The 72,089-nt window shown below is 35.1% G+C and overlaps 1 protein-coding gene across 5 annotated transcripts; it reads left to right on the forward strand.

Annotated features, from left to right (window-relative positions):
* The first annotated feature begins 22,721 nt into the window (after positions 1 to 22,721).
* LOC131078018 (transcriptional regulator STERILE APETALA) lies at positions 22,722 to 59,108 on the forward strand. Of its 5 annotated transcripts, XR_009372484.1 has the most exons (4): positions 23,201 to 23,337; positions 31,900 to 32,016; positions 51,951 to 52,008; positions 58,448 to 59,108. XR_009372484.1 is itself a non-coding variant. In XM_059220819.1 (2 exons), exons 1-2 carry the CDS (start codon positions 23,158 to 23,160, stop codon positions 25,487 to 25,489), a joined length of 1,335 nt encoding a protein of 444 aa, XP_059076802.1. In that variant the 5' UTR covers positions 22,722 to 23,157; the 3' UTR covers positions 25,490 to 25,923. The 5 variants fall into 5 exon arrangements, 1 of the variants encoding a protein (XP_059076802.1); XR_009372485.1 differs by lacking the exon at positions 51,951 to 52,008; XR_009372487.1 differs by lacking the exons at positions 51,951 to 52,008; positions 58,448 to 59,108 and adding an exon at positions 56,381 to 56,617.
* The last annotated feature ends 12,981 nt before the right edge of the window (positions 59,109 to 72,089 follow it).

Consider the following 72,089-nt stretch of genomic DNA (forward strand, 5'->3'; position numbering starts at 1 on the left):
ACAAATTGATTATCTGATTCAATATGATGTTGCCATATCTTGAGAAGATTGATTAGAAGAGAATTAAGATGTCGGTAAAAGACACCGAAAGAATGTGATGAATAAATGGAGGAATAAGTTATTCAATGGCCAACTATTACCGAGTTAGACAATGATGAGATCATGATGTTTAGATTATTTTGATATCCTACATATGTTGTTGATTGTAAGGTTAATACTATACTATGCAACCGAGCAATGAACCTAGTCGGTAAACCCTAAGGTTATCGATATCGGTTAATGAAGGCGAAATGTCTACCGAGTAAAGTTTAGTATTTACTGAGTTGCAACCGAGTTATGATAGTGCGCATGGGATGGATAAAAGCATTATTTAATGAAGGTCAATGATTAGCTAGAGATGTATAAATGATTGGTATGCTGTGCATGAAGTTTGTTAAGGATCTATGGCAAAGGAAAATCAGCAGGAAGATCTACAACGTAGATTGAACCACAATAACCTTATGCAAGCTCCAAAAAGGGAATGCAAGTCTCGAGGTAAGGTAAAACGTTTTCAGATCGGAAGGATACATTGAACCTGGTCAAGTTTGAAGATCTGATAGCTAAGATTGATCATGGGAAATGCGATCAAGGAGATTTAGCGGTTAGCAATTGTTTATAAATTGTTAATAAACAATGTATGCGGGCAAGTGTATGCACAGGGATGCTACATAGTGATTACCGAGCACAGAAGCTTGAAGATTTGTTTGAATAACAAAGTAGAAAGCCCAACAGAAGGACAAGATAAGTCCTATGACTAGATTGTTTTGAGCAAAAAGGAATCTGCTTTAGCATTTTAGATGTGAAGTTGTAGATAGATTTTTATTACTGTTATTTTGTAAGTGACATAAAATCTCTTAACCGAGTGGACTTAATAGTCTTATATGTAAACCCTCTAGCAAGGTAACATTCTAAGTGAGTGTTTGAAATCCTTTAACAAGGTCACTTCTAACAAAGTGAAGATCCTAACAGATCTGAGAGAAATCCCTTTACCGGGTCACATCTAGAAATGTGTTTGTAATCTTTAACAGGATTTGCTTTTAACCGAGCATACTCTATAAGAGTATATTTCTTAGTGGGTCCGAAATCCCACAGTGGTTTTTCCCTATTTGGGTTTCCACGTTAAATTTGGTGTTATGAATGTTATTATGATTATGTATTCATAAGTTTGCAGGTTTAGCAGTTTTTGGTTAAGTTGCTGAAGTATAAGTTACCGAGGTTGAATATGTTGATTTTATGGAAGTTTAAGTTTGTATGATTCACCCCCCCCCCTCTCATCTTGTTAGCTATTGGCATCAGCTCTTTACATTAAGTATCAGAACTAACACGACCAACTCCTCTGCCTGAATGATATTACATTATTCGCACATTACATTCCTTTACCATGACCTCTTACATTAACCATGATGATCTACAATGAGATCTTACATCTTATTTATACAAACCCTCGACCATAAACAATCAGGTTGGCCACCACACAATAAATCGATTACATAATTACAAACCATGTCAGTCTTTAGACCAAAACAAATAATATGAACACATAAGACATCCCAAAAATACAGCAATAGGTCCTATCCACACGTAACATTAGTGTCGATCCATAACCTAGATCAACCGAGACCAAGTATAGGTCCACACGCTTCAGCAATGATCTCCAAACGCCAAGTCTCGAACATGATCACCAACAACATCCTGAAACTCCATCAGAAGCTACACCAACACCAATTATGCAATTTATCAAAGATATCCACCAAAATCTATGCCGGTGAAACCCTCACTGGAACCAGAAACCAATCTTCTAAGCAAGCAGGATAGCATCTAATCACCAGACCAAAACCAACTGATCAATTATGAGAATAAACATCATTAATAAGCCAATTCCATCACCAGATTATACCGGAGCCTACCAGATCATGCTGGATCCAAGTTAACCAGAAACCACTCAACCTACCAAGACCAGAAGGGTGCCAGTAAAGCATCCAAACAGCTAGTGTTGACATCAATGACAAAACATCAATGCAACACATAATCAATTCCACCAAATGGCTAACAATCTCCCCCTTTGGCATTGATGGCAACACTAGATGTGAAAAACGTCTAAGTACCAAGAAATGCCAAACAAGTCTCCCCCTATGGAAGACAACCAACAATCTCTTGCATATAGCTCTGAATATCAATGTCTCTCCCCCTTTGACTAATATCTCTATAAAGCTCTGAATTTCTTTTTCATGTCACTATGTCTCCCCCTCTGATATCAATGCCAGAAATCTGACAAAAATATCAAAGAAAAAGCATAAGCCTCTGAATCTCAAAGCTGACTACTCCCCCTGAGTAGTAGCATCCCACATTAGTGTCGAAATGAATAGTATCTTTGATAATGCATGCTGAACTGATGCCAAACTGCATCAATCAAGTCTCTACCAGAGGGGTAGAAACTCCCAATTTATCTCTCAAGTACTCAAATGATTCCTTGGATAAAGGTTTAGTGAAAATATTTGCAATTCGTTCTTTAGTGTTCACATAAACCAGTTTAACTTTATTTGCTTCCACCTTCTCCTTCAAAAAGTTATACTTGATAGATATGTGTTTTGTCTTAGAATGAAATACCAGATTCTTTGATATATCATTAGTAGCAGAGTTATCACAGTGAATAACTATTAGTGCATCACAATCCACCTTTATATCCTTCAACATTTGTGTCATCCATAAAACTTGTGTACAGTTAGTAGCAACAACAACATACTCAGCTTCAACAGTAGGTAAAGAAGTACATGATTGTTTCTTGTTGATCCATGAAACCAACTTCTTTCCATGAAAGAAAGCTCCACCGGAAGTACTTTTCCGGTCATCAACATTTCCAGCACAGTCAGCATCTGTATATGCACATAAGTAAATTTATCATCCTTAGGGTACCATAAGCCATATTTTCATGTACCTTACAAGTATCTAAAATACCTTTTCATCGTCATCTCATGATTTTCTCTAGGATCACTCTGAAATCTTGAAACAATACAAATAACATTCATAATGTCAGGCCTAGTTTGAGTCAAATAAAGTAGACCTTCAATCATAGATTTGTATCTTGTAGGATTTATCGGTGCAGAAACATCTTTTCTTGTCAATTTCTCACTTGTAACCATAGGTTTACTTACCGGTTTATAATCTCCCATACCACATTTCTTCAATAACTCCTTAGCATATTTAGTTTGATAGATAAAAATACCTTTGTCAGTCTAACTAATTTGCAAACCTAAGAAAAATTTCATCTCACCAATCATAGACTTCTCAAATTCTTTCTCCATATTCTTAGAAAATTTTATGCATAGTTTATCTTCACCTCCAAAAATAATGTCATCAACAAATACTTCAACAATCAGTATATCATTAGTGATTTTATAATATAAATTACTGTCAGCACTGCCCATAGAAAAACCAAGCTTCAAAAGATATTTATCCAACCTTGCATACCAAGCTCTAGGTGCTTGCTTCAATCCATATAAAGTTTTCCTTAACCTACAAACCATGTCAGTATCATCTGATAGTGAAAAACCATCGGGTTGCTCAATATAAACTTCCTCATCAAGATCCCCATTCAATAATGCACATTTAACATCCATCTGATAAGTCTTGTAGTTTTTATAAGCAACATAGGCAAGAAATAATCTTATAGCTTCAATCCTAGCTACCAGTGCAAAAGTTTCTCCATAATCAATTTCTTCCTTCTCATAATATCCTTTACAAACCAATCTAGCCTTATTCCTTATAACTTGACCATCCTCATTCAATTTATTCTTAAAAACCCATTTAGTTCCAATAACATTTTTATTTTTAGGCTGGGGAACCAAAGTCCATGTGTTATTTTTCTCAATCTGATCTAATTCTTCTTCCATAGATTTTAACCAAAATTCATCTTTACATGCCTCAATTACTGATACCTGTTCAACTTGTGAAATTAAACCTACCTCATTAGTTTCCTGTCTTCTTCTTGTCATCACTCCATTGCTCTTATCCCCAATGATTTGATCTTCAGAATGATTCAATCTCACATACCTAGGAGTCTTCTGACTCTCTGTTCCTCTTCCCTGTTCCTCAGTTACTATAGAATTCTCTGATGTTTCCAGAGTAACTGGTTCAACTCTCTGTTCCGGTATTGGTGTTACCGATTCAGATATAATCATTTCCACTGTCGGTTCCTTCTCATAAACTCTGATTTGAGTTTTGTTTAGCTCATCTACTTTAACATTAACAGTCTCCACAATTCTCTACAATCTCTTTTTATAGCATCTATATGCTTTTCTTTCATTAGAATAACCAAGTAATATGCCTTCATCACTTCTAGGATCAAATTTCCCAATAGTATCATCTCTCCTGATATAACATTTACAACCAAAAATTCTGAAATATTTAACTGTAGGTGTATTGCCAAACCATAATTCATAAGGTGTCTTACCGGTTTCTCCTTTGATATGTACTCTGTTGAATGTGTAAATTGATGTACTAACTGCTTCTCTCCAGTAGATATGAGGTAGATTAGCTTCCATCATCATTGTTCTAACAACATCCAAGATAGTTCTATTTTTCCTTTCCACAACTCCATTCTGTTGAGATGTCTGAGGAGCAGAAAATTGTTTTCTAATACCATGCTTGTCACAAAAGTTATTAAACTCACCGGATGTGAATTCTCCACCATGATCTAATCTCAAACATTTAATCTTCAATCCTGTCACAGTTTCCACTTTAGCCTTAAAAATTTTAAACTTTTCAAATGCTTCAGAGTTTTCTCTCAAAAAAGTAACCCACATCATTCTAGATTAATCATCAAATATCTATCACCATGAAAACTTTTAATTCTAGCAGGGCCACACAAATCAGTATGAATAAGATCAAGAACATCATTTGATTTATCTTGTATACTCCTAAAAGAGGTATTGACCTGTTTACCCATTTGACATTCTTTACATACTGGATTATAGAGCTTCATAATCTTAGGTATATCTCTAACAACCTTAGTTGAAGTGATCTTTACAATGCAATCAAAATTCACATGACACAACCTTTTATGCCATAACCAAATCTCATCAATCTGTGTAATCAAACATGTCTTCTCACCAGAATTCAAACATGTCTTCTCTTGCTCTATAATCATTCTCAAGCTCCTTGTCTAGGTTAGCCGGAGGAGGATTGCCAGATCCCAGATTAAAGGGTGTGACACCATTCTGTGTGATCTCCCAAATCTCCTTGCCAAGACATCTCAGATGAGTTTCCATTTGAATCTTCCATACTGTGTAATTTGTTCCTTCAAGCTTCGGTATATCCCTTCGAAAGATAGCTCTAGAAGAACTGGATGAACTTGAACTATTAGTCGCCATAGGATCTTCCTCAAGCGGTTAAACTTTATACAGAGAGGACCAAAGCTCTGATACCAATTGTTAGATAGTTCAAATAACTGAAAGACAACTAAGAAGGGGGGGTGAATCAATTGTCATAGATTACTAGAAGCATTAGCAATTTAGACTTCAATACCGGAACCCAAAACAATAATACCGGAATAGCAATTAATTCTATTAAGCATAAACAATAATCACAGAATAAAGTTATCCACATAACACCAAGATTTGTATGTGGAAAACCCGGTAAAGGGAAAAACCATGGTGGGAAGCCTACCCACAGTCAGATAATACTTCTGCAGTAAGTATGTGAATTACAATGAAGGGGATTGCACTTGCAGGAAGACCAACAACCTAGAGCAGACTTCTCATCACAAAAGGAGTCTCACTGACTACATACAAATCCAGACTACAATTCGGAGGTGTTGAACTGCAAAAGGTAGCATCTCCTATGCCTGAGTACAGTTCTGGTTAAGCTCAATACTGGAGAACTAAATCCTCTTACACAAACCTAATTCGATATGCAATGATCAACCAACTCCTCTGCCTGAATGATATTACATTATTCACACATTACATTCCTTGACCATGACCCCTTGCATTAACCATGATGATCTACAATGAGATCTTACATCTTATTTATACAAACCCTCGACCATAAACAATCAGGTTGGCCACCACACAATAAATCGATTACATAATTACAAACCATGTCGGTCTTTAGACCAAAACAAATAATATGAACACATAAGACATCCCAAAAATACAACAATAGGTCCTATCCACACGTAACATTAGTGTCGATCCATAACCTAGATCAACCGAGACCAAGTATAGGTCCACACGCTTCAGCAATGATCTCCAAACGCCAAGTCTCGAACATGATCACCAACAACATCCTGAAACTCCATCAGAAGCTACACCAACACCAATTATGCAATTTATCAAAGATATCCACCAAAATTCTGTCGGTGAAACCCTTGCCGAAACCAGAAACCAATCTTCTAAGAAAGCAGGATAGCATCTAATCATCAGACCAAAACCAACTAATCAAGTATGAGTATAAGCATCATTAATAAGCCAATTCCATCACCAGATTATACCGGAGCCTACTGGATCATTCCGGATCCAAGTTAATTAGAAACCACTCAACCTACCAAGACTAGAAGGGTGCCGATAAAGCATCCAAACAACTAGTGTTGACATCAATGACAATATCAATGCAACACATAATCAATTCCACCAAATGGTCAACAAGAAGCAAACAAAAGCTCAACTGAGCAACCGGTGAATGCTCAATTTGTAAAAATACAAACTTCATCGGTAAATGCAACCGTAGATACAAATGTAAATGATGCTATCAATGATAGCCAGAACGATATGGCTGAGGAAAAGAAGGCAGAGGAGACACCGCCTACTGAACAAAGTGTGAAAATGCAACAACCACAGATAAAGGTACATCCTGTTGAAAGACAACTACCACTAGTCACTACAACAACACAAAAGGAACAAACAAGGACAGAGAAAGAGAAAACAATAGAAGAAAATACAGAGGAAAACGAGAAGACAGATAATAAGGATCAAGAGAAGAAGAAAAAACCTTGATCGATGATGATGATGGTAAGGACTCCGTGAGTATTAAAGGTCCTATAGATATGGACAATATGAGTTCTTCTGAATTAATGAGGATTTCTACTGCTATGCAATCCCAAGCACAAAAGAAGAGGTTGAAAGAGCAGAAACGAGAAGAAGAGACCATTCAAACTGCTGTTGAAATTTTGTCAAGTCTCCAACCGGAGACTGATACAGATAATCTATCCACACCTATTGCAAAGCTTGGATAGTTAGTTGTTGATGTCGGTGAGCAACTAAAATCACTTGAAGAGGCAGCTCATGCTTTAGAAGAAAGAGATTACAAGAAAAAAATGGGAGAACAGTTAATGGTTGCGATATATAAAGGCAAAGTGGCTCTAACGGTGAACAAAGATCTTTTAAAAACCAGAATAGAAACTGGAGGTAAAATTTTGGCCACTATATCTACAGTCTCATTATTTTGTTTCGACTTAAAGAAGAAGAGAGAAGATACAGAGAAGGAATTAGAAAGGATAAGTGATGCTTCCATACCGGTACAAGACTCCGCAATAACTTTCGATAAATCAATTGATGCCTTACAACACATATTAGAAATTTATGATTTCGAACAAGTGAAGTGGATAAGATCCTTGGAGGAGCTGAAGAATCAGTTAATTCCGAAGGTTGAAATCTTACAGAGAGCATACAAGGAGTTTGAAGCAATTTTGGCTACCCCGGAGATGAGTACTGTTGATGCTATGGAGGAGTTTGCAGCTCAAATCTTGACACATGTTGAGATGACTTAGACACTATTAGAAACATGGGACAATGACCTTAAGCAGTTAAAGTTTCATTTCAGTCATATTTGTTTTAGAATTGCATTGTTATAAAGACTTCAAAACTTTTCTTTATGTCCATATATGCAGTTTTTTATGATAATTTTGATGTAATGTATGTATTTTACTTCTTTATTTGGCATTGTTGTCAAAGGGGGAGTAGAATTAATTTAAGATTCAAAATTTTGTATGTATTGCTAAGGGGGAGTGTATGTCATGAAGTCAATTTTTGTGTTGCACACTTAGTAGACAAAATTTTTCCTAAGTGTTTCCATAAATGCCAAAGGGGGAGACTGTTGGCATTTGACCATTTGGTCAACCAGTAATGTAATGAAATGTTAGATGCAATCGATACTTGTCTGTAGATGACAAGAGGTTAAATTGGTGTATGATGACTATTCTATATGTTGTCATTGATGACAACTATATTTTCTTGTCATCTATACTATACAGTGCAACCAGTAAAGGTTAACTGGTAAACATAGGCAATTCCATCAGAACCGGTAAAATGACTGACAGAGTCTCACACCAACAACCGGTACATGAAATCTATGAAGGATGAAGGAATGCGATTTTGCAGCAACGTTGATGACTATTAGTTGAAGATAACTTCATGATCGCATGAGCAGATTTGATTAGATTAATGGGATTTGATCAACAAGGAGGAGACCAAGAAACACATTTAACCGGTACTGATGAAAATACTCAGATCGGTAACATGACACAAAATTGGATTTGTTATGTCGGTGGTCGCTGTAACTAAAGCGTACAATGCAAGATTGTCTAGATGCATTGAACCTAGGGAATTGTATCAAGGTTCTAGTTGACCTTATGATAATTCTTATTGTGTGATGAGGTATGAAAGGATATATACATGAGCTTTATAGTGTGATAAGTGATGATCGAATAATGCATTTCTGACAGTGCGAAGATCAGAGGAGTTGTGAGATAAAGTCTCTATGATGTTGTAATATTCTGAAGTGGATCTTATCAAACACAAAAGGTGTTATACTAAGATCATTTGTACTTGTTGTCTTCCTAATAGTTGCAGCAAGAAAATCCTCTTACAAGGTCACTCCTAACAAGGTGCAATCAGATCCTAAGAGTTCTGATCATTAAATCCTCTAACCAGGTGACACATTAGCTTGTGTTTTCAAATCCCAGTTACTTGGGTAGCTCCTAATAGGGCTAGTCATCACAAGCCTTTTTGTAATGCTCTTAATCGAGCTTAAACACTTCTAACAGGGTGTGCCCCTAACCGGTTGTTGTAGACCTTAACCAGTCAAATCTCTATACAATAGTTATTGGATCTCGTGGGTACTAACTCCCACCGCGGTTTTTCCCATTTGGGTTTTCCACGTATAAACTCTGGTGTCATGTGTTTTATACTTTATGTGGTGATTGCATACTTGGTGTTATTTCTTACATGTTTATTGATTTTTAAGTTGGTGAAATTGATATTCAGATTTGTATACTTTTTACTATCATTGATTCACCCCCCTCTCAGTTCCTTATAAGTTCATGACCAACAACTAATTCCCCTTTGTTACCAAGAAAATTTGTAAGTGGTAGGATTTTTAGTTCTTGTAAGTCCTAGTTTGTTTACCATGTCAATAGCCACAATATTATTAGTACTACCACAATCTATAATAAGTTTGCAACACTTAACTTTAGCCTTGCACTTTTATCTTGAATAAATCTCTTCTTTGTATTGCTTCTTGACTCTCCATTGGTGGCTTCAACAACATGTTGTTGGCCATTTGGAGGAATTGATTATGTGTTGCATTGATGTTTTTTCATTGATGTCAACACTAGTTGTTTTGGCTGCTTTACCAATATCCTTTTAGTCCTGGTAGGATGTTTGGTTTCTAGTTGGATTAGATAACGATGATCTGGTATATACTCCGGTATTCTTTGGCTTATGAAATTTGATTAGATATTCTATTCATACTACTTAGATACATGTTCAGTCAGTTTGTTTGATTTGGTGATTGGATGCTATCTTATATGTTGGTAAGCCTAATTTATTGATCCGGTGAGGGTTTCATCGACAAAGCTTTGTTGAAGATATTTTGATATTATGCATAAGTAGTGTTGGCACAACTTCTAGTAGAGATTTAAGATGTTGATGGTGATTGTGTTCGAGACTTGGTTGATTAGGATCATTTCTTTAGCGTGTGTGGACCTAAATTGGGTCTAGTACTATCTAGGTTATGGACCGACTTAATGTAATGTGTTGTTTGGTCTTCTCGATGTGTTTCCGAGATGTCTTATGGGTTGGATATTATTTGTTTGGTCTCAGGTCAACATGTTTTGTAATTATGTAATTGCTTCGTTGTTTGGTGGTTGACCTTATTGTTTATAGTCGAGGGTTTGTATATATATGATGTAAGATCTCATTGTAGATAATGATGGAATATGATAAGGATGGTATAGGAGCGAATAATGTAATAATCATTCATGCAGTTGATTTGGTCGATCATTGGTGATCAAGTTGGGTTTATGCAAGAGGATTAAGTCCTCCGGTATTGAGCTTAATTGGAATTGTATTCAGGCATAGGAGACGTCATCATTGCAGTTCATTCTTCCTTCTGGATTTTAGTCTGGATTTTTATGTAGTCAGTGAGACTCCTTTTGTAATGAGTAGTGTGCTCTAGACTGTTGGCCTTCCTCCAAGTGTAGGCCCCTCAATTTGTAATCATATACTTACTGTAGAAGTATTATCTAACTGTGGGTGGGCTTCCCACCGTGGTTTTTCCCTTTACCGGGTTTTGCACGTAAAAAATCTTGGTGTCATGTAGATGGTATCTATTCTCTAATTGTTGCTTGTTCTTAATTGGTATATCTGCTATTTTGGTAATTTTTTTATGCATTATGGTATTGATCTTATGTGTTTCAATATTAAAGTTTTAATTGCTTAAGGTTTCGGTAATCTGGTGACAACTGATTCACCCCCCCCCCCCCTCTCAATTGTCTTTCGATTATTTGAACTGTCTAACACATGTTAGACAACTCAGATAACCAGAGGACAACTGAGGGGAGGTGAATTAGTTGTCAACAAAGTACAAAACTTTAAGCATTTTGTAGTGTCATGAAATTGCGACCCTTGCAATTGTCGACCACATTAGGGTCCTCATGCACGTGATTTGAATCCCTAATCCTGATCGAAGACCAGAGACTTGCTTGACACCTAAGAACTGCATCTTGCTTGCCCTCCGCATTTCCTGAACTGCATCCTGTCCTAAAAAAGGGGCAGGATAGGGGCGTGGTGCCCCTGTCCCCTACATTATTTTGGGGCAGGACCCTTCAAATTGTGGTTTGGAGGTTGCACATTGAGTGGGAAAACTCCCCTAGTGTCGATCTGCGATGAAAAATCAGTCAATTATCCCTAATTGACAGGTATATAAGTCGCATTTCCCCTTCCATTTTGGCATAACACAGATACATGAGATCACGCATTCAAGCATTCCTTTCCAACATTGAGCATTCTCAAGTCTCCCTTCAAGGCTAGGTGTTGCATTCAAGTCAAGGATTCAACCATTGAAGAGGAGATTCATTCCAACATTCAATTCCACACAAGAAAATTTATCTACATTCTATCTACAACCTCCCTTGAGGTGATGTACATTTCAATCTTTCATTTACATTTACTTGCAAGCACTTTCTTTCATCATTTGGTTAATTCCAAAACTGGGGTTTGACTTGAAGGCAAACCCCCAATCCCAACACCTTTCCCTCTCTTTTTTGTGTGTAGGTTGTAGGTGTGCAGCTGTACTTTTGGATTTGGACTCCATTTGCAGAGGTGCAAAAACCCTTTTTGTTTCACAAATTTTTCGGAGGACCGTGTACATTCCCACCACAGTCCAGGCAACATTTCTTCAAACTCGCAGGGTGGCTTCGTCTTGATAGATTATTGCCAGATCCAGGTGCACAACTTCATCCTATGTTTCTATCTTAAGTTATAATCAAATATTTGTCGCTTTGTCACTTGATTATAAGCACACAATTCAATTCAATTCAATTCAAATCTCAATCTCAAAAGAGGGGATTAACTTACCATCACTCATAATTCAATCTCTTTCTCTAAAGGTTGAATCTAGTGTATTTCCCCCCTCTTCTAATGTAATGTGTGAAAAGTGTTTGAAGGGAAATCTGAAGTGAAACTTTCATCTCTCCTCGGAGGGAAGAAAAGATTTCTTCTAGATCTTCACCATTCACCCTTGTTCCAACATTACATTTTGGTGAACTCGACGTCTTACATGCTTTATTTTTCATTTACAAGTTTAATTTTTCTACAAACTTAGTGGTTAATTCATTCAAAACTCTATTTTAAAAAATTAAAATTGAACTTGTGTTTTGCGAAAATTGCTTGTTATTGTCTAACATCAATTCTTCTACCGAAGCAACAATCAATAATCTTGCTCAAACCGTGTCTTCTTTACAACAACAACTTCCTTCTATGAGTCAATCCAAGTTTAGTGTGCCCACCTTTGATGTTGCGATCCCACTTTCTTTTGATATTGTCAAAGTTGTGTCACCTAAGCATGTGGAGGTCCCTCAACTTGAACTCTATAATGGAAAAGGTGATCCTCTTATGCATGTCAAAACATTTCAAACCTTGTGTACTGATTTTGCTTATGATCAATGATTGCTTGCAAAACTGTTTACAAGAACATTAAGAGATAAAGCTTTACAATGGTATTGCTCTTTGCCTTCTTATTCCATCACTTCTTTTCAACAACTAGCAAATTCTTTCATCTAACAATTTCAAAATAACATTGCTCCTAAAATCACTTTGACTGATTTAATGCATTGTAAACAAGGTGTTAAAGAAAAAGTGACTGATTTCATTGGTAGATATAAGCATTTGTGTGCTCAAATTTCTTTTCATGTACCTGATAATGATATTCAAAGAATTTTCATTTCTAATTTGCAAAAAGATATCAGGAAAAAAATTCTTTTGTCTGAGTTTACTTCCTTTCCGCAGTTGTGCGCAATACTCCATAATTATCAACTAGTTGTGAGTCAAATCGAACAATCTACTCCTATGGCTCCGAGTGATAAGGGGGAGAGTGTTCAACAACCGTTTGCGAAGTTCAAACCAACAAAAGGCTTCATCAAATTCAATGATATAATCAACAACAATGTGAATGCTACAACAGGTGTGCCTTCTATATCTAAATTTTTCAAAAGAGAAAGACAATTTACTCCATTGAATGAATATTTACGTAGTATTATGTCTCAGTTGTTGAAAAGAAACGTTATCAAATTTCCTCCTATAAAACAAGTTGATCCTTCTAAACTTGCATCCCCTTATTTTGATAACAATTCCTTTTGTCAATTTCATCGTCAGCTTGGTCATGATACTGAGAAATGTTTCGCATTGAAAAATAAGATTCAAGATTTGATTGATAACAATACTATATCTCTGGCAGGTGTGAATGATAAGGGCAATAATTCAGTAGCTCCTCCTAATCAAAATATTAAAAAAATTTCTGATCCTTTGCCTTCTTATACCTCTAACGTGATTGAGACTAAGTATACTTCTTTTTCCTCTGAGGAATTCACTTCTATGACTCTAAACTTGGTAAATATGGTAGAAAAACAAGATACGCCCTAAGGATTCTTGTATTACATTTGACCCTAGTGAGACCATTAGAGCACCTGATGGCCCTTTGCGAAGGTTAAGGATATCCCTTGTCCTGGCGCTCTTGTTGATCCCTCTTGCATAGTTAACATCATCACTGAGGAGTATATTTTTCACTTTAAGATTGCATAAACCAATATATGATGCCTCTAATGTAGTTATGAAGTTATTTGTTGGCTTCTCTTGTCCTACCATTGGCTATATCACCCTTCCTGTTGAAGTTCATACTAAATCTATGGATGTTGACTTTGTTATCATACCCTCTTCCGAGCAATTCCCTGTAAAGTTGGGCTATCCTTGGCTATCTTCCATGAAGGCTATTGCTTCTCCAATCCATAAGTGTTTGAAATTTCCTCACAATGACGAAATCATAACTGTGAACCATATCTTATTTCATCCATTCGAAAGAAGCCCTGGTGTTCCTATTGATTTCTTTTGGCCTAAGCAATTTCAATCTCTTCCATCAAGGAGCGATGCTCTTTTTTAATCTTATCAAAAATGGAAGAAAGATATGATCCTATCCTTAAGTCAACCTAGATCCCCACTAATTGACATTCCTATCATACTTGAAGATGAAGTTCTTCCCCTCAGAGATAGAACTAATCTCCCTCCTAAGGAAGATCTTCAACCTACTCCTATGGATGTGACTATGCCTTTTCCTAAGAAGAACAACAATATTCCTCCTAAGGTTAGACTTGTACCTCCTCCTGATGATGGACCTGGTCTTCTTTCTACACCTAACATTCCTCCTTTATATGGCGTAGCTCCACCTCCTTCCTATTATAGAGAGAAGAGGCCTGCTTCTCCTTTTGTCCAACCTAAAAGACCTGAACCTAAACCTTCAACTATCAAAGAAGAAAACATTCCTACTTTTTCAAATGTTCCTCCTCCTTCTCAGCCTTCCACTAAGACTCGATCGAATCATTGTGCGAGAGAATGCCGATGAATACATCGTGTTCGAGCTTGTGAAGTTGTCCCTCAAACTATTCCATCTCCTAGAACTCCAACAATTGACATGATTCCCTTTTCTCCTAAGCAAGATGTTCAACCTGCATCTCCAAATCATAAGTTGCACAAAACATGTGATGGTTTTACTCCTATTTGTGTTCTTGCTCCTCTTTCTCTAAATTTTGATGAAGAAATGAGTGAAAATGTTATTCATGATGGCAATACAACTCCTAATGCTTCTGATAATGATTATAAATATGTTGATGTGGACAAGCATTTATCAACTGAATTTTCACAAACCCTAATACTAGCTCCTAGAATTGAACAAAGTGACTTACCACATGAGCATAGTCCTTGTTTGGATCTTGTGATAGCTTCATCTGTTGTGCTCGATGTCGCTCCTCTGGCATTTTTCTCCTCTTCTCGAAATAGTGATTAGCAAGATCGCGAGCCAGATGTCATACTAGATTAGCAATATTAGCACTGGAGATCTTCTCTCCCTCTCCTTTCTTTCTCTTTTATGACCATTCTTCTATGTGTGTCCCTGTTCTTCTGTTTTTCCCTTAATGTCTACTTGAGGACGATGCAAAGCATTGAGATCTCTTTTGGTCTCTTTCATGTTGACTCAAAGGACATCTTCTCTTCCCTTTCTTCTAAGGTAGTGTCCTTTCTTTGGGGAATGGCGATTATTATATGCACACATACATATATGATATACATGAGTTATCATACAACATACTGACCCCAAGGAAAGCGAAACTACCTTGTTCCTCGTGTTTTGTGTTCATTATCCTTGGGTTTATTCCTTGATTGGGGGCTAAATCCTTGCGATAACGTGCTCCCTCTCTTCTCTCTCTCTTAGGTGTATCCTACCTTAAATCAATCGCTCTTAATAAGGCACACACAATCGCTTTAATGTGGGGGCATACACTCCGCTCATATTTTCCTTTTTGATACTTAAAATTATTTAGTTAACTTGGCTTTTCTTTATAATCTTGGTATCTTTCTCGTGACTCATAGTGAGGGGAACCTTGCTACTTGCAGTCATGGTTTTCCCCTTCTCGTTCTTCCCTTTTACTTTTTCAATCTAAGTCGTAAGATCCTAAGTCCACTAGGGGCTTGGTGCATCTTTGCCTCCTTGACGTGGTAGAAGTCTTTCAATCTTGTTTCCTTGTACTTTACCGACAGTATTGGCGTATGCTTATACTCCCGCTAAAGTGGAGGCTAAATGTAGTGTCATGAAATTGTGACCCTTGCAATTGTCGACCACATTAGGGTCCTCACGCACGCGATTCAAATCCCTAAGCCTGGTCGGAGACCAGAGACTTGCTCGACACCTGAGAACTACATCTTGCTTACCCTTTGCATTGCTCGAACTACATCTTTTCCTGAAAAAAAGGGCAGGACAGGGGCGTGGTGCCCAGGTCCCCTTAGGACAGGGGTGTGACACCCTGCCCTATTTTGGGGCAGGACCCTTCAAATTGTGCTTTGGAAGTTGCACATTAAGCGGGAAAACTCCCCAGTATTGGCCTGCGATGGAAAATGGTCAATTAGCCCTAATTGACATGTATATAAGTCACATTTCCCCTTCCATTTTGGCATAACATAGATACATGATATCACACATTCAAGCATTCAAGAGCATTCAAGCATTCCTTTCCAGCATTGAGCATTCTCAAGTCTCCCTTCAAGGCTAGGTGTTGCATTCAAGTCAAGGATTCAACCATTGAAGAGGAGATTCATTCCAACATTCAATTCCACACAAGAAAATTTATCTACATTCAATCTACACCCTCCCTTGTGGTGATTTACATTTTAGTCTTTCATTTACATTTACTTGCAAGTACTTTCTTTCATCATTTGGTCAATTCCAAAACTGGGGTTTGACTTGAAGGCAAACCCCCAATCCCAACACCTTTCCTTCTCTTTTCTGTGTGTAGGTTGCAGGTGTGCAACTGTACTTTTAGATTTAGACTCCATTTGCAGAGGCAAAAAAACCCTTTTCTTTTCGCAGATTTTTCGGAGGATCGTGTACATTCCCGCCATGGTCCAAGCAACTTTTCCTCAAATTCACAGGGTGGCTTCATCTTGACAGATTATTGCCAGATCTAGGTGCACAACTTCATCCTATGTTTCTATCTTAAGTTATAATCAGATCTTTGTTGCTTTGTCACTTGATTATAAGCACACAATTCAATTCAATTCAATTCAAATCTCAATCTCAAAAGAGGGGATTAATTTACCATCACTCAGAATTCAATATCTTTCTCTAAAGGTTGAATCTAGTGTATTTTACCCCTCTTCTAATGTAATGCGTGAAAAGTGTTTGAAGGTAAATCCAAAGTGAAACTTTCATTTCTCCTCGAAGGGAAGAAAGCTTTCCTCTAGATCTTCACCATTCACCCGTTTTCCAACATTACACGTTCAAATCTTTATTACCAAAACACATAAACCGAATATTGGAATGCATAAACCAAATACTGGAATAACTGATATAGCAATTAAGGATAAACATAAATCACATAATAGTTACCATCCATCTAGAACACATGACACCAAGATTTGTATGTGGAAAACCTGGTAAAGGGAAAAACTATGGTGGGAAGCCTACCCACAATTTGATAATACATCTGCAGTAAGTATGTGATTACAAAATGAGGGGCCTGCACATGCAAGAAGGACAACAACCTAGAGCGCACTGCTCATCACAAAAGGAGCCTCACTGACTACAAAATAAATCCAGACTACAATCTAGAGTATAGTTCTGGTTAAGCTTAGTACCAGAAGTATTAAACCTTTTTTACCAACCCAATTCGATCACCTATGATCGACCAAAACTCCTGCATACGATTACAACATTATTCGCACACAAATAATCACATAACCATCCCATAACCATTATCTACAAAGAGATCTTACATCATATATATACCAACTTGGGACCTAAACAATTAGGTTGACCACCTAAAAGATAATACAATAAATTCAAAACATAAACCCGTAATCCATTGATCAACCAAGTCGTCCTAAGACCGCAACAACATAATCCAATCAATGAATCCATCTGGTAACGCATCGGGATCACCCATCAATGCGCTACATAAATTGGTCAATAACCTTGAAGAATAAGATAGCATTAGGTCCAGTCCTAAATGCAACACCACCGATGAACAGGAACACGAACAAGATAACCAACAACATCCCGAAATCCATCTAGAAGCCGCACCAACACCACTTATCATGTGCATCAAAAGATCTTCAACAAAGCTCTGTCGGTAAAACCCTTACCGGTGACCAAAAGGCTTACTAGAACAAATGATAGTATCTGAGTCATCAAATCTCGAACCAACTGATCATGATACACATCTGAGTAGCATGAATGACAGATCCAAATCAATTCCACAAACCAAAGCATACCAGAACATACCGGATCAATATCATAATCCAACCACTCTACTGGAACCATCCGGAAACCGGTAAACAACCAAAACAATCGGTGTTGCCATCAATAAAAAAACATCAATGCAACACATAATCAATTCCTCCAAATTGCCAACACAACACTCTTTTGAATGGCAAAGACTTTCATGTCTCAGGTTCCTCATTGTGATGAGAAGTTGATCCCACACTTCCTTGGTCTACTTGTACAATCTAATTGCTTCTTTCAAGCCTTGTATGACCTTCTTGTGGAAACTCAAGACAATCACATCCTTTACATGATCATACTTATTACATCTAAAAGACTTTCCAGTGAAACCTCTTCCTCTTCCTTGATAACCTCCTCTTCCAGATGGTCTACCTCCTCTCTTTTGATAGCCTCCTCTTTTCAAATTGACTAGTCCATTGGATCTACTAGTCCCTTCATCTTGATGATGTTTCTCTCCTTGACTAACATGTTATCCTCTTCCTCTATAGTCTCTTCCTTTACCCTTTCCTTTTTGATTTTGCTTCCTCATAAGATTCTTTTTGCTTTAATGGCAAACTGATAGGATTCCTTAAGTGATCTAAGGGATGCTAAACTCAATTCTTCTTGAAAACTATATCTCAATCCATTGAGGCATCTTGCTACCTTATCCATATTTTCCTCACTATGGCTTGATCTAAATGCTAGTTTGTAAAACTCTTTCTATATTCTTTCATCGACATCTCCTTTTGCTTGAGATTTTTCAACCTTTTGAAAAGATTGGTTCGATAATCTCTAGGAAGGAACTTAGCCTTTAGTTTGGTGACCATTATATCCCAAGAAGTCACCTTTTCTTTATTATGCTCTCGTCTTTCTAACTGAACATAATCCCACCACATAGTAGTGTGGCGTTTGAACCTTGTATATGATAACTTGACTCTTCTCTCTTCTACTACTCCTTCATACTCAAAGTACTTGTCAAGAAAATTGATCCAATCAATGAGTTCCTCTCCATTGAGGCTTCTGAATAGTTGGGAACCTCTATCCTTGGTTTGGCTCCAACACCCATGAATGCTTTTAGCAATCTTTCTTCAACTCCTTCTAGTTCTTCTTGAACATCATCAATAGATTTTGGTTCCTCTTCTTCCTCAATGTCACTAACATCTTGAACTATGACTCCTCTCCTGTTTTGCCTATTGTATAGCATTGCACATTCTTGTCAATAGGTTCTACAACAATTCAAAAGTCCCTTCTTCATGACCTCTTCATCCACCTCCTCTAACACCTCCTATATGCATCCTTATTGGTGGCATTCTATCCAATCCCCATGCTTCCAATATCTTACAAGTTTGATAGAAAAATAATGGCAAGCTTTCTCTTTCGATGAAGACTTGAAGTTTGAACGATGACACTAACTTGCACATGTGCGATGAACTTCAAAAACTTAATAGAGCAACACATCATAACGTTTTATTATTTATCGTGAGCCAAAACAACAAACCAAAACAACTAGAATGAACACTTTATTTTTGCAATGTGGCAAAAATGATTACAAACATTGATTGTAATTTTATTTCAGCTAGACAAGCCACAACCCATTCACCCCAATCCTCCTTTCCTATCATTTGTCTCTCTCCATCTTCTCAATTCCTTTTAGAGATCAATGTTATCCTCCTTTCAAACACCAAACAAAAACCCTCCTTTCTTTATGTTCAATCTCACTTTCTCTAGGAATTGATCACACACCCTCTTCAAAGGACAAACTACCCTAATTCATTCTTGCAGGTGATCCAACACATCCGATCAGTCTCCTCTTTCTCACCATTGCAGACACCATTTCCCAAAACCCCTAACTATAACAAACCGAATCTTGCAACAAGAAGATGATTGGAGGTGATAGATCCCAAATCCTCCTCCAACAAACACAACCAAGGAGATTTCCCCAAACTTAGGCAACATGTTGAATGAGGTAAGAAAGGATGAAACAAACACCAAATAACTATAAGCCAAAAATTGGGAACAAAGAACCAGGAACGAACATGAACAACAAAAACAAGAAAACCAAAATAACAAGACCAATGCTCCTACATTACAATCCCTTTCTAACCATTCTAATAATGATTGGTTCCACTTATTGGATTTCCAAAGAATGCATAATTCTCATATCATGAAAGAACACCCCCCAACATGTTCAACCTCTAGCAAAATAAATATGTTCATTTAGTAACATTTTGTAAGGTTAAAGTAAACCTCCATATATGAGACCCATTGATTGAGCATATCTCTACTACTTTTACCATCATAGGAATAAGTATCCAATTTTTTTTTGGTTTTAAAGAACCTCATAAATGATGTTTCTACTTGCTCATGCTTGATCTTCTTAAGCTTGCCTTCTTTCAAATGCTCTTTTAGTATCCCATCTTCCTTAACAAAGTTAAAATCATGCTTTTGAGCCTATCAAACTTATCATCAACATTGATAATCCTTGCAACATCTTCTTCTAACTTTTGAAATGCGTCTCTTCATCATCCTCCATTCTTTTGTGCCAAACTAGGAAGAGTAATGATCAACATAATATTTGAATTATTGACACTCTTTCACTTCTTAATTAACCAATAGCATTTAAGTTATTAAAACTCTTCAACTTCTATAAACATGCTTAAAAAGAAATTTTTAGGTGTTTTATTAAACCATGCAAACATTTTTATCATTTATTGGTTGCATTTATGAAATTTTATTTACTACCTAAAATTATTATGATGTTGAAAATCATCATTAATAATATTAAGCGATAACAAAGTGTTCTCCATAATTGATTAAGAATGGAGATGATGTTGTGAAAAGTTACGTGACATTTGAAGAATAAAATAAGAAACACGAAACACCATTGCATACAAAAAGCTAATTTTACGATCATTATAAGAACTTGATTTTTTAATCAACTTAATATATTTAACAATAATATCAGTCAAACAATGAATGTGTATGAAATCTTAGATGCTAAAAAGAAATTAGTTGCATTTCCTAATGCAAAACTAATAGAGTCCATGATGGTATGTGTTGGCTTGATGATGATTGTAATATATTCATCATATGTTGTCATTGATGAAACACATACACACATACATGTCTATATTGTCTATCGGTATAACTTCAAGTTGTTTATCAACCGGTATGCTAGAGGTTATACTAAGAGGTTTATCTCTAACCTGTACTTTGTGTCAACTGGTATGTGCATAAGAGACAACCTGTGATTATACTAAGTCGACATCAAGATGGAGATCATGATAGGAGATTCAAGGATAACAGTTCATATGTTTTACTCAAACCGGTATTTGATTATTCCAACCGGTGTTCGGTAATTTTGTGATGAGTTACCATAGATCTCCCACCGACAAACTTTTGGTGGTAATTTTTGTGATGATTTATGATCACTTGTTCAGATACACTACACCTAGAAAATTGTGTTATGATTTCTTAAGGCCGACATGAGATCATAATATCTATATATTGACATCGCAATGAATTATTTCATATAAGTGAAAGTGTTATGTTGTGTGCGAATGTAAAAAGAGTTAAGTTGCAGAGTATACAAAAGAGCAATGTTGAATATGTTTAGAAGGATCTGATCAAGCAAGTATTGTGCTACTCAGATAGATCAAACCAATCCCGTTGTTTTCTAACAATTACAGCAAAATCAAATCCCCTAACCGGGTAAGCTCTAACAAGTTTCAATGTATAAATCCTCTAATAGGGTGATCCATTAGTTTGGATTCAGAAATCCTCCACCGAGGTTACTCCTAACAGGGTACTACCTTTAACAGGGTATAAGCTTTTAATCAAGCTTTGGGATCTCTAACAAGATTCACTCCTAGCATAGCACTTTGTAGACCTTAACCAGTCACTTATCTATTATTGCAGATAGTTAACTTGTGAGTTCCATCTCACCGTGGTTTTTACCTATTTGGGTTTCCCACGTACAAACACTTGTGTTATGGTGGATGTTTTACTTTTTTGTGGATGTTGTTATATCATTTTGGATTGCATGCATTGTGTTTAAAAGTTTTGTTAAGTTCATCTACCGGTTAGTGTTTGAAGTAGTTTTATTTTTGGTGTCATTGATTCACAACCCCCCCCCTCCCCCCCCCCCCCCTCTCAGTGCTTTTCAAGTCCATCAGTATGTGGTTGTTGCTCCTAACAATACCAAATGCCATAATGTTGTGTATGTTGATCCTAAATGCAAGAGAACTTCGGGGAAATGACCCAATAGTTGAGCACACTCCAATGATTGTGATAGCATTGTTGATTTAATTCTCAATATTTTTGACAATATTGCACCAATAGTTGCGACTTTAAAGTTGTTATTGCGCTGATGACTACCCATAATTGAATGAAATGTATCTCTAAGCACTAAAAAGCAATGAGTCATGTGATGCCACATCAACGCACATGTATCGGTCTCACTTTTGCATAAGTATCGATCTCAGTATTTTTTGTGTTGTTTTGAACACCTTGACAAAAAGCATGCTGATGTGGCATCATATTTGATGATGTGACCCAAAAACCTTAGTTATAAGTAGGAGACTTGTCAAGTAAATAGCTGTAAAAATTGAGAGTGATTTAAAATTTCCACTTAAGATTTTGAGAAGCGCATAAACATAATTAGCCCTGGACCCTGAGTGCTCATTTTCTTTTAAAAATCCTCTACCATTTAAAATAAAATTGAATCTATGCAATGTCAGTATACGTGGCCCTATCTAGAAACCAAAAACAGTAACTCGCACAAAAAGTAAATAATAAAGTCGAATATGATTAGTGTTAAGGGATAATTCGCGCTCTAAAGAAATTATAGGTATGCACTTTTGGATTCCACACTTTGGATACCACATCAATAAAATCCAGATCTTTTTAATTTAACGAAAACCCTAGACCAATTGGATTGCTTTATTTGGTCGGAGATAGAAACGATAACATTTAAGGGTTCAAGCAAAGCTTGTTTTCATGGCAGACAGATGGGTAATGGCAGTGGAGATCGGTGACTAAAAAAAGCGAAGCACTCCATGTGTAGAGAATAAATAAAACTGGATGCCTCAGTTATACTCCTCCGCTGGGGCAACTGGCTTTTCCTTTAATGGCCGGTGGCCGGACGAGGGATTCCACTGAATTCGGTGCTTTTAAATGATTTTGGGAAGCGAGCCTGCCTCGAGCTTCCCAATTTTTAACTATGTGATGCCTTTGCCATCTATTTTCCTGCACAACTTTATTTACCTTGTGCTTAAGGAGTGGATGAATTTTTAGCAGAGTGTTAGTCTTTTTAGCTTAGGAATGTCTCCTGAACAGAGCGAGTCTTCTTCTTCTTTTTCAAGGAGCTTAAGAACACGGTCACAAGCTGATAGCATATGGCCCCAGCCGTTTGTGGAGGCGCTGGCGCGGGAAGTGGCCCTGGCGGCTGTCAATGGCGGTGGATCGCTGGCTGCGGTAACTGCCGTTGTGTCTGTGTTTCAGGTTTGCATTCTTCCTCTAAGATTAATTTATTGAGTAAAAACACAGCCCTAGGGTTACACCGTGAATGGCTCTACTTTGAGCTGAAGTTTACCTTGCGTAATATGTTGTCGTTCTTTGGTTGCATAGCTTTGAATCATAACAATACGGAAGTCTGCTTGGTGGAAAGGAAATAGAAATTTTGTTGTAAATGTTGAAAACCTAAGGTAGATGAAATTTGACTCGTTTTTTAGGTATATTGGAAACTGCACAGGAGTTCGGGCCAAATCTTTTGTAGTCATAAATTAGGAAGTGTTAATAATTAATGTGGCTGACATCTGTGTATTTTTGTATTATTTTTGGTTGAAATTGTAGCCTGCGCATTCGATTGACGCATTCTCTCGCTCAAGCATTTACAGATATGTGAAATTTTCAGAAAAAAACAGTAAAATAATTTGCTTAAACTTGTAATATGCGAATCATTTGTCGGAAGTGAGAGGTTTACTATTATAGGTCAATTTTCATGGATCCGGATTTCGAGTCGCAGCCTTTATATAAACGAGGCGTGTCATGCGTCTTTATAGCAAAAGAGCGCTTTTAATCTCGGTAAAATGATAAAGAATTCAAAAATTCTCACAGAAATTGCAAGCAACGGAAAACGGCATGGAAAGTGTACTAAAGGTTTAGGGTAAGTTCAGTGCGTAAAGCGTTGTGTACATAGGTAGATTCCCAAAGCTAGATACTTAAAATTAGTAGAAATTTTTGTCTTTCAAAAGCCTTCGGAGAACGGAGCTTCTTGTTGCTTGAAAAAGGACGATAAAACGTAGAGGGCTCAGCTATCTTTAACATATTGTACGTTTAAATCTTGTTAATTAGGCTTCGCACGCCATCTGCACAGAAAACCTCATAGGAGCTTAAGGACTGTATGAGCTTTGGTTTCGTCTTCTTGTGTCCTTGACTGGCAAGACTGGCGATCGAAACCAGCAGACTGATTTTAGTTATTATTTTACCGTGTCTGTAGGTGTGCTCCACCTGGCGGACCATTTCCCATTCAGAAATTCTGTGGGAGGCGCTCACACGACATGTGTGGGACAGAACACAAGCAAGAACACAATCATGGCGTGATGAATACATTCGCCTTCACTTGACGGCCTCTAATTTCCGTCACAACAGGGCCACATACACTTCGATTGAATACGAAGTTTCCAGCGATTCAGACAGCAACGGCGCCGGAGCGGCATGCAGGTGCTTGGCGCTGTCGCCGGAATATTTAGCCGTCGATTTCTTTGACGGCGCCCTCCGCGTATTCAGTCTGGAAGGCAAAGAATGCGTCTGTACAATGAAGCCGAACCACGAGAATCGCCTGGGGCCATTGTCTAGAGCCGTGGCGGGAATTGTTATGTACGGCAACACGGTTGTCTTTGCGTCGTTTGACGGGAATGTTTTTGTGGGGAATGTTTTAACTGGGCATTTCCGGTGCGCCAGTCTGGGCAACGTGGTGAATGACGGCACACTGGTGGACTTCACCGGCTGTGGGAGGTTTTGGGTAGGCTTGTGCGCCGGAAGCCCCGGTCACGCGTACCATATTTGGGACGCCGCGACGGAGCAATTGGTGCTTAATGACGGAGATATTACCGACTTAGAGGCCCTGAGAGGTTGGCGTTTGTTGACGGAGCAAGGTGGGCGCATCGGCCGAGTGGGGATTAATAGTAACGGGATTCTTCTGACGGCGACGAAGATGAAGCTTGCGGCATTCGACCTCGAGACCTACGGGGTGAGTTTCAGCAGAGAGCAAACTGCCGTCGTCGGGCAAGAACTTATTGTTGAAAGTGTGGAGGCAAACAATGACCGGTTCTTGACGGCGTCAAATAACGGCGCCGCGAGAATACGTCGAATTACGGACTTTGAAGACGTTTGCAGCTTTTCCTTCGACACGGCAGCAGGAGATAATAACGGTAACAATCATGGTGAGAGGAAGGTTCTCGGGACTTTGAACGCGTGGCAGGCATTTCTTTGTATTGATGGAGTGGTGCACGCGTGGGATGCTCACAGCGGCTTGCGTCTGCACCGCCTCAATGAGCACATGGGCCAAGTGTTTGATCTTGTGGCTGACGATGGCCACGTGGCGGGCTGTGCGATTGACTCAGGAGTCCATCTATGGAGTTTCAGACCTTAACATTTGTGCTGTTTGACTAAACAAACAGGAGACAACTACGTATTGGATTACGCTAACCATGAGAAGAACTCCAGGAAGTTTTAAAGAAAAGTCTAAATTCGTAGAACGATTGATTAACAAATCCATCCTAGGTTGAACTCAAGGGCTCACTTGATGATGAATGGAAACTATTTGTATCAGCAGTATAAACAACATGAAAATAATTCTCCTGAAATTCTGGGCTTGGACTGCGGAGATACTCCTCCACACAGGTACTATATATTTTAATTTGTGGAGTTAATGTCCACCTAAAGCATGCTTGACGGCATGAATGCTTCTCCATGGAATTTTTTAATTTTTTTTAATTCGGGGAGTAAATCATTACTAACCGCAATTATTATTCACCCGATAATGCAATTAATTTTGTACTTAACCATTATATGCTCGTGAATATAAGGCTTTCACGACTTACGTGTGAGAAACGGCGGTAAAAGTAATTGTGTATTGTGTTTGTTTAAATTTACGTTTTGGATTTCGGGCCATGATCTTGGAGAAGGTTCTTCGATATCTTATATATGTTTAAAAGTGAATTAATGAGCTTGCATTTATAGGAGGTTCAAGGATACGCAGATTGAAAATTAAATGTAAATTTTAAATGTATTTTAGTATTATAACATATATGTATATTAAATGAATTATTATGTTGCAATTTCAACAATATAAGACAAGTGAGATTTCTAAGGTCCAAATTGAACATAAGGGAGAGGGCTTTCACTTAATGACATTTATTGAGTCCCAAAGTGAGACAATTTTCCACAAATATTCCTTATGATCTGTATCTCAAGGAGCTCCTTAAGCTATTGAATGTATAGAAATTTTTTGTGTGTTCTTCCCAATCCATTCAGAAACATTTCCTTAAAGAACATGAAATTTGATTAAAAGTATTGATGTCAAAATTATGAATATAAATAAGATGATTAAAATAATATATTATCAAAGCAAGTATAATAAAGTCATGAGCATTGTTTTCCTATTGCAAAGGTCACATTGAAAGATAATATAGAGGACATTTAGTCTATTTTCATTGTTGAGATCACAACTATGGAAACTGTAAGTGGAAAATGGGAAATGGTGTAGATTTGGAAATAGGAGTTTAATGGTCTAGTATCCACTTTTGTTAATCCACTATTAGAAGATGAAAAAGGTGGATCTAGTTTTATTTAGTCATCAAACATATAGGTTTTTAGCTTTCTTGATGTCCAAATTTGTAGGCCTTAAAATTTACAAAAATTGATCCATGTTCTCACCTTTGGTGTGCACTTTTCCTAGTTTACAAAAGTCTAATTAAGATGAAGGAATACATTTAATGTGTTGAGAAGTTCATGAGTTTGTAAAACTTTCTAAAACCTAGGCATGGTTCTTAAGTTCACAAAAAACTATGCAAAAGTTCAATATGGTTTACTGTAGCAAAAAAAGTTGTGAACATTAAAGGAAAAAAAATAAAGAAATTTGCAAGGAAAAAAATAAATAAAAGAGGAGTGAAAAGTGACCAAATTTTAAATGACAAGAAGTTTGTGATTTTGCAAACTTGTTAAAAGTGCAACATCTTTTGTGAAGATCGAAATTTTTAACATAAATAAGAAGAAAAATATACTTAATTTTGCAATGTAATGAAGGAAAACAAATAAATATTAGAAAATTTTACACAATATATATCTAATACACCTCACCCACCCTCTAGATACCATGAACACGGTGGTCATCATCACTTGATTCTCCTCTATGGGTGAGACAATCTGAGTCCTCTAGGGTTCATCCATGGCCATGAATTTTAAGATTAAATAGTTGCATTAATTCTCCATATATCATTATGTCCAATTTTCCTTGGGTACAATTCATGTAAGGATTAGAATGAGCAGAGAAAACAAAAACAGAAACAGAAAAAGTAAACAACACACGATTTATCGTGGTTCGGCAAATTTGCCTACATCCACACTCAAAGCAGGGAATCACTTCATTAATCAACTCTCTAAATACATGGGCTGCACACAGCCATTATATAATCATAATCAGCTATGAAATGAATAGTTGTGAGAACGTGAATGGTCATGTGACTGTTGGGCTTCACATTCCCAACAATCTCCCCCATGAAGTCCAACGGGTACAGCCATGCAGAACATCCCTGCTTTCATTGTCAAATTCATATTACAGCCAAACCCAGCGAAGATTTAAGCTTCGCAAAAATCTGTTCACGGACACTGTGAATAAGTCGTCTCCAAAACAGATCCCAATCAAAAGCATCTTCTCTTATGCTCCCCTTCACACTGAACAAAGTATTGGAAAGATCATTAAATTGTTCGAAGATGAACCCTCCATCTTGAAATAAATCATTAAGCACAAACATATCATCTGTGCTCCCCCGTGACAAAACATCGAAAAACCTGTCATCGTCGAAAACTCCACAATAAATCCCTGGAGGCACCAACTCCACCAGATCATTGCACTGATTAAGTAACTCCTTGGACAGATAATGCAGCGAAAGATCAGTAACGCTATATGTGGCATGTAATAACACCTTCATCGAATCATGCGTTATGCACGCACCAAGCCTGCCACTGTCAGCGCTCGCCTTATCAAAAACCTTCGAAATGATTGGAGCACCGAAATAGCTAAAATGCATTATATGAAAAATGGTTACATTTTGAAAAATACTATCAACACCACTCGTCTTATCAAAAACCTTCGAAATGATTGGAGCACCGAAATAGCTAAAATGCATTATATGAAAAATGGTTACATTTTGAAAAATACTATCAACACCATCCGTTACTATTCTGCCGCCCCTGTCCACAACTATTCCTGGCAAGTAACACCGTGGTACCACAAGAAACGAGGCATCTGCACTGCCAATGGCCACACTAATGTATTCTTCTAGGTGAGCATTTGGATTCCTGCTCTTCCACTGTGACGCCTCCTCCAAAACCGCACATGACAACACTCTATTATTTTTAGTAGCCAACAGGAAAACCTTGGCGGCGTAATACTCTGAAATGACATCCATATTGACCGCATCATTATCTTTGGCTAGCTGGTCACCTGGGTCCTCTGCAATGATGACTGTGACAGTTGCCAGCTTAACTTCAGCCAGACAGATTTCTATCTTTGGTATAGGCGTTACTTCATTCCATGTCTCAAACACTAGCTTTACTTCTTCCTCCATATAGCCATGCAAAGCAAACTCTTGATTCGCTAAATTCTTTTTATAGTTCACAATTATATCTTCATTAATCATCATGTTTTCTTGACAAACCACGACGACATTCATCTCTTCGCCGTATTGTTCATCGGGAATTCTACAAGCCACGGCTTGGGCAACCACCAAGAGGGATAACAGGTCTACATCTACCTCCGATGGTGATATTTTCTCCTCTCTGCGGTGAATGGACTCTTTGATTCTACCGATCAAAAAAGGATAACGTTCCTTGTCAAGATAACCGATATGGTCGGTGTGAAATAATCCGAATTGGAAAGCAGTTTTATAGGCTTCGAGATTGTTCTGATATCCCTTGCTAACATTTGAATCGCGTATGCAGACCTGACCGCTAGTGCCCTGTGGTTGGGGTGCACCACTTTCGTCCAGAATACCGACTTCTAAACCAGTGAGTTTGCCAGCAGACCCAGGTTTCCATTGCCCACGATGAGGCAAAGAGTTTGATGCCATCTGATGTGACGCTTCCGTCATTGCATATGCTTCTAGAACCAGTGCCCCAAAAGCGCTCTCCAGGTGCTCCAAGATCACCAGAGCCAACGAAGCGCTGCAACTTCTTATAAATCGGAGCTTCAGGTAAGCAGCCTCTGGTTTCGCAAGGTGTCGGTCCAGAAGAATCTGATGAATCGTGGCACCGTCGTGTACCACGTGGCGTCGTAGCTCTTCATGTTGTTCTAGAAGGTGGAGGCACTGAACCTGCCCTTCGTCGGTAGCACAAATGTACCCGAAGATGTCTCCGATCTGAGCGCTCTCCATCATTTGTTGGTTTGGATGCATACCAGAAGCAGAGACTATCTCTGTATTAAACAAATTTTGAACCGAATGGACTGTTTCATTACCCAACGGTTGTGGGGAATCATGAATGTGGTTAGTGTGCATTCGGAAATCTACATCATGAACACGTCCCTTCTTTGTAATGGAACCAGACTGTGAAAAATGAAGGGGGTAAGAAATAGTCGCTTCCCCTCTGTTACCAAGACGAGAAGTGGAAACAACCGCTTCCATGACATGACTAAGCGACTCCCCTGCAGGTCGTGAGAGGATCGAAGGAGTAACCGAAGAGAGACGTGAGGTTGCCAAGTTGCCAAACTTGGAAATGTTGACATGCTCTATTCTTGTCGCGTCAAACCAAGAATCCTCCTTGGCACCGAGCGATGAAGACTGGGAGAAAACGTGGGAAGCAACCAAGTCCCCTTTACCGTGAGCACAGAGGTAATCAACAACAACAAAGGCCTTGGGTCGCGTTCTTTGCCCTGCCCTCGTTTGTTTTTGCACTTCGGGAGCAGGGGGAATCTCCATCTCGACATTACTCTCAACGGTTGATTCAAGTTGCTCCTTCATGCAACTCTTCTCAACCTCAAGCTGCTCATCATCCACGTCCATCCAAACGGGTTGGTGAACCATATCTCCTTTCTCTGTCTGTAATTCTTTAAATCGCTTGTAGCAATGCCCACTATCCTCGGTTCCTTTCAATGGACGCTTCTGCTTCAAGCCAGAAAATTGTCTTTTATCTTGCACTTCTTCATCCAAGCCCATAGGCTTATCTGTGCAAAGGTTGCCATCATCATGGGAGTGCCTCTTTATTTTTGCCAAGGCCATGCCATCTGCAGAGCTTTGCTCTGCTACCCCACTCCAATCTACACCCTCCTCATCTCGAGAGTCCACAGCAGATTCAACTTGGGTTTCTGACGACATACACTCTTCCTCCCACAAGCCTTTGAGTTCATCCTCTTCAACAACAACCTCTTTTCTAGCATCTTTCTGCTCAAAAATTTCAGCGTCTATATATGGACTATCACGGCGTTCAACCTTCAACACACAAATGCCAATAACTTCCCGCCCATTAACTGTTTGGCCAATAAGTGCCAAGGCTGTCTCAAGGGGAGAGCAAATGAGAATCCCAACATCCTTCTCTTTTGTTGGATTCTCCTCTTCAACTGAGTCCCCCTCTTTCTTCCAGCCATCCCACCAATGTACGTGGCGCTTGAAGCATAGTTTTACATGGAACGTAAAACTGCCATAGAAGTTATAAGGTTTATCTTCTCCTTCTTCCTCCATCTCTGCTCAAGCCAACATGGCTCTGATACCAATTGTAAGGATTAGAATGAGCAGAGAAAACAAAAACAGAAACAGAAAAAGTAAACAACACACGATTTACCGTGGTTCGGCAAATTTGCCTACATCCATACTCAAAGCAGGGAATCACTTCATTAATCAACTCTCTAAATACATGGGCTGCACACAGCCATTATATATTCATAATCAGCTATGAAATGAATAGTTGTGAGAACGTGAATGGTCATGTGACTGTTGGGCTTCACATTCCCAACAATTCACACCTCTGCTGCTATATTCTGCTATATTTGACAGAATATAGCAGCAGAAAAAATATCCCGCCGGCGTGCGTTTTCAGTGGATCCAGGGAAAACCAGCAGACAAAGTACTCCATCAATTATGTATTTTATATTACCGCTTTCTGCAATGAATTTCGTAGAATCTTTAACAAAAACTGGGAAATGGTTTTCAGGCGTGAGACAGGTATACTGGGGATTTGTGGACCGACATTAAAGTTTAATAGATAAAATGTAATAAATAAAAAATAATATATTATATTATTTATTAAAGTTTGATAAATAAAATGTAATAAATAAAAAATTAAGTCGAGATTATGTTCAGGTTAAAAAATTAGGTCGAGATTATGTTCAGGTTTCTCAATGTTTAACTGCATATTGAAAGAATCAGTTATCACTGGTTCATGCTTTCAATACCAATAAATTGTTAAAATGCCCTAATATTTTAATAAAACTTAGAAGGAAAATGTTGGATTTTTAAGTTCATCCATTTATGTTCGCCATGTTCTCAGTTCAGGGAATATAACGGCATTAAAAAATTTCTTATTTAGAAAATTAGTTTCTAGCTTACACTTTCATTTCATTTCAGCCCGTTAGAACATTGGCTGGAAGAAATGCAGACTTTCAGTTGTTCCATGGATCTGTTCTAGGTTGAATGAAATCATAAAGTATGCCTAAAATATTAGGCTCAGCTGCAAGTAATGCAAACCTGTTGTTTTTTTATTTAACATGAAATAAATTTGAAACTTTTAAAAATTACGAACGGGACAAATGTAGTTTTATTCTCTAACAGCAAATCGTCTTTTGTTCAGCTTATTCTATTTCAGATTTAAATTCTATGGGTGACTGTGTATAAAGATGAGGCGATACTTTTGCAGCAGAGATTCCAACTGCACTGAAAATTTATGCTCTCAACAACTTCTTTTCATGTGAGTTTCTAATACAACTTAAGACTTTACATTAATTTAAAATTAGGAACAATTTGGAAAAGTTAGACATAATAGCTTGCAATGTTCTATTTTTAAAATTTAATTATGAAAATCTTAAAATCTAATAAAACTATGTAAAACACGCGAATTCTATTAGGAAATTTAAAGATTATAGTGATGAAATAGGGCAATGGGGAAACATTGACGTTTCCATAATTTTCTATTAGACAAAGTAGGGAGATGGAAAATGTAATTTAATAGATTGTAATTGGAAAGTAGAAGATTAGGAATTAATAGCAAATCATTAGATGGATTAAGAAGTGGAAAAATATAAGTAGAAAAAAATGTCATACAAGTTAGATTAAAATAATAAATGTAGATTAAGAATTAATAGTGAATCATAAGATGCATTAAGAAGTAGAAAAATATAAATACAAAAAATATTATATAATTAAGGTTAAAAAAAGGAGGATATAAGATGAATTAATGTGATGTCATACTATTTTAAATAAAAATTAATAAATAATATATATTTTTAAGACGTGTAAATTTAATATAGATATTTTATTAATTTATTAATCAAATAAAATAATAATTATATTTAAAAATACTATAGAACATAATAATTAAATAAATAGATAATTATTTAAATTTTTTTTTTGGTACATGTATAATTTAATGAAGACTCCTTTATATATTATGCATATAAAGTTAATAGATAAGATAATTTGTCAACTAAACAAAAGAATAATTATAAGAAGAATGTTCTAAAATATAAAAATAAGAACAATAATTTTGTAAAAGAATTTCACATGTATATTTAGAAAGTATATTATGTTTCTTTGTATTAATAATTTTTTTTTTACTAGTATTTTACATGATAAAAGATAATTCTTTATCAATGATTTTTAAAATTTTTTTTTTATTAAAAAAGCAATGACTATCCTTTCAGAGCTTGTGTCTTCTATAAAGTTGCACCATATCTTTGTTGCATTTAATGAAATAATTAGCGGTTTGTGACTTATTTATCTATCTCTATTCCCCCTTCATGCACTTTTAGCGATAGCCTGAAGTATTTCCACAATTTCTACATACATCACCGGATACTCTTACAAGAATTTCACACCTCTATTAATGAGAAATCATTATCACCATTCCTTAATATGAGGTGGCTACAATATTTATCCTTTCCAATTGAAGAATTCTACAAATTTATTATTTGGAAATAAATCTTAATAAATTTAACTTTCTAGCACAATATTATAAACTAGAAGGAAGTGTAACAATTCAATTCTGACTAGTTTTCTAAGGTTTTCATCTTTAGATGTGAAATCTAAATGAGTCCACCTACAAATCAGCTAGGGCAGATCTCTTAGTGTAAAAACCAATTTTCATGAGGGTTTCCATCCTAGAGATTGAAAGTTGATCAATCAGTAAAACTCCAAAAGACTTAAGTAGAAATGAACAATCCAAAATGAATCTCTTTCTCCAAAATCCTCATATTTTAACTTTGAGTAAAACTTTATGAAATTAAATATAATAAAATCACTTTTTGAGATGAGTTACATATTCTTTTATTTCTTTTAATTTCCTACTCAAACAAAAAGTGACTTTTAATTCGTCTTTGTACCGCAATGCCTAGTGTAAAACACAAGCCACTTTTAAACACTTTATGAATAATTAAAATAGTTTTCGTCTAAGGAATAACATAAAATTGGCTTTGATGACTTAATTTTAATTATTTATTATATTTCTTGAAAGTCAAGTGGAAAATGGGACATTATAGTCCTTCCTACCCAAAGATTTCTTGTCCTCAACTAATGCCAACTCAACCACTAGTACCATTGATTGATTGTGGATAAACTTAATGTGATTACAAGATCTTAAATAAATTTGAAGAATATTTTTTCACTACTTTCCACTACTCCACTTTGATACAATTGTCTATTTCACATTTTTTAAACCATGCAACAATTCCACCATTCATGTTTATTCGTGGATCCCAAATTTTCATATCACCATACACACTGAGGCTAGAAGGAATAACATCTCTCATTGAGTTACCACTAACAATTGCACATGCCCCTTTCAAGTGGCTAATACAAATGATGATAACAATGTTAAAATTGAAAATTAAATTTACAGCTATTTTGGGGACACTTTGCTATCATAAACCAATAACACTTCATTAATACCCAACCTCTAAGTTGTATAATGGTAGCGTCATGCACACAAATTCATGCAATCAAATTCAACATTGAAGGAATGACTTCTAGAATTCTCTACTATTATAAAGGGTCGAACTGTACATTTAAGATTAGCATCAATTCAACACTTGAAAATATGAAGATTAGCAACATGAAATGATTGCATAATCGTTAATTACCAATGTGGAAGCTAGAAACAACAAGAGCATGATTGAAAACTATCCCACAATCTGCTACATACTATTGGAAATTTGCTAACCTTGTTAAAGACAAATTTGTTCTCTGGCTAGTAATGAATGAAGAATAGGAAACTTGTGTCCATCCATTGAGATAATAAATAGTTATTTTTTCAAGATGCAAGAAATGGTAGGATTGTCATGGAATACATCATATCTTATATGTAGCTTGGTTCCCCAAACAACATCTCATACTTCACTATGAAATCTTGCATATCAACAAGGTAATGCCTTTTGTTGCAAGGTGTGTGCCCTTTGTCTCCTTGTGTTGTGCAGCGCAATGCTCGAGTTTGTGACATGGCTTAACTGCCTCCTATGGATTCTATAAGTCTAATAGTTGTATCGTGCATTAACAAGTCAATCTTTTGGTGCAACGACAACCGTACTTCTAACAAGTGGTATCATAGTTTGGGTCACAGGTTCAAACCCCCTTGCTTGCACTTCGAGGGGGGGGGGGTGTTGCAAGGTGTGCGCCCTTGGTCTCCTTGTGTTGTGCAATGCAACACTTGGGTTTGTGACATATCGGTTCCTATGAATTCTATAAGTCTAGTGCTTGCATCGAGCATTAACTAGTCGATCTTTTGGTGCAACAACAACCGTACTTCTAACACCTTTTACTAGTGACATCCTCATAGAATTCTTGTCAATCTCCTTGTGATATGTGCTCTTTCTTTTGTCCACCAATTTTCACCATAATACCTAAAAGTTCTCAAATAAAAAACAAATCATTAGTTGATTTCATCAGAATCAACAATGTTAACTAGAATAGCGGCCGCAATAATGAATTATTCTTATGTGTGATATGTGAGCATCAAAATGATTGAAAGCATTCCTTCAAATATTAGAAACTCTTCATCACTAAACACCAACCAATAAATACTCCATTCCTTGTGTGAAAAAACTTGCCAATCCACCTCTTTGTAGGCAACTAAATCCTTTTGATGGTTGATTAAAAGGATATGGTAATTGCAAAAAATATGAAATTTCTTTTCACGAGCTTCAAATTAGTCACAAAGTTAGCCAACAAGAACTTAGAGATATCATCTTCTTCATCCAAAATTAATGAAATGATGGATTGTATGAAAGTTATAATATTCTTGGTATGAGCATCATTAAAGGCAACTCAAAGGATTTGAAACTTCACAAATATCATTTCCTCATAGTCAATATCTAGCATAGTGTAACCAAACTTGAATTTTGCAAAATTCTATAGTATAGTTACCCTCTTAACAAATAATGGACTGTTGAAATGATCCAACCCCTAAAAATTTTCCACAATCAATTAAAAAACCTTTGGAATGATCCTGCTACTATAAGGTTTCTTTGGACTTGTTATTCTAGTGATTTTACTTATACAAGATGTAACATCACACATCATGCAAGACTAAGCCAAAGTAAAATCAATACAATAACAAGATTAGAAAATTGTTGCCATCATAATTTGCAATTTGTGATTCTTGTATAGAGGACATGCCTTTATTTTGATGCCCAACATCTTAATAAAGCCCCTAGATCTCATACTCTTATGTGTGGACATGCATGATTTCTTTTACCTTTCTTATGATGCATTTTTTCATGAAGGCATCCTTTTAGTGACAAAGTATAAAGCATTAAATTTTTACTCTTATGATCACTTTCATGGACCTTGGATTATAAACTAAAAGTTCGTCAAAATGGTTACCTTCAATTGCTGGTATGAAAAGTGTAGCCAGCTCAAATGAAACCTTTTTTTCAAATGTCTACTCCTCAACAAAGTTTTTCAATAAATCAAACTTGTATGTTTCTGTAAGGTGTGGGAAATTTAGGGCTTCACCACCTTGATGGATAATAAAGCCTCTAATTTCACTTGAGGACAACCTTACATTAAGGGAAGGGAGTTTGATTGATCCAATCCTAAAAGGACTAAATTCAAATCATGTTAATCATTCCCTTATTAGAGTTGAAATTGAATTGTAATTAGGGTTGAATTGCAATGCTAGATCTAAGACAAACAATGAGAAATTAATGTAAAATAATAGTAGCATAATGTTCTAGATATCATGCAGAGCTGTAAACTTAGATCTCAAGATGGAAAATGGATCAAAACTCGTGACAAAAAGTTCAGATAGAATTGTTGGGACAAGGGGAGTAGGTCATCCCGGTCCTCCAAATATCAGAGACAAACAAACTTGATGTTTTATGGATCAGGATGATGCATAGAATCCATTGTCAAAAGATCGTTAGAAATTCCTAGGACCAAGGGGAGTTGGTCGTCTTGGTTCTCCACTTTTTATGCCTTCAAAATTTGAGTTTAATTGATATATTTATTTTGTATTTTTTATTAATGTAATTTTTTCATCGAACATTAAGGCCTTTGTTTCATACAAGTGGAAAAATAGGAGAATAGATAAAATGAATGTTGAAAAATATATTCTCCCTAGGTATTGATATCCTCATTACAACAAAAAAGAAGTTAAACTAAATACATACAAAAAAGTAATGCATGACATAATACACCTCTTTCAAAGTATAATTACCCCGACTTCAAAAATTAGTTAAAAATATATATATGCAACAAAAAATTATGAAAATATACCCATACATTAGATATTGATATGACAAATCTATATTTTAATAATTAGAATTTTTTTCTTTCTATAAAAAAATTGTTATGTATGACACAATAAAAGTTACTTTTGAAAAATGTTGATTATTGTCAAAATAAGTTGTTAATTTAAGTTATGTAAAAGTATGCACAATTTTTTTTTATTTAAAAAAAATATATTTAGAATCTAAACAAAAAATCTTATAAATCAGTACTTTTCTTCATCATCAAATTCATAATGGTTTAGCTGTTATAAGTGTTAGAAAGTGAATATTTGGTGCAAAATGTTGATTTCAATGTCAAGTTTGGCCAAAAAGTGCAACCCATTATTGTGGGATCATCGTACTTTTAGCAGCTTGCTTAGTCTAATCTTCCCTGTGATCTAACTCTCATTCACTAGGATGCTCTATGTTATTTTCTTTAGGAGGGCTCAAGTACTCTTCCTCTACAATTGTTTTTGAAATTTTAGCTTCATTGTCATTTGTTTTTTATTCTAACATCTTTTCCCGACTCTTCCTTTGCGACTTCCAATTCTTTCTTTTCTTTATTCTCACATCAATGGCTAGGCTCCCAAGTTCATTTTCATAAGAAGCAAAGATTTCTTCTTCTAAGCTTGTATTCATCATTCTTTCTTGCAACTAAAAAGTTTTTGTGTTTTCTAGAAATAGATGTCTTGGAATTAGATTTGGTCTTTGGTACTGAAGACTATGTTTTTGCTTCCCTAATAATCTCTTCTTATTCTCCTCTTCCTTGAGTTTCGTATGTATCTTGTAAGGCCCTTTCTGGTAGGATCCACTATTTCAAGTAACTTCAAGAATCTCCTCAAGGAATTTTGGTTTTTGAATTCAAATTAGGGAAAATTTCCTGTTATTGATTAATGATATTAGAGGCCTCTCATTCATAGTTCCCCCTTTCCTTTTGTATTCTTATCAATAGCTCTTGGGTAGGATTACACTTTCCTTGGCTAAAAGTCTAGGTTGCCATTCCATGCTTTACTTGCTTTGGTAATCTTTTATAAGATAGGCCTTGTTGAAACTTAAAACATGAAGCTATTGAAACAGAAAATTACCATTGAAATTGATGACAACAATTGACTTTCAAATGCTAATCACAACTATGCAACTAGTGAAACAATGACGTGCAACTGAAGAATCTGAAACCAACAATCACTACCCAACAAGATGAGAAAACCAACTTTGATACCACTATAACAAACACCCCTAGCTTATTATATCAATTGTTTTGCAATTTTACATTTGATGTTGAACTTGAGTATTTCATCAAACTCTTGAAATATTTAATGAAGTATTTTGTGAATTCAAATGTTCGGAATATCTACATCTAAACTTCTAGGATATTAATTCACTATGAACTTACACCAACATTCACACAATAGTTAGGGCATTTTGTCAAACAGTTTTGATCCTTTCCATACAATTAGAAATAATAAGATGTGAACATTTTTATTTGTTGTTTTTTAATATCAAAATACAAAAATATGAAATTTTTATACCTCTAGCCTTCTCAAAGATACTAGTGCACACAAGATGATTTTTTCACTGATGTAGAAGGGTGGTCAACTTCTTGAATGGTAGCTTTGGCTCTATAATCACTCCCAATCTATCTAGAAAATTTAGTCTAGATAATTTTTAGACTAAATTTGAGGGAGATGGAAAAAAGTAATTGGAGGGATTAAAATAGGAAAATAGAAAATGTAGCTTATGAATTAATAGTGATTCATGAGATGGATTAAGATGTAGAAAAAATATAAATAGAAAATGTCATACGATTTAAACCATTTAAAATGAGGATATTTATAAGATGGGCTAATGTGATGTCTCACTATCTTAAATAAACATTAATAAATAATATATATTTAAGATATCTAAATTTAATATTTTGGATAATTTATTTATTTTGTTAATCAAATAAAAGAATAAAATTATATTAAAAATAAGATCATTTTGTCAACTAAACAAGAGAATAATTATATTAATCTGAATGTTTTAAAACCTAATAATGATAATTTTGAAGAAGACTTTCACATGTATATATTTAATTATTTTAGGAAGTTTGTTTATTGTTTCTTTATAGTTATAGTTATAGTTTTAAATATTTTTTAAATAGTATCTCACATAATAAAAAGATAATTCTTTATTTGTCTTTTATTTATTTTATAAACTATTATTATATTTAATGATTAGGTGTATAAATAATCATATTTGTTTCGTTAAGAATAAGGTAAGGATTATTGATTTTAATTTATGAACAATAATTATATTTTATTTATTTATATGTAAATTTATTTGATTTTATAAACGTAATGTTTTATATTCTTTTATAAAAATATTTATTTCAAAAATATTATTTTGGATTATCTTAAGAATCATTTGAATCTTAACTCTTATAATATATTTATTTTCTTTCATTTGTATTTGATTTATAATGATTATTGCATTAACTTTGATTTTTTATTCTTTTAATTTCTTATTATTTTTAATATGTCAATTCGATCTTTAGGTTTCTAAATTGTGACCTTGTTTAAATATATTAAACAATATGACATTTAATTATTTCTTTTAATTAAAATTATGTCTTTCTCATATTCTTGTTCGATTGTTATATTTATTTTTATGATGAACATCTAGTTATAAATTATTTATTCTTTTACTTATATAGTTCTTCTCGTAGCTGTATATTGCTTTAAAAACCACCTTAAATCATTATGTTTTAACATTACCTTCTATTTACACCCCAAGATTATAGTGGTTCATGTATTAGCTTTTATTTTCATCCATTTGTGTACATGATCATTGTTTATAGATACAGTACATCACTAGTCTTTATTGATGACTTAGTTCTACATAGATTAAATTTTAGATAATATTATTGCAATATTGGAAGGCATGGAATGGGACCCAAAGATCATAAAAATAGAGTGTATTTATCAAAATTTACTTTGCTAAAGTCTATGATCAAATCAAGTGGCCTTTAATCCTTTCCATGCTTCAAGTTTTAGGATTTGGTCTTCACTTTGTGCAATTTTATACATATTGTTCTCATATGCCTCTTCTTGCCTCACTATCAATGACTAATTTATCTAGTGCCTTTGAGCTTTGTAGGTCCATTAGTCAAGGAGTCCTTTAATCCCTACTCTTTATGTGCTTGTTGTTGAGGGCTTTGGATATCTTTTGGTCAATTCTATTTTCTAGAATTTGGTCAAAAGCATTTATTTGCCTATTTTCTCACCTCAATTAGTGAATGACCATTTTGTTAATGATTCCTTTTCTACTATTTTGGAGGATAAAGGTAAACAATAAACAAGCCCTATATTGTTCAGATGTTTTTGTAAAGCATTTAGTTTTAACATTCAGTGGTAGAAAACTCAATGTTATATAGGTAATTTTTTCTCTTAGGTCTCCTTGGCTTGACACTTTTGGGAGGAGTTGAGTTGATTTTGGGGAAACTTTTATATTCCAAATCGTTCCTTTTCTTTTCAAGTGTTTACGTCCTCTTTATGGTAGGTTGTTATCTCTAAAATTGGGAAGTTAGCTTACTAGGTTATCAAATCACTTTAGATCTAGTAGGCAAATTCCAAGTTGAGTTTTAGCATTTAATGGCAAAAAACTCAATGTTATATAGGAAACTTTTTCTTTTAGGCCTCCTTGGCTTGACACTTTTGGGAGGAGTTGAATTAACCATGGGGAAATTTTTAGATTCTAGAGCATTTGTTTTTCTTTTTAAGTGCCCATTTCCTCTTTATGGCAAGCTGTTATCTCCAAATTTGAGAAGTTAGCTTACTAGATTGCTAAACCTCTTTCTCTAGTAGGGAAATTCTAAGTGTGCTTGAAGATTTTGACAATCACTCATGTTTACTACTCCTACCGATTTTCTTCAAAATATTCCTATCAAAAGCATGTAAATATTCTTGGGGATTGTGAGATTTTGCCAAAATCAAGAGCTCAATGAAAAGTACAATAGAGAGACAAAATAGATGATAGGAATAAACTATATTCTATCAAGACGGAAATACTAATCAACTGGATTATCAACCAATACATACAATGAATATGAGCCTGCTTATATAAGGCAAGGCTATATGGATATGTGAGCACACAAACATGACATGTGGCTCAATGAAAAACGAGGATAGGTAGGAAATAGGTGTGATAGGTAGGAGAAACACTAAAATATTCCACATGAGGTGGATCACCCATTGAAGGTGGAATGTAACAACAAGATAAGACCACAAAAGGTGGAAATTCTCCTACACACACTATCCCAATGTGGCACAAACACCCAAGTGTCTCATACCCAAACTACTATGATATGCATGCACCGAAGTAAACTTAAGTAAGGTGTAATTATACCAACATGAATAATTAATTACACCAACACCCCCCCTTAAGTGCAACTTAGGGGAATGCACTTAAGTCTACAATGCAACTAAGCAATGCAAGATGGGTCCCGGCTACTAGGCCATGTTAGGTACCCATGTACAAATGCAAATGCACACAAACCAATGCAATCTCTCATAAAGCGGGGAAAGAGAGAAAAACCCAATGGGAAGAAAACCCTCCCCCAAAAGAGAGATGAAAACTATATACAAGGAACTCTCAAAGAAGTATGAGAAGGACAAAACCCCATGTGGAAAAAGTCCCCCCCATATGAGAGAAGAAGAGAATCTAGGTAGCCACCCCTCAATGTAGAATCCGCACCAATGATAGAAGCTCGATGATGTATGAAGAAACTACTCCACAAATGTCAAACAACATTCCTCCCCTTAGGAAGAAACAAAACCAAAGGTAAATCCATGAAGTCTCCCCAATCATGAAGGGAAGATGTAGGAAAGAAACTCATGATGTATGGAATCTCTGAAAACTGCTCAAGTGTCCCCATGTCGATGCTGAAGGTTACCCCCTCCAAAGCTGGTGAACTGCTCCACATTGCTAAAAAAGGCACTCCAAGATCTAGTGGAGAAGAATGTAAAGCAATATCCGAAGACTCACATGTCTCCTCGAAGGATAAAGAGACCTCCTCCAACTGTTGTACACAAATATCCACAATCATGTCAATCTCGAAAGAAGGATCATGTAGATAATGCACAAGAGGGTTATCTCTCGCAACAATCGAAGAAGGATCATCTTCATCAAAGAGAAGATGAATATCATCAATGATGTCTCCCAAATCTGCAATGTAGGACTCCACAAACAAACCTGCAATGTCTGTCAAGTAGTCATCCCAATGAATTGAAGCTAGAAGACATGAAATATCCTGTTGTACTGAATCACAAGAAGGCAAAACTGTCGCACTAGCTGCATCATCAGGTGCACGAGGTGATGTGATATCAATAAGAGGAGATGAAATGCAAGGCTCAAGAGCGGGGTCACATGTGAGAACAACCAAGTTCAAGTACCCAAAGTTCTCCTCAAAATATGAATCATCAACATAGGAAGAATCAACCTCATCAATAGGACCAAAATGTGAAAAGGAGTACAACTGAGATGCATCATCAACCACCCCAGTCGTAATGATAGCTCTAGTCTCTAGTCTCTAATGATAATGGAATCAGGTGTGAACTCCACAATTTTCTTAGTTGCCCCATGTGTGATTTGATAGATGGAAAGAAGATTGTTTGTCAAGTAGGGTACACACAACACATCATTGAAGGAGTTATCCCCAATGGCAATAGATCATTTCCCAATCACATCCATGTATGTATGATTGCCCATCAAAATCTGCGGCATGGTGCAAGACTCAAATGAAGAGAACATAGACTGCGAAGATGCCATATGATGAGAAGCCCCTGAATCTAGAAGCCATCTCCATGAATCATGACTTGTAGTAGCACAAAGAGCTTGTCCCTTTCCTTTATCTATCCCAAAAGAGTGATCCTTTCTTTATCCTTTTCTTTGGAAGCCGAAGTAGACATTCTAGAAGGCAGGTTGATTTTGTTCTTCTCAAGAAGATGCTTCAACTCATCAATATCCTTCTTGTAACAATGATGTTCATCATGTCCTGACTTCTTCCAATATGCACAAAAAATATTGTCCTTATATGATTTCCTCCTAGGCGAGGAAGTAGAATCACCTTGTTGTGGAGAGGAGGATTGTGCTCCATCTTGTTGTCGTTTTGACTTAGGTTGCTTTTGATTCTTGCCTTTTCCTTGATTGCTTTGATTCCCTTTATTAGCCACCAATGCTTGTGACTTTGAAGATTTGAGAACCCCCATCTTAGTCAACTTAGATTGCTCAAGTATCAACATCTCCGTGATTGCATCAAATGAGAGAGAAGTGTAAGAGGAACCTTGAACTAATCTATGGGTGTGAAAGCTAGATACAAAGGCTGCATTTTCTGAAGGAAGCTTGTCCAACAAGTTAAAAACCAATTGAACATCCTTTTTGTCAATGCCACAATCCTTTAGCTTTGCTCTTAGCTCAATTGCTTTAGTGACATAATCTTGGATTGTATCAAAATCCTTGGGATCCAATGTTGTGAGTTCACTATCAAGCTTGTAGACCTTAATCTCATCAACTTGACCATACAATTTCTCATAAATATCCCGAGCCTCTTTAATTGTAGTACACTTATCAATGTGAAAAATGAGGTCATCTGGTACATATTTTCTAAGAGTTCCAAGTGCCATAGCATTCTTAGTGAGCCATTCAATTTGAGCATTAGGATCAGCCTTAGGATCAGGTGGTGTTGTAATAGTTCCATTTACATAATGAATGAGTCCTTTTTCCATTAGTTTACTCCATGCCTTTGTCTTCAATGATGCATAATTATGAGGAGTTAAAAGTGAAAATTTAGGAGAACCCATAGCACCAAAATACATAAAAAAACAAGATAGAGAGAGGCAGAATCACACAAGACACCCCCCCAAATTTACTCAATCAAGAACCCCCCCCCAAAAAAACAAATGGTGATTTGAAACTTTATACTTAGTGCGTATACAATGAGCCACTTGCAAAACAAGGCAAGGTGGACTTTTGATTTCAATTTTACAACTTCTCAAAATGGAATATAAGAGACTTCAACAAATACTGCAAGTGATCTATTCTAAGATCCAAGCAAAATGCAAGTACCAGATAGGCCAAAAATGACCAAATATTGAAAGTACAATTTCTACTCAAAATCACTGCAAACTAATGGCAGATTATGAAAGTAGACGGAAAATTATGCATTTTAAAAAAAACGGCACTTGAAAAGGAGGTCGTATGACCCCAAATGAAGTCTCTGAAGTTGCAAAATTTGGGATTAGACGAGTACAGTCATGAAAATTTGCAAATTCTGAAAAATCCATCCATCAAAATCAAAAAAATTCCTCCACCACTACGAAGAGCACAAAATTCTAGCCCATTTAAAAAAAAAATTACACCAAAAAAGGAGCCAAAATGAGCAAGTTATGGCCATTTGAAGTTGAACTGCAAAATTAAAAATGCAAATGAGAGGGGGGTAAAAAAAATTCAAAATGTTGTTGACGTAGTGCTGACGTCAGGAAACAACGGGCTTAAATTTGACATCCGTCTGACTGTCAAAAGAACTTCACCTCCCCCTACATGGTTGTCCGTATGGTACATACTATACACCTGGCAAAAAATGACTGGTTCGTATAGGTGATGTGGCTGCCAATGTGGCACAGTACAGAAAAAAGACGTGGTTGTCGACTGGGACCCACATGGTTGAACTATCAGCGTGTGCAAATGAAAAGATGTCGCATGGCAGCCTCGCTGGTGGTCGGCGACGTATGGTAAAGCGACAGCCCGAGCGGAGATTGCTAGAGATTGGAGGAGCATGTCGGTTCTGGGGAAGGACGTCGGCGTCAGGAGCAGAATAGATGCAGGACAGCAGTCGGGACAAAGCAGAGCCGACCGTTAGGACAGAGCAGAGCTAGCCGTCGGGACAGAGCAGAGTCGACCGAAGTGCGAAGGGCAGCGGTGGGGAGGACCAACGTGGACGGGGCGAAAAACAAATGGCCAACGAGACCACGATGATGACAACATGAATGGAGGGCGGCACAAACCAACAATGGCAGCACGACAATGCATATCGACGATGACAACACAGTTTGTGGAGCGGGCCCAGGAGCAGAGCCGACTGGGAGAAGGAGGAGCCAGAGATGCAGGCGGGGGTCGGTTAGGGAATAACGTCGACAAACCATGCAAAAAAAAATTGCAGTCTGCATACGGTGGTCGGGTGGGGGTAAACCCCCCCCCCCAAAAAAAAAAAAAAAAAATATTTTTTTAAAAAAATACAATAATTTTTTTAAAAAATACAATAATTTTTTTTTTTAAACTTTTACAAAAAAGGATTTTACATAAAAAAATAAAATTTGCGAAGAAAGATGAGAATTTTTTTAAAAATAAATTCGTAGAATATATTTTTTATATTATATTTGTGTTTTATACAAAATCCGTACGAAATTACCAGAATAGGGAAAAAATTTCCTTCACCAAATATGTCCGACATTATAATCAAAATTCATGGAAACGGCCTTCTAGACGCAACCATGATCTCCAAATCATTGTAGGATGCCCCCCAAAGCTGCAGATCCCCAAATCTAAAATTGAATCCTCCAAAATGTCTCCAAAAGACTAATCAATAAAGTCGTTTAGGCTCTGATAACATGTGAGATTTTTCCAAAGATCAAGAGCTCAATGAAAAGTACAATAGAGAGACAAAATAGATGATATGAATAAACTGTATTCTATCAAGATGAAAATACTGATCAACTGGATCATCAATCAATACATACAATTAATATGAACCTGCTTATATGGGCAAAGCTATATGGATACGTGAGCACACAAACATGACATGTGGCTCAATAAGAATCAAGAGTAGGTAGGAAATAGGTGTGGTAGGTAGGAGAAACAATAAAATATTCCACATGAGGTGGATCACCCACCGAAGGTGGAATGTAACAACAAGATAAGACCACAAAAGGTGGAAATTCTCCTACACACACTATCCCAATGTGGCACAAACACCCAAGTGTCTCATACCCAAACAACTATGATATGCATGTACCTAAGTAAACTTAAGTAAGGTGTAATTATACCAACATGAATAATTAATTACACCAACAGGGATCTTCTTTGGGCTTCCTTTGAGAATCATACAGGTTTTGATTTATGGCTTTTGAGTTGTGTTGTCTCCTTGATGGCTCTATAGGGTTGGGCTTGATTTTTTTCTTAATGACAAGGATTAGCATTGTGGTCCAAATGGATTATCTAACCTCTTGAAGGTGATGAGGCATGGAAATCCTTGATGTCTCATTGTATCTATTTAGGCATTCCCTATGGAAGGTAATATTGGAAGGGGATTGGCCTCCACACCCTTCTTACCATGAAGGATTCTATCTAAATTTAGATTAATTTTATGATGAAAATAATTTTGGAGAGACTAGGAAACCATTACAATTTAGTTGGTTTAGAATGGAAATGGCTTTCACACTGAGCTTTCCATCGATCAACAATCTCTATGGTGATCTCCTGTTATCTATTATCAAGATCATCTACTAGCCAAGAATCCATGGGTCCATGTTTTGAGGTTTTTTAAGAAGGGAATTAAGACCCTTTTATATATTTTTTGAAGAGAGCTAATAATTTTCTTATTTGGTGCAAAAAATTGTTTTGTTTCCTAATTAGGACTTCAAAACCTTAGAGGTTGTTATTGAATCCATGCCTCCAATCAAGAATCTTATGAATTATATCTAGATGCACAAATATAATAACAACCTAGAAACTTTTGAGGTCTTGATTTGGGCCAAGTAAGAATAATATTTGGCGGAAAGGTTAGAAAAATTATAAATGGTATCTTAACACAATGTTTTTTTAATTACAATTCTTGCAAAGGATACTCTTGTCTCTCTCCACATTTGTTTTTGTGTTGATTTTAAGCTAGAGATGGATGTTGCAATCCTCTTTGAGTTATTAGTAGCATAGGTTTCAAATGGTTTGGTGAACAATTCTAGTATTAAAGCTTGCTCATTTTTCCCAATGAATTCTTCTTTAAGGTCTTCTAGTTGGCTGAATATTAACTCATATTGCAATTATAGATCCTTAATGCCCATTTTGTGGCAATTTAGAAACTTTCAAGAACTTTTTGTAGTTTTGTTCTAAAACTCAAGCTATGTGGGCTTGGATTCATGATTTTTTAGACCTTTTAGGATTGAGCCATTTTCATCACATATAATTGTACAACCTGAGAGTGACCCAAAATTTCTTCTAAATATTAATAGATTTAGCACACTTCATGGTGAATTTTTTTTCCAAATTCATATTTGTGGGATTAGTACTTGATAGACCTAATAGATTTTTTTTGTGAGTTGATCATATTGTAGATTTGGAGGACACATTTGAGTGATTATCTATCCTAATTTATGGCAGTTACAACACAACTGTTGTCACACTATCATTGTCTTTTGGAGATTGATGATCATAAATTTTCACATAGTCTTGATGTTTCATCTTCTTTATTTGGGGTATCATTTGATTTTGTTGTGTCATACACACCTAATCAATTTTTCAGAGATAGCCATCACGAGACTTCTTCCTTCATCTTCTTGGAGTTGGAGTTAATTCTACATCAACTATTGGACTTGTTTCTTCCTAAAGAGAGGCATTTTGTTTGTAGGAATTGTATTCTCTTTTGTCTTCAAGTATTCACCATTAGCATAAGAGATACTTCATTATGGTGGGGATATATAGTCTCACTGTTTCTCTCCCATGCAGGGATATTGAATGTATAAGTGTGATCAATGTAGTCCTCGAGGGTTCATGTTAAGTCCTACATTCATCACTTATTCTATCACTTGTATATGATCGTTTTCTTACATTCTTTGTTTGGAGAGGGGTTTTTTATTACCAGGTTTTTCTACTCTACTTCGTTTGGGAGAGATCTTTTTGTAAATGGGTAAGTTTGGACTAGTGGTCAAGACACATCTTTGTATCATTTTCATTTGTTAACTTCTCCTTAAGTTACATTTAAGGGGGGGGTAGTGTGAATGGGGGTATTACCTATCCATTTTCCTCTTTGTGGTGTGAACAAGACACATTATCTAACTAGTAATTAGTTAGGTCTTATCAACCCATGTTCACATGTTAAGTTTATTTGGGAGACTAGAAATATTTCTATAAGGTACTAGTTGTCATGTGGTCTTATCTTTAGTTGTGTTAACACTTGTCATGATCTTGTCCAATCCTATGTCACAAACTTTCCTATATAAGTGAGTCCTCACACGTACAATTGTATCAATTCTATCAATAATTTTGCATCCATTATTGCAAATCTGTACTCTTGCTTTTTTTTTTCATAGAAGGAAATTTCGGTTGTAGGTGATCTCAGTACCTTAAGTCCATGGATTAATCTAACACATAAATCTCATTTTAATTCTCTTATAACCTCATCCAAGTATTTGGGGGAATTTCATGGATCTCCAAAAGGGCCATTAGACATCATCAAAATATTATTATGCCTACTTAGTATTCCAACTTTACAATTATAGTATTAGAGCATTGTAACTAGAATTTGCAAAGTGTACACAATATTCTTAGTCATAACTTTAGACACTAAAAAGTGGTCAACACATGTGTCTCCTATTTTTTTTTAACATATCATGCACATAGTGCCTCTTAGGTTTAAATAATTAATCAAACACCTTTTTTACTAACAATTCTTTTAAGTCCTAAATAAATAAATTTAATATCTCTCTTTTGTCCATTAATTAAATAAATTCATTTTATTTAATTAACTAATTCATAAATATGAAGCAATAAATTAATAAATCTTTTTTTATTAATTTTCATATTTATCTTCCTCCAAAATAAAGATAATAAATAAATTTTATTTATTAATTCATCTTTATTTCCTGCTTTTCTTAATTTTTTATTCCTCCATTTTATTCTCTTATGTGGATATATTTAATAATTTTTAATTATTAAATATTTTCATAAATCCTCATAATTTTCAAATTTGGAAACTAATATCTTTCCTTGATTTTCAAAAATCAATCTTTTTGGCAATATCTCATTAATCTTAATTTTTAAATTAAAAAATGAGGTATGTATCTTCAAAAATATGCTTTTTGTGAGAGGATAATTTATTTATTTTTAATTCTTCTATTTATCTTTCTTCTATCTTCATCCCATTCATTTAACAAAAACTCTTTTCAATCTTAACCATCCAATCAATCCTCAATTTTTTTTATAAATTGGACTCTTTTCTCATTCAATTTCAACCACGTCTCAAGTATCCTCATGTTGGCGATTTTTCTATCATCTTGTAGGTGAGATCCACAACACATTTGGAGGAAAAACATAAACAATGGAGGTCAATGGAGAAGACATTAGCATTGGTTATGGTTTGCACTTTTGATATTTGTTTTCCATTCTTCTATTGTGTGTATTAGGATCAATTTCTTAAGTTGTTAGGGTTTGTGGTTGCCTAACTTATTGCTTTGATGATATTCTATTTTTCTAGTTACAATAACACTTTTGAGAAGTCCTTTTTATTTATAGAACTCTTTCTTAGTTCTTTGCTTAAATCCTAAAATTCACTACTTATTTTCATTATTACTAAGAGGTGAGGATAATGCTAGAGTGAGAGATGGGGATGAATATTGGTATACTATTTTAGGAAAACACTAGATATTAATAATTGGGGACAATTAAAAAAATACATGTTTTAAATTTTGAAAAATAATACTCATACAATGGATATGAAATTTTAAAGAACATGTACAATACTAAAATTCTTAAAAAATAAAAACTTATGTTATATTGATATTTGATAATCATGATGGTATTAAAAAGTAAAAAAAATCTACTATAATTACTTGGAGATGGTAAACAAAGATTGAGAGGGAAATTCTATTATTATAAAAGCATTGTAGGAGGGTTCTTAGAGTTGTATTTTTTATCAATTGATAAAAAAATATCAATGCATTTATAAAAATATATATTTTTTTCTTTGTACTATAACCTCTTTGAAATTTGATGAGATTTTTACTATAAAAAATCATCTAAACAGTTGTGAAAAAATAGAATATTATAAGTATATTAGAGTATGTCTTTACATTTTAACTTTTTTCAATTACATGTTAACATTTTAGAAAAATCAATGATTTTATATGATATATAAACAATCTAAATTTAAAAAAAAAAATTCATAAATAAAAAAATATATATTTAAAATCTTTTAAAATATAAGTCTTGTGATATAAGTACAAAAGAAAAAAAATAACTGTTTTTTTTAAATTTTAAATCCCACTTAAACCTTGCATAGGAACTCATTGATTCCTGTTATTATTATTTCTTATATGGTGGGGACCTTTGTTCTTTATTAATAGTTTTTCATTCCAGTCAGTTTTCTGCGATCATTTTAACTTGGTCTTCATCATCTTAACTCTAGTAAGGTGAATGATTATTTGCATGAGATACGCCCCTCTTCGAGATTGCTCATATATCGCCTTATGGGGGCTGTCTATTATGAGATGACGTGAGTGTGTTTTTTTATCGACTTTTTTCCAGATGTTGGGCTTTTTCCCATTTTAACCTATTTTCAAAGTCATCATTCCCCTCATTGATCTCTTCATTGTTATCTGTTTATACCTTCATTTTGTAGGGCATTTGAGAGTTGAGGATTGTAAATCTTTTATAATATTTAGTATGTATTTATTTAAGTTCATCATCAATCTTATTTTTTTTATATAAATGTTTCTCAACATTAAACATTTAAGGAAAGATGAAACGTCGATTTTAAAAATCTAGAAATCGTATTGCAGATTCGCATGTAGATAACCACTTAAAATAAACCACGAACGTTTAGCATAAACATGTCTTTATAAGAATATACACCTTCGTCCAGCCTATGAAAACTTGAAAATTTGGATTAACTCTATGAATAATAAACTCGAAGTGATAGAACGTTGTCAATGAAATCAGCAAATGTACAGTCAAGAACTAATTTATTGATTTTTGTGGTATAACGGCTTAATAAGTTTATTCTATTGTTTCTTTCTACGTCAATTACGTTCATTGTCTTTTTTAAATTCAGTAAGACACATTAATTACTTATTATGTAGGATCCTAATGATTATCACGGTAAAACAAATTAAATTCGAAACCCTTAGGTCTTCTTGTTTGTAATTCATCGTTGCGGATTGTGCTCCTAAAAAAGCTATGGCTTTCAAAGTCCTGCTATTTTTCTGATATGTTGTAAGATGCAGTCCACAGAAACATATTTCTTTATACGTAGGAAAATGCATTTCTGAATGAATTGATATTGATGTTGCCGCAATGTCCATGTAGGAGATATGCGGGAACATATTATTCGTAAATAGAGATGGAAAGTTCTGTAGGTTAGGAAACAAATTTGGATTCATATATGTGGAATCAACAGTGTTATGTCACCTTTTCCTTCGCTGTGGGTGTAACATAGTTGATTTGAGATGTATGTTTGGAAAATGAGAACCTACAGAACAATTTCAAAATATGTAAGGAATAAAATTTTCTACTGAATGGAAGTGTGATCAAACAGTTGGGTCTCTTAATTACTAGTTCCTGCCTATCTATAGGCGGAGACTCATATTTTCGGTCCATCAATTTGGGATTAAGTTTCATAAAAAACTGTGCATTCATGAAAGATTTCCAGTTTCATAATGCTTAGGGTGTATGTTCAAATTATTTGTTTCTTATTTATACATACTGACTCGCAGAATTTAACCAAGGGATATAAATTTTTAATTGAAAAATAGAAAGAAAATCATCCTCCAATCGTAAGTTGCGCTGGACAAAAATTAAAGCAAGTTTATAATCTTTCTGCTTTTTATTTCGGCTGGGAAGTTTAACCTAATGCTTTTTCTGTTGTTTCACTGGTAAACGGCTGGGGCATGGACTGCAGGGCATGTGTTAATTGCACATAGGAATGTGTTTGGACTTTGGAGGCGGCAGTCTTAACAGTTAAGACCGTTCATGTGCCTTGTTTATTTAATATGCTTTCCACATTGTACATACGTTCTTACCAATTTCAAAATGCCTGTCCAATGAGAAAGAAGACCACGAAAATGTTAAACAGCTTTTCTTATGTTCTATATTAATGCTTGCATGTAGACACGTGTGTGTCCAGCTGGCTGCGGATGTTTATTCAGGAACTTTGCATTGTAAAACTTCCTATGACAAAAAATTAACAAAGACAAACTAGAAAGGTTTTGCTTTTCGCTTGCAACATGGCAAACTGTATGTAACACAGTCTCTTTATATGCCATGTAATATACTGCATGCATTCAATAGAAGGAATAATGGCTAGATGCGGATGGTTGTGCGTGTTCATTTGTGATTAAGTAGAAGCAGGTAGCATCGTCCTCCTCGGCCAAGATTTCAAGCCCATGGACGTTCTATGAAGCAATATTTATGTCCACCAAATGTAGAGCTGTTTGTTTGGTTGTAATAGAGACAACTTCAATCCACGTCAATGCACTTGTTACGCTGCCAACCTACTTGACTACTGATTTGATGACCGTGGCATTGGATCTACAAATGCCAATGCCATTTATAGATGAGCAATCCCGATCTCATATCCCCTTGCTCGGTAACCCACACCTCTCCTGAGACAAGTTTGTTCTTTGTCAAATGTATCTTAATGGACAGTAATGCATCTCTACTGAGACATACATTGTTTTTTAAAAGGTTTTGTTATTTCAGTCCTGGTATTTCTTCATTATTCTAACCATAAAGGAGTCCACACCAAGAGCAATTTATTTCAGTATTTCAGTCTTGAAGCTATTAGATTACTTCCATATAATCTCACTAGGACAAAATTGGCCATTGAGTCTCATCAACATTTTAGTCACTTGCTTCTTGTTGCCATAGAATATTACCGTACATCAATGGCTTGTTCTCTTCTCATCAATCTATTTTGTTTCTTATTTCAAAGAAATTGTGAATGATTTGCATTGTTCAATAAAAATCTGTATGACCTTTTTTAAATAGACGACATCTCTGGTCATCCTCCGTTCTGGAGAGTTGTTTGCTTTCTTTCTGTCTACTTCCCTAGAGATTCAGTGTATATATTTTAGATTAAGTTCGTCAGGTGAGTAAGGCTTGAAATGGAGGATTTAGGCGTTGCTAAATGCTTACTCTCCCTGGGACTGGCATATCTGGTTGAATTGGAGCTGTAATTTGACATCTAACTAGAATCGGAACTGGTGCCTTTCCATCCTCTCAAGGTCCGCTACATCTATTTTTGAATGCAAATGCAAGTGTATATATATATATATATACACACATGTGGCTAGATCTTCTTCAATACTTTTTTCATTTTAGTGAAGGGATCTTTTGCTTGGGTTATGCATTTTATTTTTTGTATGGTATTTAGAGGCCTTATGATCTATCTAGAGGCCTTATGTTTTATCCAAATTTACTGATAAACTTGCATAGAAAGTTGATCTATCCAAATATTTACTGATAAATTTGCATATAAAGTTGATCTATCCAAAAATGTGATTTAAGATAAATTTTGCTTGATAACATGCACCCTTTTTGGATCTATTAAAAACCCCTTTATCAAAATTTGGTTACCTAATAATTTGCCTTCGACAACACTGAATATACACCTTTTTAGATTTGATGATATCTCTATATCCCTTACAATGTTGAAGCAATTTCTGAAGATTTTTAAAGGATTGCATAGAAGATAAGAGATACAAACATTTTCACATCAAATTGGCTGGAAAATTTGTTCTCTGCTTCAGACAAAAAGAGTCAATGTGTTCTGAGACTGATAAGAATCATATGGTGATATCTGTTCAGGAGGAAAGAAACTACACTTTTTTTAGGAAACAGTGTAACACCATGTGTATGCATACTTGTGTATTATATTTTTGTTTTCCAATGGACTCATCGATTTCATTTTGATAGATGCCTCCAGGATTCTGTCGATAAGGATGTCTGTGCCAATCAGTCCTCATAGGTTGGATTTCACAAATCTGTTGTTTCTTTGCCATCTCAAAATTTATTCAGACGATATTCCTGTTAAATTTGGGCTTTCCCATTAAGTATTTGGCTACAAGATTCTGCGGATAAGGATGTCAATGCCAGTCAGTCTTCATAGGTAGGATTTCACAAATTTGTTGTTTCTTTCAGTTTGCCATCTTAAAATTTATTCAGACAGATATTCTTATTAAATTTGGGCTTCTGGTTCAGAATTTCATTTCCTATAAATCTAGCCAATCCAAAACATTAATGATTAATGCTGTACAACTTCACGTCGAGGGTTTGCCCGCATTTTCTACTGTCAAAATCAGATATCACCACTTTTCCCAATTATCACTTCACTAGCTAAAGTATCGTAATTAGGAACCTTGTCCTTTCGGCATTTGGCAGGGACTCCTGCTGCACCGCAGCCCTTGTTATGTTAGAGATGAAGGCTCGGCTTTTTTCATAATGAACATCTTATTGTTTGTTGGAGGATAAAAAAATGCAAACATACGATAATAAGAGTATCAATTTTTTTACTTAAATATTTTTCATGTTTGTATAATGAAAATATAATAGTTTATAATTATTTGATTATATTAAAAGAAATCTCTCTTACACTTTAAGAGTGGCAGTTGGCAGTTGAATGAATGTAAGGAAAATATTAACATTCTTATTTAGATTGGTTTAAATATTAGTTTTAATGTTATTAAACAGACTTAAGTGATTTGTTGAATGCTGATTACAATAATTTTTTAATTTTTATTACTGTTCTTTTTTGACAAATATTATTTCTGATATTTAGAGCATGTACAATCTTAAAGTTCCTCCCTAATGTAGATTCTGAACAGCCCCTCCAACAGTAATCAGTAGTAATAACAAAACAAATAACAGAGATAAATGAAACTGCAAATATAATGGATTAACAAACTATTCTGTTCGCTGTGCCGGGTGCCCTGTTCGGAAGCAAACTACTCAGAACCATTATTGTGCAAATTCCTTTCTTATTGCAGTCTATTGAAAAAGATACGAAGTCAATGAAACTGCAAATAAAACTGATTAACAAATTATTATGTTCACTGTGCCCTGTTCGGAAGCAAACTACTCAGAAACAGTATTGTGCAAATTCCTTTCTTATTGCAGTCTATTGAAAAGTATCCTATATTTAAAGAGTTTGTATGCGTCATATAATTCGAGGCTTCCTAGAAAAAACTAAGAGAAAAAAAACACATAATACAAAGCATTGACTTCTATAAAACAAAGCTATCAACGCATGCTTTATTCGCAGAAAAAATCTCAGTTTTAAAACTAAAAAACTGTTTTAATGCTGCTGCGGGCGAATTGCTTTTTTTGTTTTTTTCCTTGTCACGCTGGCAGCATCAATTATCTTCACCTAATTCTTGATTTCTATTACTGTTAGAAATGTTACTCTCGATACTTATAGAATAAGTGTTTATCTTCTGATACTTAAGGAACGGTTTGGAAGGTTTCTCTTTTTCTATTGACTTTATTTTCAATCTAAATTTTTCTTAATTTTTTAAAATTAATGTATCATAAATCTTTTTAGAATTGACTTACTTATTCTATAATTGTTATCTATATATTTACATTTATGTTAAAAAATTCAAATATTCTAATTTTATATTTTAATATGTTTTAATTAATTAATATGGTAACCAGATTTCTCCTCCCAACAATTTTTTGTCTTTGGCTTCTGACCAAACTAAGCTCTCACCTGAGGCGAACCTTAACAGTCCATCACATCGAAAAAATATTCAAACTGTATAAATGTTGTTTGGCTAAATGGGCGTAGGATCAGGACACCATTTATTGTAAATGGGCAATATTTGTCTATGTGAACTAATTTAATTCATATGCTGGAACAATTAGTTATGGAGGATAAAACTATGTAATTCTTTGCTGGACTGTGGATCATTCTTATTTTGTAAGTGTTTCTGTGTAATAAAGTTTTACCTTTTAAAAAAAAAAATTAATTTCTGAAACTAAATTGAACCCTTCATTCCATGAATTTGCGCTCTTGTTTTTTAATTGCACTTTTGTACAACACTAACTTTTCTTTTTTCAAAAATACTAAAATGAAACTATTTCCGCTCTTTTGTGAGAATCAGGGAGCAAAATACAGGAAATTAAAAATTCCTATCAATCAGATGAGCCTTGATTAATGTAAGAATAATAAAAATTCTAAGAATATGAAAATTTTATAACCACCGTTGTCAGGGAAAAGATTAAACCTTTTGTGCAACATTCAATTATTTTGATTATCAACTAGGTAAGTGGAATTGAACCTTTAGATGCCTAGTGATAAGTTATGACTATTTAGAATTAGTGTGGTCGCAGGTCAAAATAATCATTCTAATAGAGTACTGTAGATGGCTAATGATTAATTGAAAGGAGAAGTGTGGCTCTAGGTGGAATCCGAAGCCCCGAAGTAAAGGGTCTCTCTGCAGTGGATCATGTAATGTTTAAGAGAGAACACTAGGTAAGAACTTATTCGCCTGTATATATACTTCTTATTGGGAGCTTCTCTCGCTTCTTCACTTATTTTCTTAGCTTGAAAACTAAGAGAAATTTTCAAACCTGTGTTGATTGCAATCTTATATTTAAAAAAATATTATTTTTTAATAAGATATTATATTTTAATTCATATTTATATTGATTAAAATAGTTTTTAATTATAATTGTGTGTAAATTTTTTAATTAACATTTTAATCATATTTTTTATTTTATTACTATAATAAAGAGAACATGAACAGATTAAACAAACCAATAATTTAAAAAGTTTCATTACAGGTTTTGGAAATGAATTTAGTGAATTTTTTTTTAAATTATTTACACTAGAGGCAGGAAGTACACAGCCACCAGCCACGTCAAACCGGAGATCAATTGGAGAACGGGAACCTCTGAGTCAAACCGGAGACCAATATGGAGCAAACCCATAGCCCAAGCCAACTCCACTACTCGTGAAAATAATCATTCTAATAGAATATTGTAGATGGCTAATGAAAATTCTAAGAATATGAAAATTTTATAACCACAGTGTGTCAGGGAAAAGATTAAACTTTTTGTACAATATTCAATTATTTTGATTATCAACTAGGTAAGTGGAATTGAACCTTTAGATGCCTAGTGATAAGTTATGACTATTTAGAATTAGTGTGGTTGCAGGTCAAAATAATCATTCTAATAGAGTTCTGTAGATGGCTAATGATTAATTGAAAGGAGAAGTGTGGCTCTAGGTGGAATCCGAAGCCCCGGAGTAAAGGGTCTCTCTGCAGTGGATCATGTAATGTTTAAGAGAGAACACTAGGTAAGAACTTATTCGCTTGTTATATTTGTTATGACTAGGCAGCTACAACCCTGACATATATGTACCAAAATTCTACCCAGTGAAATGATGAATTTGAAAGTGATTGTATTTGTAAATTTTATGATTATACAGGTTTTGAATTTTTTTCTTCATTGTTTCTACTGATTTTTATGTAAATTGATTTTTTAGGAATGATTGAGAGATTAAGAACTATTGTCTTTCATTGTAATTTTGCTGCTGCTTTGTAGTTGTAATTGTTGTTTCTTTGCTGCTGGTTTTCAGCTCTCTTTTTTCCGATAGCAAAAAAACTGTCTTTCATTGAACGCTCATTGGAGAACTTATAATCTTCACTTCGAAGTTTGTGATGGATTGGTTTGAGTGGAATGCGAGAAAATAGGCGGCCTTTTTTTTATTCTACAGTGAAGAAATTTTGCTAGGTTCAGCCGCTATTTCCTCCTAAATGTTGTTCACAGTTGGGGGTTGAGGCGAAAGATGCAGGGGTGTAAGTGGCTTGGCTGAATTAAGTGGGGAATAATTTCCAAATATATTTGATCTTATAAATCGCTAACGACAAAATTGAGAGCAAAGATTGTAACTCTCATAGAAAAGACCCAGAAGTGTCGTGGGGTTTGAACTAGTGCCCCTTTTTTCATTCAAAGTATGTTTACTATTATTTTCAATCTGGTATGTCAACTTTTTATGTAAGAGCAGAATTTATGTCCAATATAGTAAGTGTTTTAAAAAGCTTTAATTTAAAATTTTATAGTTTGATAGAGGTGATACTAGACAAATTAAGCCTATTCAAATTAAAAGGGATGGCGTTGATTATTATTATTTTTAAATTTTTTTTAATGTTTGTTGGGGTTTGAGTTCTTGATTTTGATTGCTGTGGGGCTTCTCTGGCTCTTGTATGTTTTTCTTATGATATGATGATTATGACTATCTGAAAATCTCTTTGTTTTAATTGAACTTTTATCTTTTGAAAAAAAAACCTATTTAAATTAAGAATATAATTTGTACATCAGCTTGATTATTTTCAGAATTCAATTTAAGAATATAATTGTCCATCAGCTTTACTATTTCAGAATTTGTTACAGGATTGGCTTGTATGCTACCAGCAGAGTTGTGCTCGACATCTGGTTGGAGGCCCAACAGATTACTAGCTCTCTGATAGATCCTTCTGCGTGCTGCCTCAAAAGCTTCACCGAAGGAAGCTGTAGTACAGGAGAGCTGGGTACTAGAGGGACTATTCGGCTGGTGGTCTTCTAGTTTCTCCTGTGTTTTTTGAGGTGATAATCTTTTAGAATGAGGATTTTTCTGAGTGTACATTTGAATTGTTTTAATGGTGGAAAATCTGTATGCGTGATAGAGAGGCTATAAGTTCAAATTTTGTAGTTGGTACAATATAAACTCTTGTTGCATGAATTACAGAACAGTCATGTCTGTAAAGGAAACAAATGACTGATATTGTAGACTATAAATAAATCTATTTTCATTTCCATAATTCCTTAAATTGACCAATGGACGTAGCTCTGATGGACATGCAGTGGGGTCGTCTGCCTTAGGAAGCGATGCTAATTCATTGGTCAGTCAACTGGGCTGAAGGAAGTACAGGGTACTTGCCAGCTTTAGGTCTAACATTGATTTCGTCTGTTCTTTGCCTGGACACCTAGTGGTGGACATACCTAAAGCTGAATTTTTTCTGATCAATTATTGTCTATTGACATATACAAAATCAAGGTCATGTTTATTCTATTAGATTTTGTGTTTGTGTTAATAGGGATAAGCTTATTTTGTTTGATTGTTTGATTTTTCATTTTCAAAATTTAGTGTATGGAAGTAACAAATTATGGTAAATTTTTTTAAAGCTATTTGTCTCATTTGTTGCAAATTGGATCACACTTCAATAACTTATAAATCCAATACTGATTCCCAAAAGATTTGGATATTGAAGTCATTTTGTCCATTTTAGGAAGTTGTTCTAGATCGGACCATGACAATTGCGACCAACCATACTAAAAAAATGTTGTGGTAAAGGTTTATCATTCTCCCATGGGACTTGTTATGTCTTATAGATACATCCCATCTTTTCATCTTGATGAATTGGAGACCCCCTTCTTTTTGTTTTTGTATTTCAAAACCTTGGTTCCTCATTAGTGTTTAATTACTAAGTTGACCTCTTTGAGCTCTTTGCTTTTATATTTTAGGTTGTTTACTTTTGTTTAAATGTTTTTATCCATTTTGGGCTTTCAAATCTTTAATGGACATTAGAACTATCATGGTCCCACATTTATACGGGGTTATGAACTTTGGAACTTGGTTCCAAGTTCTAATGTCTAAGTTCTATCCAAATTTCATCCCCCATCAGTATTAATTATCTCCTTTTATTTTTCTTTCATCTCTTCATCAAATTACATCCTTTTTAAACTTTGAACTTGTTCCCAAGTTTGAGGTTCCTTCCTATGATCCATCTATTGGCAAACTTGAGCTCTAACAATGGCTTTCACATGTGATGTTGATGAACCTTATATAGTTGATTTTCCCCATAATGTCTTATCTTTCAATTTGATTTTTTTTTCTATTGTGAGAAGAGTTAGAGTCTTTGTGCATCTGAGAACATATTCAATCTATTACCGAGTGAACCCACAATAGTGGGTTACACTTTTTTGGACGAAAAAATTCTACTCCTTTGTCCAAAACCAAAATTTTACCACTTTCAATTGAATATAATGTTTGATCGAACATATTTTTTTAAATATTTTCAATCAATCATTATGTTTGATCAAAAGTGTTTCTAGTTTAATTTTTTTTTAATATTTAAAGGGGTTTGATCGCACCCCTTCGAATAGGGATTTTTACTTTAAATGTCTAAGTGTCAAAATTTAAAAAAATTAAAAATTGTGTCAAATTTTGTGGCTACCTTAACCCCTAATTAAGTATTACATTGCTATTTAGTTAGTTAGGTCATCCTTAGGCCTATATGCTCATATTTAGGTCAGCTTGGTTGATATTCCTAGGAATAAATAGGGTATGTTATGTCCCCCCAATTAAATGAATTTAATATTTGTTTAATTATCATTCATCCAACTATTAATTAAATTCACATTTAATTAATCCTTTCTCCTTTCTCAATTATTAATTAAATTAATATTTAATTAATTCATTTAACTCTCTTCTCCTATTAATTATATAAATTATTCAATTTATTTGATTTAATTCACTTAACCAAATTCAAATAATTAATTAAATAAATAAAGCATATTTGTTTAATTAACCCCCCTCTTGCATTTAAATAAATAAATATTTATTTAGCTTCCTAAATCCTTCACCTGCTTACAATTTCTAGAAAATGCAAGTTGCACACTAACACTTCTCCTAATAATGTCTAAACCCCTATTATTAACCTAATAACCCTCTAAGTGTTTTCACATTCCTAAACTAAGGGATTAGTAAATAGTCACTTCTCAAAATATCTAAGGCTCTTACAAAGAATTTGAAAGCTTTTTCCCTTCCACAAGCTAACCCACATGGGTCTTTGACCAGCCTAACCCACCTTTAACCTTTGCATATTTCCCCACCCTTGGTTAAAGGCCTATCCCTTAACCTAACCGTCCATGGTAACCCTCAAGTCCCCTCAAGCCTTAAAGGCTTTGACCAATCTAACCTTTTAACCCTTGCACATTCCTTTACCCATTGGATAAAAGCTTTACCCATTAACCTAACCACCCATGGTAACCATCATGTCTCTTCAAGCATTTAATGTTTTGTCCCTTTCCTCTCAAGCCTTACCTTGTTGACACTTGTCAACATGTGATTGGCTTGAAAGTGAGCACATGGATTAAGGATCACCACTTCCTCAATAAATCCTAACCCTTCCTCAATCAACTCAATCTCAACCCTTTATTTGTCCATTTTCTCTATAAATAGAGCTCATTCCTTCATTGTTGAAGAGTCACACACATTGTATTGTGAAGTGTATTCTCATTAGAGATATTTTGAGGTTTGCCCCTTTGAAATGGCTTATTACTTTTTGCTATTATACATCATTCTCATCATATTTCATGTTATCTTATACTCATTTTTGCGAGTAAAAGTACAAGTGGTATCATAGCATGATCTCGACATCGTGAAGGCAAGGCATTCTCCTTCAAAATTGGTCATTTGAGGAATTGCCTATCTTTCAAATCTGTGCATTTAAAAAAAATAAAATTAAAGGGTTTTTGAAGATCATATGGAAGCACTTTCAATCCAATTTTTAGAGAAAATAAAGTATAATTGAGTGAGTTATTGCATAAGCAGGGGTTTTTCCCTAATATTTTGTAAAGAACATATCTCATGGATCTAAGGGATTTTTTTTAAAGGGCTTTTGAGGAGTTCATTGAAGAGTCTATAGTCCAAGTTTCAAAGACATGAGTAGAAATAAGTGATTTATTGCAAATTTAAGATTTCTAATAACTTCACTTTCAAGATTGCAAGTCTACAAATTTGGTGGAGATTTGTCTAGGTAAGTGGTATTTTAACCCTGTTAAGTTATAGTTCAAGAATGTTTAAGATAATTTATATTTAATTTTTATTACTTATTGTAAAATTATTATTTTTCATCATGACGGGTCCATCAATAAGAGGTAAAAAGAATGTCACAACATCTAGGAAATCCCCTGATAAGGAGGATGTAGAAATTGAGTAATTGTTTGTAGTGAAGAGATAAACAAAGTCAAAAGTGATATTATTTCTATAAGGAAGGAGGTGAATGACGGAATGTCAATCGTGAAGGACATGAATTACTTATTAGAGAAGTTGGAAAGGGACATGAATAGTTTATCAGGGAAGTTGGAAATTATTATTCAAGGGGTGAAGTATAAAGGAGGAGACTCTTCAAATAAGGTGGAAGATAATTCTGTTATGGGATATGATTTATGTGGGTTTGACTCAAATGTCAAGAAGGTTCATATTTTTAATAATCATCTCTCTTTAATAATTTCATATTCATAAGAAATCCATGCCTATTTTTGATATGAGAAAGTCTGATGGAAATGATTCAACTAACTGACTTTTTCCAAATGGAGTAGTTCTTTGACCTCTAGCATTTTCAAAGTCAACAAAAGGTAGCTATGGCTTCATTACACTTAGAACTAGACCAATTTATTTGGTATTGTTGGTTATGTGATGAGAACAAAAGGAAGGGTTGTCTGGTCACTTGGTCAATTTTTCAAGAGGAACTAGTTGTCCATCATGGAGATAATTTTATGGATAACTACTTTTGCCAGCTCACTAAATTAAAACAAATAGGTTATGTCAAGGATTATGCTCAACAATTTAGAGCCTTGTCTCTAAGAGTGGAGAATATTACAAAAGAAAATTTGGAGGAATTATTTCTTGGAGGTTTAAAGGAACACATAAAATATGAGATTTGTTTGTTCCAACCACAAGATGTGTTACAAGCAACATCGATGGCAAGACAAGTTGAAGATAATTTTTTTGCTAATAAGCAATAAAATATTAGAAACATAAAAGAAAAAAGTTGTCCTACACACATTACATCAACCCACTAGAATGATTCCACAATAAATTGATTATGTTTCAATTTTGATAGAAAATATAGTCGACTCGAAGATAAATGCAGTGAAAAGAAACTATTCTATATTGAATTTGTATGTGAAGATGAGGGGGAACCAATATTAGAAACTGACAAGGCATCAGATGAGAAATCACAAGATTCTCAATCAATCATTTCTTGTCATGCACTTGTGGTGGGTTTCTTAAAGGAGAGAGTAACAATGTTGATAGAGTAACATGTCTAAATTGTTTTATATATCTAGTGCCTAGAGTTTCAGCTTTTGATTGTAGATGGTGGAATAGCTAGTTGTTTTGGAAAATTCTATAGCATTAAGTTATCCATGGGAGACTATCATCTTTATTAGAGTCGATTGTTCAACCACACAGCTCCGAAAGATCACGTGCAATCAAACACTTGTCACGAAACAAGAGAGAAGCAAATAGCTATGAAGGCCAAAAGACGATTGATCGAGAAAGATAAATCATATCGATTATCTAATGACTGAATGAATACACAATGTACAATAAGTGCTTACATAGAAATCACAAAAAGCCCTAGAGAAAGTATAAAGAGCTAGCATGAAGAGCTAGATAAAGCTAACTACAAGCTATAAAAGCTAGCTAGAAGCTAGAAAAACTAACTAGAAGTGCCTCTAAGTGAACTTATGCCAAAAAGCATAACTAGTTGTAAAAAAAACAAAAAAACTAATAGCTAAATATGCTCTAACACCCTCCCTTAAGTGAAATTTAGGGTGAGTAAAAAAACTCTAAATGTGTGAATGTAGAATGAGTTTCAGCAACAAAAGGCCTAATTAGGTACACATGTACAAACCAGTGAAGTCTCTCTAAGTAGAGAAAAGGAGAAAAACCACGTGAGAAAAAACCCCTCTGCAAAAGCGAGAGATATAATGCATGAAAAAAATATTAACTACAAAAGGAATGAAGGGACTAAGAAGCCTCCAAGAAAATGTCTCAAAAGAACAAGAACATGAAGAACATCCTTGAAGCACAAAGAAGTTGTAGTTATTTGTCGAATGATAACTACTATAGTGCTGAATGAAGAACCTCCTTTGAAACAAAGATGATGATCAGGATCAAGAAGATAATAATATACATGAATGCCCCCAACAACACTACTCAAACAATCAAATGGAAAACAAAAGGGAAAATATTTGTCAGACGAAGATACAGATGGCGCATGAATTTGCACGAGTCACTCCAACAACACTACTCAACCATGCAAGAGTAAATTCCTAGTTGAAAGTACATTTGCCAATAGTTTGAAGAACACTAATTAATTACAAAAGATGGAAGATTTCCTCCACAAAATTGAAATGCAAGAGTGTCTAACTCCAAAGCAAAACCAAGGAAGCATTGGCACCAATAGTAGAAACCCCCACAGAATGTTGAAAAGAGAGAGGCATGACAGATCCACTGAAACTATGTGTCACCATGAAGTGCATGGAGAATCTAAATACTCTTTAAAGAGTACCTACTATTGAAAAAGGGTATGCAACTAATGCACACATGCACAGGACAAGAATCATTGGGATTTGATGTTGTCGTGGAGGGACAGTCACCAAACAAAGGTGTGATGGCAAAACAAAAGGCACTACACAACCCCATGGTACTTTATAATACAATGCATGTACAAAATAAGGCATAACAAAATGTACAAAATTCCCAAAATCTATACACGAGTGACACTTTATCTTAGTGCATCTACAAATTGACGTGTATGCAAAAAATGCTAAAAAAAATGACCAAATTGTGATGAAACAAAAAAGGCCCCCTTAAAGCAAGATGAAGGGGTCAAGTAACAACTAGGGTACACAAGTGTCCCAAAAAAAAAAGTCAATGTGGACAAAAGAAAATGGCCATTTCACTAGAAAAGGTCAAAATAAAAAAATAAAAATGGCCAATTGGCCAAGAAAATGTCAATATGCCCGTTGCCAATAGAGTACACAACAGTCAATGCATGAAAGGAGAATCACAGACTAAAGAAGCACTCGATGGGAACCCATGCCAACCAAATCGTCTGCACATGCAAAGGAACTCATAGCATGCAATGATACGCAAAAAAGAACGTCCAACATGCAAGAAGACGTCGGACAGCAAAGAGACTCCAATTGCACTGTCGAACATGGCAAATGAATTGCCCTCCCAAAATAGCAGTGCATGATACCATGCAAGCACGAATAGGAGCTGGTGAGGAGTGGCCAAACATGCAAGCCACCAATGAAAACAATGCAGGTCACCACTACAAAGTGAAGTTGCTGAGAGAAGTCTGCACAGTTAGTGGTGAAAAAAATCTCCCGTGAACTAGAACAGGCATCAAAATGTAGTAGATGGACTAAAAGAAGGAAATCATGCATGCAACACTACTGAAGTCAAGAACACTACCAAAAATAGAAGTGTGGGCTGATGCCCAAGGTCACCAATAGATAGTCCAAGCACCCAATTAAATCGTGCAGGCAAAAGAATCTACCCATGCATATGCACATGCAACCTTCAAGGAAATCAGTTAGTGAAATAATAACAAGTCACCCAACCACCAAAAACATCAGCAAGCAACAATTAGACACCATAGGAAAAATCAATATCTTCCAGAACAGTGAAGTCGTCCACCAAAGTCAATCCCACTCTTGCCAAACGTAGAAAACAAGACTGTGCAAGATAAAAGGGGAGCCAGGTCCAAACTCCGCCAAAGACAAGAAGAAAGACACAAGAAGCCATTGGTCCAAACAACATTCAATGCTAAAAAAGAGGCCGCAAGGAGCTAATCAATGGTGCATGCGAGCTGACAAAGGCGTATTTGCTGGCCAAGGCTGCAGAAGCGATGTCAAGGCCACGGGGATGCAAAAGTCGATGCCAAAGAAGTAGTGTCCCAAGTCAAAAAAAAATCGATGCCCATGCAAAGGAAAAACACACGATAGAGGATAGTCATCGTTAAAAATTGCTCCCAAATGAAAAAGCCGACCTAAACGAGAGGTCGTTTGGAGATCAAAGGGTTAGAAAAGTCAATGTGCATGTAAAGGTAGACTGCAAGCTCACCAAAAATCTCCAAAAATTAGTATTGGAGTAGGCTAAAAAAAGTTTGCCCCCATAAAACCGCAGATCATAAACAAGCCCGATTTAACTCAAAGAAGCTACCAACACCTCTCTAGAAATGAGGATGCCAAACGAACGAGCAAATCAAGCCACAAGAAGGTCATTGATTCATGGTTGCCTAAAGAAAATTGACTACCTCCAAATAATAGGTTTCTCAAAAATTGGACAGGGAATTGTAGATCTGCTATGATACATTATTAGAGTTGATTGTTTAACCCTGCATCTCTCGAATATCACCTAAAAGCAAACATCTTTTATGGAACAAGAGAGAAGCAAATAGTTGTGGAGGGCAAAAGATGATTGATCCAGAAAGATAAATCATATTGATTATCTAATGACTGAATGAATATACAATGTAAAATGAGTGCTTATATAGAAAGCACAAAGAAGCCCTACCCTATAATTAAGAGAACTAAAAGAGCTAGCATGAAGAGCTAGATAGAGCTAACTTCGGGTTATAAAAGTTAACTAGAAACTAAAAAAGCTAACTAGAAGTGCATCTAACTAAACTTAAGCCAAAAAGCATTGCAAAAAAAACAAACTAATAGCTAAATATGCTCTAACAATCTTGATTGCCCGTTGTATGCTATCTCCATGGGTGCATTAATTGGGAGTACATTGGTTTAGTACCTTGGGAACAATTGAGATGAACTTTAAAGATCTGTTAATGAGATTTAGGTTAGAAGAAAAGTTAGTGGAGCTAAGAGGGGTTGCGTGCGAAATCCCCACAAATGGTAAGTTCTCATCAAATGCAAAAGTTGCTTAAGAAAGGAGTTGATGGTATTGTGGCCCAATAATGTTCATTGGAAGCCTTTCAGATTGAATGCCCCTATCTATCTAGATTTGTGAGCAATTATACAAAAAAGTGAGATTGAAAAGATTGTTTAAGAGATGCTAGAAGTGGGAATCATCAGGCATAGCCAAAGTGCATACTCATCACTAGGGGTGATGGTTCATAAGAAGGATGATACATGGCGCATGTGCCCAAAAAATAGAGTGCTCAACATGTACACCATCAAAGATAAGTTTCCTATTCCAGTCATTGATGATTTACTAGATGAATTGAATGGAGGTATGTTTTTTATAAGGTTAGACCTTAGATCCGGTCATCACCAAATTTGTTAAAGAAGAAGACATTCCTAAGACAACTTTTATGACTCATGAGGGTCATTATGAGTTTTTGGCAATGCCTTTTGGTCTTATTAATGCACCATCTACATTTTAAAGTTTGATGAACTCCATTTTTTTTTTAAATGAGGAATTTTATATTAGTGTTCATTGATGATATTTTATAGCAAGACATGGGAGGAACATCTACATCATGTTTATATAGCATACAAGTTCTTCAAGATTTTTTTATATGCTAAAACTTCCAAGTGTGCTTTTGGTCTCAAGAAGGTGGAGTACTTGAGACACATAGTCTCACATGAAGGAGCAAATGTGAATCCTAACAAAATTAGGACTATTGTGGAATGACTTGTTTTCTAAATCATTGAGAAATTAACCGGTTATTTGGGGTTGATTGGGTACTACAGAAGATTTGTGAAGAACTATGGTCATATAGAAGCACCACTCACATCTTTATTAAAGAAATATTCTTTTCAATGGAATGAGTTAGCTAATGTACCATTTGAGAGATCAAAGGAGGCTATATGCACTATTTTAGTTTTTGCTACTCCTAAATTCACTAAGTATTTTATTGTGGAGTTTGATATTTCAGGAAATAGTATTGGAGTAGTTCTCATGTAGGAGACTTGATCCATTTCTTTTGAGAGACATCAATTAGAGGATAAGAATCAACTCAAGCCTATTTATGAGAAGATGTTAGCTATTCTTCATGCATTCAAAAAATGAAGGCTATATTTAATGGGAAGACACTTCAAAATGAAGACATATCATGATAACATGTTGAAACAATGATTATCCTTTGAAAGAGCAACAAAAATGGATCTCCAAGATGTTAGGGTATGACTTTGAGATCATATACAAGAAAGGGAATGAAAATATTGTGGTAGATGCATTATCTAAAAAGGATGAAGCTCTATTATGTGTCATTTCAATATTAAAAGTAGATGGGGTAGCAAAAGTTAAAGAAGAGTGAAAAAATGATGTTTCTACATATAATCTCATTCAACAATTACAAAGTGATCCAAGTAGCTGAGATAAGTTTTGTTGGAAGGGAGATGGTTTGCAGTGTAAAGAGAGATTGTACATATGCAATAATTCCACTCTTAAACAAAATATTCTCACATAACTTCATTAGTCTCTAATAGGTGGCCATTTGAGATTTTTGAAGACATATCATTAAGTCAAGAAAAACTTCTTTTGGCAAGGAATAAAGGGGGATGCTTAAAAATTTATGGCTAAATGTTTTCTTTGCCAAAGAAATAAAGAGGAGACAATTAAGACATCGGATCTCTTGTGGGGCTTAATTATTCCTAGCCAACATCTGGAAGAGGTTTCCATGGGTTTCATTGCAGGTCTCCCAAGATCTAAAGGTAAAAATTTCATAATGGCTGAGGTGGATTGCCTCACCAAATATGCCCCTTTTATAATTGCATTATCATGTCCTTTTACAATGAGACAATGGCAAAAGCATTTTTGGGAACCCAATTGGCTCATAGTTCTTCATATCTTACTAATGCACCATCTACATTTCAAAGTTTGATGAGCTCCATTTTTAATGTTTTTTTGAGGAAGTTTGTACAAGTGTTCTTTAATTATATATTATTTTATAGCAAGACATGGGACTAGACCATTTACATTGTGTTTATATAGCATACAAGTTCTTAAAGGTTTAGTTATATGCTAAATGTTCCAATTGTACTTTTCACATCAGGGAGGTAGAGTACTTGGAACACATAGTTTCACATGAAGTAAAGGTGAACCCTAACAAAATTAGGGCTATTGTGGAATGGCTTGTTCCCAAAACCATTAAGAAATTAAAGGGTTTTGGGGGGTTGACTAGGACTATAAAAGATTTGTGAAGAATTATGGTTGTATAGTAGCACCACTTACATCTTTATTAAAGAAAGATTATTTTCAATGGAATGAGTTATCTAATGTAGCATTTGAGAGATTGAAGGAGGATATCTACACTACTGTAGTTCTTGCTACTCATGACTTCACTAAGTATTTTATTGTAGAATGTGATTCTTTAGGCAATGGTATTAGAGTAGTTCTCATGTAGGAGGATCAATCCATTACTTTTGAGAGCCATCAATTAAAGGGTAAGAATCAACTCAAGCCTATTTATGAGAAGATGTTAACTATTATTCATGTAGTCAAACAATGGAGGCTATATTTAATTGGAAGACACTTCAAAATTAAGACATATCATGATACCTTGAAATACTTTTTGAAAAAAATGATTATCTTTTGACGAGCAACAAAAATGGGTCACTAAGATGTTGGGGCATGACTTTGAGACCATATACAAGAAAGGGAAGGGAAATGTTAAGGCAAATGCATTATCTAGGAAAAATATGAACTCTATTGTGTGTCATTTCAATATTACAAGTTGATTGAGTAGTAGGTGTTAAAGAAGAGTAGAAAAATGATCTTTCTACACATAATCTCATTCAATAGTTATAGAGTGACCTGAGTAGTTCAGATAAGTTCTGTTGGAAGGGAGATGATTTGTGGTATAAAGAGAGATTGTACATATGTAAGAAATCCACTCTTAAATAAAATATTCTCACAAAACTTCATGAATCTCCAATAGGTGGTCATTCGAGATTTTTTGAAGACATATCATTGAGTCAAGAAATACTTCTTTTAGGAAGGACTAAATGGGGATGTTAAAAAATTTGTGGCTGAATGTTTGGTTTGCCAAAGAAATAAAGGGGAGATGGTTAAGACATTAGGTCTCTTGCAATCCTTAGTTATTCCTAGCCAATGTTAGGAAGAGGTCTTCATGGATTTCATTACAGGTCTCCCAAGATCTAAAGGTAAAAATGTCATCATGGTCATGTGGATTGCCTCACTAAATATGCCCATTTTATTGCATTATCACGTCCTTTTACAACGAGATAGTGTCAAAAGAATTTTTGGAGAACAAACAAAAGCTACATGGTACACTTAAGGTTATTGTTAGTGACTGTGATCCTATTTTTACTACTAACTTTTAGATAGATTTATTCTCATATTTGGGAACTTGATTGGCTCATTGCTCTTCATATCATACTCAATTAGATGGAAAAAGTAAGGTTGTTAATAAATTTTGGGAACGATGTCTACATTGTTTCACTTCAGATAAGCAAGCATAGTGGGTAAATTGGTTACCACAAGCATAATGGTGGTATGACACTAACATAGCTCATAAAAAATGTCTCCTTGTATGGCACTATATGGATTTAGCCTCCTTCCATCACATCATCATTGAGGCTATCACCAAAATTTCAAGATATGGAGGACCACATGCTTCATCAACAAACAAGTACTTTCAAGACTCAAAGAAAATATGGCCATTGTACAAAATCAAATGAAGCAACAAGTAGATCAACATTGTAGTGAAAGAATCTTTGAAGTTGGGATTGGGTGTTCTTGAGATTGCAAGCTTATAAGCAAGTATTATTTAAGCAAAAAACAAAGAAAACTAAATTGTCACCAAAATATTATGGCCCATACCAAATCATGCAAAAGATAGGTAATGTTGCCTACAAGCTAGAGTTGCCACCAACAACCAAGATACATCCATTTTTTCATGTTTCTTGTTTGAAGAGAGTAATAGGGAATAACATCCCGACACAAACAATATTATCAAAGCTTGATGAAGAAGGAAGAATCATATTGGAACAAAATATCATTCTCGAAACACATACAAAGAAGCTGAGGACTAGAACACTCAATAAATATCTCAGTCAATGGAATAATCTACTAGTTGAAGATGCCACATGGAAGACGAAGAATTCATTTAGAAGAATCCACACTTGGTTAGCATTGAGAAAAATGCTTCTCTAAAGAGGGGGTGCACGCTACACCCATAATCTTAGATTATACATATTGTTATGAGTAGTCGTCTTGTGGCTACCTTAACTCCTAATAAAGTCATATTATCATTATTTCATTTCTATTTAGTTAGATAGGTCGACCTTGATGGTATGATGAAAGAATAAGTATCCAGTAGATTACTGAGAGGGGGGGTGAATCAGTAAACTGAAAAAATGATACAAACTTCCCAAACTCAAACTCACAAAGTAAACTTATCAATAGAATATCACTGTCAAGATCAATACTCATAAGAATACTCAACATCAACCGGTTAATTATTATAACAACTTAACAGTAAACAACTTTAATCTTGTAAACATCCAAATGCTTAATCATATATCAACACACATCATCTCTTAATGCATCTAGTTATCATGCCTTATCAGAAGTTTATCAAATCAACAAATAAGATCATAACCACAAAAACATTCACCACATGACACAAATGTTTATACGTGGAAAACCCAAATAGGTAAAAACCACGGTGAGATGAGACTCACGAGATAGCTATTTGAACTCTTCTGAAGTTCGCCCTGTTAGGAGCCAATCCTATTAAAGCTTTTACAATAAGTCCTGTTAAAAATTGATCATGTTAGGATTCACCTGGTTAAGGGATTTACAAAATGCCTTGATAAAAAGCAAATACCTTGCTAGGAGTAACCTTGGTAGAGGATTTGAGAATCCAAGCTAATGGACCACCTTGTTAGAGGATTTAAGAAGTAACCAAGCTTGTTAGAGCTTACCCGGTTAGGGGATTTCAATTCTGCTATAATTGTTAGAAGATAATAGGTTTTTCTTGATCTGTCTGAATAGCACTACATTTGTTTGATCAGATCCTTTTTAGCTTCAATCTGCCTTTACTCAAGCTGTAGATCCATTCTCCGGTTAGGCAACCACACACTCAACTGATTTCAACCAACACTTTGCCAACACTTAACAAAACAACTTCATCGACCTTAAATACAAATCAATTAGGTTGGTAACACAACAAAAACCTAATTCTCTCATAGAGATTACAAACAAATTGGTTCAAGTGTGACCGTTGGATTTACATAGCAATCTATACACATTCTTCAAGAA

This window comes from Cryptomeria japonica, chromosome 5, assembly GCF_030272615.1.
Source record: "Cryptomeria japonica chromosome 5, Sugi_1.0, whole genome shotgun sequence".
Taxonomy (NCBI): Eukaryota; Viridiplantae; Streptophyta; class Pinopsida; order Cupressales; family Cupressaceae; genus Cryptomeria; species Cryptomeria japonica.

Coding starts and splice junctions, on each gene's coding strand:
- LOC131078018 (XM_059220819.1), top strand. CDS start 23,158: ATGTCTCCTGAACAGAGCGAGTCTTCTTCTTCTTTTTCAAGGAGCTTA. Junction 23,338..24,334: donor CCGTTGTGTCTGTGTTTCAG/GTTTGCATTCTT, acceptor CCGTGTCTGTAG/GTGTGCTCCACCTGGCGGAC.